The sequence below is a fragment of the Ips typographus genome, linkage group LG15, assembly GCF_016097725.1.
Source record: "Ips typographus isolate SLU linkage group LG15, UJ_Ityp_2.0, whole genome shotgun sequence".
Lineage (NCBI taxonomy): Eukaryota > Metazoa > Arthropoda > Insecta > Coleoptera > Curculionidae > Ips > Ips typographus.
In genome coordinates this window covers 5,549,734-5,621,822 of record NC_138436.1, presented here as the reverse complement: position 1 = coordinate 5,621,822, position 72,089 = coordinate 5,549,734, and the positions used below count along the sequence as shown (strand labels likewise).

The 72,089-nt window shown below is 35.1% G+C and overlaps 2 protein-coding genes and 2 long non-coding RNA genes across 4 annotated transcripts; 1 reads left to right on the top strand and 3 right to left on the bottom strand.

The window, feature by feature from the left end:
• The first annotated feature begins 30,819 nt into the window (after window positions 1-30,819).
• Window positions 30,820-32,086, top strand: LOC145738213 (uncharacterized). Its single transcript, XR_014180644.1, has 3 exons — window positions 30,820-31,650; window positions 31,752-31,878; window positions 31,933-32,086. It is a non-coding gene; the product is annotated as an uncharacterized LOC145738213 (long non-coding RNA).
• A 298-nt stretch (window positions 32,087-32,384) lies between these two features.
• LOC145738210 (uncharacterized) lies at window positions 32,385-33,292 on the bottom strand. Its single transcript, XM_081993060.1, has one exon. It carries the CDS (start codon window positions 33,290-33,292, stop codon window positions 32,525-32,527), a length of 768 nt encoding a protein of 255 aa, XP_081849186.1. The 3' UTR covers window positions 32,385-32,524.
• A 100-nt stretch (window positions 33,293-33,392) lies between these two features.
• On the bottom strand, window positions 33,393-34,246 carry LOC145738211 (uncharacterized). The gene has a single exon (XM_081993062.1). It carries the CDS (start codon window positions 33,966-33,968, stop codon window positions 33,393-33,395), a length of 576 nt encoding a protein of 191 aa, XP_081849188.1. The 5' UTR covers window positions 33,969-34,246.
• Window positions 34,247-34,636: 390 nt separating this feature from the next.
• On the bottom strand, window positions 34,637-39,295 carry LOC145738212 (uncharacterized). Its single transcript, XR_014180643.1, has 3 exons — window positions 38,432-39,295; window positions 36,271-36,413; window positions 34,637-35,210 (listed from the first exon to the last, which is right to left on the bottom strand). It is a non-coding gene; the product is annotated as an uncharacterized LOC145738212 (long non-coding RNA).
• Between the last annotated feature and the right edge of the window lie 32,794 nt (window positions 39,296-72,089).

The following is a 72,089-nucleotide window of genomic DNA, read 5'->3' as shown; positions in this document are numbered from 1 at the left end:
GCCAAGTTAGAGTGACATACTCACCACACCGGCTAGGGTGTGAGGAATGTCAAGATGTTTGTTCTAATGTGCCTCACGAGTTCTGCTAAAATTAAATGTTCCCGGTATTAGGACAAGAAAACAAAGGGGTGTTCATTTCAACTGGTGCAATTTAAAACTTTATTGGTGAAAAATAAATATAAAAAGACATTCGATGGGCTTTGGCAAACAGTATTAGCAGTCTTGCAAGAGTGGCTGCTTTTAATGACAGTTTATGGGATGTATACGACTGCCTCAGGTGTCGGGATCCCGGAACAGGCGATAACCAGAATAAACTCGGCGTACCTTTTTGCCTGAAATATCATACCCCGGTGTCAAATCCAATGGTAATGATTGACATAAATTTTGTATAATGAAAGCAATTTAATACCGCACCGCGGGGTGATTGCTGACAATTCTCCCTCAGCTCTAATAATAAAACACAAACCCGGTTTTGTTTTTTAACTGGCGCTTATTCATTCACGTCCTCGTGACAATATTCGAGCTCAAATGGACAAATAAATACCCATTTTGTTTCCCTTCTTTCACAGCCTCGATAATGTTAATTATTTTGAATTTGTATTTTTCATACTTGCCTACCAATTGCACTTAATGACAAATTATTAGGTAAACACATTATCTTTTTAGCTTAAATTTGTTTGAAGCAAATCGCCTAATGCTCTACAGGATGGTTCAAGAAAACCAGTATCTCAATATACTTATTTGTATATGCCATCAGAGTATAAAGTGGCTTGAAACTAATAATAAGATTTGCCATGTAATTTAGAAGCGATAACAAACGAAATTGAAACTTATTAACATGCAAAATTTAAATCAATTGACCGACTTGCAATAAGTTTGAAAATAATTTTCAAAAACAGTTGGGTATGTTCGTTTTGAATTATACCAAAATTATTTTACTTTGATAGATGATACAAATTTTGTAACTCCAATTTATGCTATATGCTCAGGAGTTGTCAGATGCCTTAAAACCTCTTAATGTTATTTCAAATATCCATCTAGAATGAAACTATTGATATCAAATCAAGCTATGTGATCTTAAAATATCAACTTACTTGACCCTCTAATTGAAACCATATTTCTGTTAGTAAATATTACGGAAAACAACAATAAATTGGCAAAACTTTTCGTAAACAATTCGTATATCCATCTCAATTCCAACCAAAAAATGTACTCAATAAAATTGTATTTTTTTTTATTGTAATTCTATGCGTACTTTCGAGTACGTCATGTTTATTATGTCTGGTGCATCGTCGAAATTGGAGCTAATGTGCAAAGCAGGCATTATTTGGTCAATTTATCTGTATGATGTTTCGTTTTCCATTGTGCTGTGTTTTTAGATGGCCCGGGGATATTATAAATATGCCTTTGTGTAAATTGTGATTGATGAACCCACAAACAAGAGTATCAAAATAAGATACAATAGACTTTGTGTATATTTGCCACGATTCATTTAACTTTAAAAGCACCCTGTAAATACAAGCAGCTTGATCCGAAGTGCCTCACTAATAGCGCAAAAAAAAATATATATTCAACAAATAGCGTCCTGTTCTAAGCCCTTTGACCCCCTCTATATCAGTCCTTAGTGCTGGACATTACCAACTGGACATTATTGGCCATATAAATAGCCTATTACTATATAAGTTTAAATATAAAGTAGATCCTTTCTTTAGAATGGGGACTGTTAAATATCCGAGTAGGGCCGCAAGGGACTCATTTAGGTCGAATTAGTAAAACTTCATCAGCAATAAACTCAGCGCCGACTTCGTTAGGATTTTAATTACATAATCCAGCGATATTTAAATATTTCATTCGTTCCTCTAGCGGTTAAATGGACACATCATCATCATTTTCTCCGCAATTCTGAAGCGATAATACTTTAGTCACTTCCAGCTTGATTAAACGGCTTGCATATTAAGGACACCAAGAAGAATAAAAGCAGGAACCAGGTGTTTTCGAAATTGGGTCACGGTCCAGAAGACTTGTAATTGACGCTCCCACGAAAATCAAATAGATGGAACTGGTGCACCCCGAAACCACTGTTTTCAAACACTTCGCTGAATATCCCATCTAAATTAAACATTACCCCAAAATCACTTGCCCGGATAAACAAATGTTGACTTAACCGCAAGATCAGTAAAGAGTTTTCAATTTGAATTGGGCTTGGCGCTATAACTCCAAATTATAAGTTGTGTGAAAAAATTGTAATGATCAGTTATTTTCAATCATTTTTGATACAATTACGTTTACCAAATACTGCCCTGCAAACATTTTTTGTGATCCTGATACAGAACGAAGTTTTTTCCCAAACTGTATCGTGCAACGATTTTTTTTTCATACAAGTAAGACTTCCGCTTAATTCGTCTCATTAAGCTGATTATCAATAGATTATTTAAATAATTCATATGACAGTTAATGTCACTGTCATCTCATAACAACCACTAAAATCTCAGATATTTAGAGAGAGATAAAATATTAATTATGATCTGGTTGAAATATACAAAAACGTGAGTGCACCACATCCTATTAGGACCATTTTCTGATGAGGCTATATGGAGTTGGCAAGTAATTTTGAAACTAATCAGACTCTAAAACCGCTGAAAAATCTTGCTCTCTACCACATAAAAAATACATATCCATAATAAAATGAAGCTCATATTGCACTTGCAAGATTATTTTTTGGTATAGTAATTTTGCGAATACCTATTATACAACAATCTAGGATATGATACGATTTTCAGTTTTTTGAAGTTTGCCCGTTATTCCTCCAAAAAGCTAAGAAGAATAAAGAAAGGTACTACCGATTTTATTAAGATCCTTAGCATATTCATGAAAATAGTGATATAAAATTCAATTGCTTTTTTGATGATAGGTCAGCTGCTTATATGATTAAACAATTTTAAATTTTCATCTCATGAATTTGCCATAACCTCAGCACTTACCAGAACTAATAAAAACTACAAGTAGTTGAGAAGAATACAGGCATCCCTCTATCTTAATCATTATAATTCTCGCCCCACGGTTTATTTTATTAATTATCCGCTTAAAAAATTTACACCTTCGAAGTCACAAGGTACGAATAATCCTCTAATCTGTTGTAAATCCTTCATTTTTTACGCCACCCATTAATTTATTCTTTTTATATTTTTTTAATTGCATTTCTCTTTTATTTAAAGCTGAAAATAATACAATAAAATAAAAATAGCGGCGATATTTATCAGGCATTAATCAAAGAAAAACGGAGGGTCAACCATATCAAATAAAGCAAGTAAAGTTTATTTTCCCAGTTACGTGAGGGCTATTTGTAGGCAGTTATCTAAAGCGACATCCAAAGTGGCCTCTCGGGATGCGTTTTAAACCAGCAGTTAACGTCTTAAGCATTATGTATTACATAGTCTATCAGACAGGGACCTATGTCCGGTGATTGATCGTCGTTCGGGGATGACCCTAAATAAAAAAGAACTCCTTCGACTTATCATTCCGGTTTCGTGTTTTATCCAACTCCCATATCTGCACCGGAATTTAGTCGAAAAATCCCTTAATATGGCAGCGATTCCGGTTCATCCTGCGACGACAATACATAAATGGCGACGGAGATGTATTCACATTTGTGGGGAATTTCTTTCTCTGCGGCTCATTTACCAATTTCCTATGCTCGGTCAGCTGGTCACTAGATGATGCGGATTTTGACAAATACTCTTGCCGAGAACGATTTCCCGTCGTTATTCAAATATGCAAATCTACTTATTTTCAGATGTTTTTTGTTTGCTGGTTCTTTACGTCAGAGTGAAGACCATTTATAATCTGGATTAATTCGGAACAGGAATAATATCGTTTACAAAACTGGTTGTTTCAGTTTATACTACTTTGGTATTTTGTGTACAACAATCCATTAATTCTTAATCGGAATACACTTTTAATTTAATATTTCCCAACTTAATATCCGACTTTATTTCAGAATTATTTATATTGGTGACTGTTGTTTACCCCAGAGCCACGGTAACAATATACCTACTTGTTTATTCTGAGAAAAACGCCTGCTTGGTGATTTTTCGATAATTGTATGTTATATTTTAGGTATGTTCAGAACGAATCAAATTTATTAATTTTGATAGAAATATGATGTTTGTAAATAAAATAGTATACAAACCTCGGTAGGAAGTTTCATTCCTGTCTCAATATCATCCCTGTTAAAAAAAAAACAGATAGGAAACGATAAAAAAAATATTTATCGTATTCTATCAGTTTTCTGAATCCCGAATTTCAGATAAAATGTCAGGTTAAATAAGGTAATAGTTTATCGTTTCCAAATGTATCTAAACGAAATTATTCAATTTGGTTTTATATGGTCGATCAAGCTGCCCGATCTATTTATTTTAATAGTTGTTTACCATATATAACTTTGTTTACTTAGGAAAAATGTAACTGGTTGGAATGGTTTTATGATTACTGTTTAGCTTACCTGGCTCAATTAAATTAGGAGTCGGTTTACCTACTATGGTGAATACAGCTCATGGGTAAGTGCTAAGGAGGTAAATTGGCCGAGCCTAATTTTGCGGTGCCATTCTCTAAATATACAACTCAGATTTCCCTATCAGCCTAGGTGGTTCCAAAGCCAAAATTGGAAAATATTGTTACGATTTTCCCGTGGGTTCACACAAAGTCAGTTTAACTCAACAATTAATAACTTTATTAATACTTCAAAACACTCCTTACAATAATTAACACAGCTGCTAAAAACACTACTACAATTCCACAATTATTCCGCTATTTAAACTTTACCGCGTTTCCAAATTAACTACTACTGCGGTCGAGACCGCGTGTTTTATATTCGCAAACCACGTTCTAGAATGACCGCGAAACGCTTCGCGGGTTGCCTTGATCATTCAAGAATCTTCCAGGTAGCGTTTCCTAACTGTGGCCTACTTTAATACGCGCCCGGCCAGATATTGCGGCGCATCGGTTTCATCCCAAGGCGAGCGCTCGTTAAGAAGTATCGAGCATAGTAGGCCCAGACCGTAACACTGCCCCCCTCTTAAAGCTGATCGTCCCGATCCGCTTCATCCAATCCCTGGTATTTCTTGAGTCTGTCCAGATGGACAATTTTTATCTTGCCTTTGGGGCTGCGTTGGACTCTGACACGACGTCGTTTAACCTTTTTACCACATTGTAAGGTCCCTCCCAAACAGGTGTTAATTTCGGTGATTTGCCTTTCTTCCTCTGAGGGTTAAACATCCAAAATTTATCATCCTTCTGGAACCCTCCCGAATTGGCCCTCAGATCATAACGAGCTTTCATCTTGTCGCTAGTTAGATTCAAACTTTCCCTGACCAGATCATGGACGTTCAGTAATCTGTCTTGCAACTCGTCAACGTAGTTCTCAATGTTTGTGCTTTGGCCTGTTGGAGATCCGAACACCACATCACATGGAAGTCGCAGTTCTCGACCAAACAGAACTTTAGATGGTGACTGTCCCGTTGAGTTGTGGACTGCTGCTCTATAAGCCATCAAGAAGAGCGGAATATGCTGGTCCCAATCTTTCTGATGCTGATCAACAACCTTTGAGAGATGTTGCTCTATGGTCTTATTAAATCTCTCGACCATGCCATCCGACTGAGGATGAAGCGGCGTTGTTCGGGTCTTCCTAATGCCTAGCAGGTCACAGAGCCTCTGAAAGAGCTTGGACTCAAAGTTTCGTCCCTGATCAGAGTGTAACTCCAACGGCACACCAAATCTACTGAAGACATTTTCGACGAGAATATCAGCGACTGTGCTGGCTTCTTGATTTGGAATCGCAAATACCTCAGGCCATTTGCTAAAGTAATCCATGGCAACAAGAATGTACTTGTTGCCTCTGTTGGTCTCCGGAAAAGGCCCAGCGACGTCTATGGCTAAACGTTCGAAAGGCAATCCGACGTTGTACTGCTTCATAGGTCCCCGGGATCTCGTCTGTGGTCCGTGGCTAGCTGCACAAATGGAACATTGTCGACACCATGATTTCACGTCTTGACAGTAGTTCACCCAGTAAAAGCGTTGCCGGATTTTGTCCAAAGTCTTATTTACTCCCAAATGAGCACCAGTCTTTCCATTGTGCATTTCCTCCAGTACGTGGTCGACCCTTCCTCTGGGAACTACCAGCTGCTTCCTTATTTCTTTTCCATCGGCACTCTCCCAAGCTCTTTTTAGCAAGCCGCCTTCAACCACAAGCGAGTCCCACTGAGCCCAAAGTGCTTTGAACGTCAGGCCTTTGCTAAAGATTTCTTGCCATGTTGGTCTTGGCTCGCTTTGTTCCTTTCTCAACAACAATGGGCCTATGTCGCTGTCTTCTAGTTGATCCTTCCTAATCTCATCGGGACTCCATTCATCATTGGTCTTCAGCTGAACCATTCTGATGGGCACAACGCCTTCACGTTGTTCCGCTTTCTGGCAATGTTTGCATTCTTCGGCGCAAGGTCTTCTTGATAGAGCATCTGCGTTATTATGCAGCTTTCCGGGTCGATGCTTGATGTTGAAATTATACTGCTGGAGTTTTTCAAGCCATCTTGCTACTTGTCCTTCCGGTTGTTTCATTCCGAGGAGCCACTTGAGTGCCGCATGGTCAGTCCTTATCAAAAATTCCTGTCCGTACAAGTACTTGTGAAAGTGATCGACTGATTTTACTATTGCCAGTAGCTCTTTTCTCGTTACACAGTAGTTCCGTTCTGCTTTGGTAAGTTTCCTACTGAAGTATTCTATGACATGTTCCTCTCCGTTTTGGATTTGAGACAATACAGCTCCAATACCAGAATTACTGGCATCTGTGTCTAAAATGAACTTTCCTTTTGGTTGTGGATAACTGAGGATGGGACTGGAGCAAAGTGATGCTCCTTTAACCTTCTGAACGCCTGATCACATTGGGTATTCCAACAGTAGGGTGTTTTGTCCTCAGTAAGTTGATGTAGCGGAGCTGCGATGCTGGCAAATCCTTCCACAAACCGTCTGTAGTAGGTGGCAAGTCCTAGAAAGCTTCTGAGTTCGTGTTTATCCTTTGGTACTGGCCATTCTCTAATTGCTTGGATCTTCTTGTCTTCCGTCTGGATTCCGTCGACCGACACCACATGCCCAAGGAATTCGACTTGCTTTTGGAAGAACCAACACTTTTTGGCGTTCAATCGAAGATGGGCACCACCTATTCTAGCAAATATTTCTTGCAAGTTGTCCAGATGTTCCTCTAAAGTTTTTCCCATCACCATGATATCGTCCAGATAAACCAAGCAAGTTTTCCAGTTAAGGCCACGAAGCACAATTTCCATTAGTCTTTCAAACGTAGCAGGAGCATTACAAAGTCCGAAGGGCATCACATTGAATTGGTACAGCCCATTTCCAGCAGAAAAAGCAGTCTTCTCCTTATCTTGCTCCTCAATGCCAACTTGCCAGTACCCACTCTTCAAATCTAAAGTAGAAAACCAACAGGATCCTGCCAAAGTCGTCAGTGTGTCGTCGATACGGGGAAGTGGATAGCTGTCCTTTTTGGTCACGTCATTCAGTTTTCGGTAATCTACACAAAATCTGCTTGATCCATCTTTCTTAGTGACCAGAACAACAGGTGATGACCAAGGGCTGCAGGATTCTTCTATAACTCCGTCGTCAAGCATCCTGTCCACTAATTCCTGCACTTCCTGTTGTTTGGCTATTGGTAGTCTCCTAGGTGGTTGTCGAATCGGTTGTGCATTGCCGGTGTTAATTCGGTGTTTTACAATGGTAGTTTTTCCCATATTGTTCGGTGTTCCAAATATGCTAGCATGGTCCAAAATCAGTTTCCGAACCTTCTTCAGTTGTGGTGTTGACAGATGTTTCCAGGTCTTTTCAAGTTCATTTAAGAGCTTGTTTTCCCCTAACTGCTCCTCCTGTTCTGGTAACCCATCGCAATTGGTTATTTTGACTAGAGGCTCGAATACCGCAATAATTTCGCCTTTGTTGATTTTGACGTCGTCTGAAAAAATGTTTGCAACTCTTATTGGGACTTCACTTCCTCCATTTACAAGTGATTTCCCAATGAGGCATCTTCCTGGTCGGTCCGGGTTTCGTACAAGTCCAACACAGCTCCCAGAATTCTGCTCCAATTGTCCAATAATTATTTGCTCGGAATTGCCGCTTATTTTTACTGTCTGAGATGCCAAAACATTAATGGGTGACTCACAGCGGTGACTGGTTGACAGGATGAACTCTTCACTTCCAAACCTTAGGATATTTTGCTCGGGATCAAAAGAAAATCCATGTTGACGAATCAGGTCCATTCCCAGAATAAATTCATCTTCAATATCCGCTACTAACACAGTGTGGTAAAACGTAATCCTTCCAAGGCAAATCTTGACTGTTATTTCTCCTAAAACTTTAGCCGATTCTTCAGTCACAGTGCGCAGGAGAATACTTCTTCGTAAAGGCTTAACTTGACTTTTATCCACAAGGTTTGACCGGATCAAAGATACTGCCGCACCGGTATCCAAAGTAAAAGTAACGTTCATCGCATCCACCTTTCCATCTACGTTCAGGCTTCCCATTGATCTACCCAGGCTTCTGATGGAGATAATTCTGGGGGCTTTGTTTTCGCTAGTCAACATTCGCCCCGTAATGTTGACTAGTGGGAGTTTTCCTGGTCCCTTCTGGATGGTTGTACGTCCCTCGTTGGAGAGCGGGACGGTATCCTTACTCGACAATCTCGTTTCATGTGTCCCGTACGTCCACATCGATAACATTCCACTCTAGTGATCGGACGTGACCGTTCTAACTGTCTGGACTGACCATTTCCTAATGCTGCCATTTGTTGCACTAATTGGCCGAACATTGATTCAATTTTATTTATTGATGTAGCAACATGATCGGCTGGCGGTTCTCTCTCCTCTTGAATAGTCTCTGGCTGAAAGTCCATTGCACGCAGCTTCAATTTCCAGCGCTCGAATCAGTAATTCGCTGTTGTTGCTCCCTTTGAACATCTTCAGCCATTTCTTTACCTCCGGATCTCGAATCCCATCTACAAAATACTGTGCCACAAGTTCTTCTTGGATTTCATCCGGGACGGCTGGGTAAGCCAGATGCACAAGGCGACGAATTTCGGTTTCAAACTCTTCTAGATTTTCACCAGTTTTCTGCAGTCTTGCCTTTAATTGTGTTTGGTACACTCCTTTCCTATGCTGATCCCCATAACGTCGTTCTAATGCAGCTACTAATGCGTCATAGTTGCTTTGTTGGGCGAATAGGCAGAGTCTGTAACAGCTCCAATGCAGGTCCTCGTAATGCCACCACCAGTGCTACAGCCTTTTCCTCGTTACTCCATCTATTTGCATTTGAAGCGGCCTCAAATTGGAGTTGGTACGTTGCCCATGAAGTTTGACCGTCGTATGTGGGAGGCTTGATCTTGTTGAGCCCGTTTCCGGTGATCACTGTAGAGCTGGCTCCTCTGCTGTCAATTTTCTGCTCTAAGTCACGTAACTTTATCTCGACATCATTCTGGATTTTATTAATGTCGTCCCGAACATCATTAATGTCTTCCCGAACATCCTTTAATTTTTCCTCAACATCACACTCCATCTTTTTAAGACTATCGGATACATACTCTTGGATTTCTGTCTTGTTCCGTGCTAGAACGTTCAATATTTCTACGTTACGTTTTTCTTGCCGCTCTTTATCTTCTTGACGCATTTCTATATCATATCTTGTTGTAGCATTCGTTCTTGTTGTTGTCGAATCCTTTCTTGTTCTTCCTTCTCTTGTTGTCGAATCCTTTCTTGTTCTTCCTTCTCTTGTTGTCGAATCCTTTCTTGTTCTTCCTTCTCTTGTTGTCGAATCCTTTCTTGTTCTTCCTTCTCTTGTTGTCGAATCTTTTCTGTTTGTTGTCGAATCCTTTCTTGTTCTTCTTTGTCTTGTTGTCGAATCCTTTCTTGTTCTTCTTTGTCTTGCTGTCGAATCTCTTCTTGTTTTCCAAGCATTGCCATAATAGCTGCAAGTTGGGCCTCCATGTTTGCACTTTGACGTCTTGTTATTGGCATAAAATAAATTTAACACACCACTGTTCCAAAAATCTCTAGTCCGGTTCCGAACACAAGTCTTTAACCCGAAGTTTAGTTCAAATTCACGTCGCACTAAAGTCTGATCGCACTTCTGACACCAATTGTTACGATTTTCCCGTGAGTTCACACAAAGTCAATTTAACTCAACAATTAATAACTTTATTTACACTTTAAAACACTCCGTACAATAATTAACACAGCTACTAAAAACACTATTCCAATTCCACAATTACTCCGCTATTTAAACTTTACCGCGTTCCCCAAATTCACTACTACTACCCTACTCTCACACTCACTGTCGTCGACGACGACGCCGCTTCTTTTATATTCGCAAACCACGTTCTAGAATGACCGGTATGCGGAAGAAGTCTCCCTGACCTTTAAAAATTAACATTTAGCGAAGAAGTATTTTATTCCCCATTATTGCGTAATTAATAATCCAAGTGTTTCTACAAAATTAAGGGTGGTGCTTGATATTAGCATGAAAACATCTTTGTGTTTTTTACTTAACGATGTGGTTTTAAAAAGCTACACAGTACAGTCGAAATTAGTGGATATTTTATGTAGATTTCGTTGTTTTAATATGTTTTCTTGTGATATTAAAAATATGTTTTTGCAAGTTAGAGTAAACCCAGATCACCATCATCATGTTATGTTTTGATTCCAAATTTTTCAAAGTTAAGCCGAAGTTTTTGCTTTAGCTTTAAATGTCGGAGAAAATCCAAACAAATTCGGCCGACAATGCGAACAAATTGGGACACAAAGACGATGAACACAAAACGGGGGTGACAAGAAATCCGTTTTTAAATTTTCTACGAGACATGCCGAAAAACGTTTAAAGTAGGTCGTGTAAGCAGCTCTCGTCAAAAGGGGCAAAAATTTGGCGCAACATGTCGAAAATAAACAAGGAACCGTATCGGCAAATGGCTCAAAGAGTCGCGTCAATCGTACGCCGACGAAAAAGATCGAAATTGCGACGTCGCCGCATATCGAGTAACCAAAACTCACGAAAAAGTCGCACTCGATTGTTGTCTTCCGAATCCAAATATTTTTTATTTCTGTTTTTGAAACCCGTATAAAAAGTTCAAAGAGAAAACAGAAGATCAAAATCCGGACGTCGCACACTGGTAGGTCTCTTAAAATCAGTGGCATAAAAGAAATACTTGGAGTTTTATATATTTGGCTAAATATCATTCAAATGTCAAACAATGTTTTCAAAGAACAAGTTGGGTATGATAGAATGTCACATTCTTTTATTATTGTCTGACAGTGATCCGTCAAACTCAAATACATTATTTTTTTCCAGTAAGTTTTTTTGGATACCTTACGAAGGTTTTGTTGTTATAATTGTAAAATGTAGTTCCAAATTAACAGTTACATTCAGTTATTATTGGTACAAGTAAGAGGAACAATATTATTAATTTGACGGTCCATAAATTATTTTTCTAGTTTAATTAGCTCCGGTGTTTCGTAAATGAACTGTAATTTTAAAAGACGACAAAAACGAAGCGATGACGTTCTTACATTTTGTCAAATTATTTGATTATTTTTATTCGTTTTTGTACGACATACCAGGTGTCCAAGAGCACCCTGGACATAGGACATTGACCCTCCGTTAGTCTGTTGCCATTTTTTTCGAATTTGGTCTGGTGGGGTCTAATGAACCCCACAAAATAAAATTGGATCAACAATATTTTAACGCATAATTTTTGTCTAACTTTATAAAATACATTTTAAAAACAAGTTTTTATTGCAAATTGCATTTATTTAAAAATATAGAACAAAAATATCATACTCTATACAAACAAAAGAAGAACAACAAAATGCTTGAAAAATAATAATGTGACTAAGTAAAAAAGTATCCAACAGAAAAAGTATTATTATACGTAACTAAGTGCTACTAAGTAACTACTTATTTTAGCCAGATTCAGAAGTCAAGCCGTTACTAATACAATTTTTGCAAAACATAGCTGAGTGCGGGACGGATATGGGTTTTTTCACATTTTTGACAAGAGTATTGCGACTTGCGGTCAGTTTGTTTGGAATATATTGACGGAATGAGCACCTCCCACGAAATGACGGCAATCTTTCGTCGATAGTCAAATAATCTCCTGGAGAATAAACGCCTTTTGAGTGAGAGACAAACTGATCAAAAATTGATTTAATAGGCGCCAATTTATCCAATTTCTTGCGTTCGGCTCGAGTTTCGCAGTCATCGAACCGGAGGCCGGCCAATATAAACCTAAACCTGTAGTGAGCCATAGTCTTCCGAAAAATCATTACTCCTGTGTCAGGCTGTCGACCAAAGATCGTCCAGATTTTGTCGACCGGAGCGGTAAAAGCCTGCCAGATACAAGAGACCAAATAATGCAGAGGGTTCCTGGTGGTCGGTATCCTTTACTTTGTATTTATGTTTTTCGGCATAAAAAAAAGCTTTTTCTCGAATTTTTTTATTGATCTGCAAGGCTATTTCTCTCATCATATCGTCAGTAATAAACAACTTCCTACAATCTAGAGGTGATTTAGCGTCTATGAAAGGTTTTCGAACACCCGGCCGTTGAGTAATTATGTTTTCAGAACGTGTCTTGGCTGTTTTACAAATTGGAATTTTAAACCATTTTGTTGATTGGTTCTTTCCTAAGTAAAATGGATAATGAGTATATTCTTCTGCTTCGGTCCGACCATGCTCTACGCCCGAATTACTGTGTTCGACAAATCGTTCTTCTAGTTCATCTTCTTCTAATTGTTCTATTTCATAATTTTCATCTTCGTCCATTTCGGAAGTAGAGCTAATAGTCTCCGATTCCACTTTTTCATGAAGAGCTAACAGTCTTGCTTGTTCCCGTTCAAAATCGCCCATGATCAATCTAAAAAATGTCGCAGTTATTACACTGCACACCTTGGAAATGTAAAAGTAAAATTGCAGCAATATATAAAAGCAGGAAAAAAGTTTTAACTGCAAACTTAAAATATTCAAAAAGTTAGCGATATAATAACGTATTGTACTTATCAAATTTGCGAAAATGTACTTACATATTAGTAGAAAAAACAAGTATCGACTTTAGTCTGCTGGGGTCTCAACTGACAATATCGCTGAATAACACCGATATGGACCGTAAGGCGGTACACAACACACTGGATCAGTGAAGTCGTGTCACGACACAGGAATACATGGAGCGAAAAGATAGTGCAAAGCATCTAATAAAAAGGGGGCGCCACTATATTCAAATCTTGGGGTCTGCTAAACTCCACCAGACTAAGGCAGGGTTAACATGGAAAATCGGATTTGATTTTTTTGCGCCTGTATAGTTGATTTCATTGAAAAATCGTATTAATGAAAGTTGAATTACCTATCACGAACTAGTTTTCTGGACTTTTTTCAGATCTCTAACTTGAGCCCTTTCGTCGTAAAACACGAACAAAAATCAGAAAATGTAATCTTTTAGCCTGCATTGTAAAAGCGGTTGTAGAGCAACGGATCAACAGGTCATTGTTGTTAATACGGTTGTTCGACAACCGTTTATGTTTATATAGTGCAGGTAAAAAGTTGACATTTTTGCATTTTTTTTTGCAAAAAAATTCTTTTTGCAGAATGACAGCTTAATTTTATAGTTCGGTACTAGGTAAGCTTCCTTTTATATACAGGGGTGGGCATAAGTCACCTGGCAAATTTGCAAAAATTCACCTGAAATCCGAGCGAGAGTGGTGGGTCTGACGCATGAACTGTTTTCAAGGCTGCCAGGTGACTTATGCCCACCCCTGTACTTTTATTTTTGTATAATTTTTTAACTTAGCATGTTCTTCCAGCCCCTGATGATGAGCTGCTTCTGCGCTCGAAACATGTTGGGCAATTTTTTTAAAGTTTAAAACCTAATAAATTTATTGTGGAGACGACTGAGTGTTACTGTCCCCCCTGTATTTGTACAACTCCACTGAGTGAGAATGGGCTACTACTTCAATGTATAATATTTTAAGTTTGATAAACTTAAGGCTTGCTCCTTCCATTTCTAATGTAGATACATTTAATAGTGGTAATTCTAGTGACAATAATGCCTCTGCTTTGTTGGTTAAGTCAAGTGATCAGATTTCGTGTTCAAAATTGCCTAACATTGACATTCCCAACTTTGATGGGAAAAATTTGAATGAATTCAAACCATTTTATGAGATATTTACAGCCGTAATAGACAGAAATGAAAATCTTTCTGATGTGGAAAAGTTATTTTACTTAAGAAGCTATCTGAAAGGTGAAGCTCTATCTTTAATTAATAACCTTCCTATTGTAAATTCTTCTTACAATGAGTCTTTTGAAATTTTAAAGAAACGTTATGATAATGACGTTGTCTTAATAAATTCTCACATTAATCACCATTTGTCGAGAGCAATATCAAGCATTTATTAATGAATATTTAACACTCGGACATGCAAAAATTGTAAATATTACTGATTATAAGTGAAAGCAAAACTCAGAGTCGATCTCCACAAATATATATTAATAATAAGTTGTTATCTGCCTAACATGTTTCGGGTGTATTCAGACACCCATCTTCAGAAGCTTAACTAAATCAGTAGTCTGCTGGCTGTCATTCTACAAGGGGGGGCAGCTGAACCCAGATGTACTAAGGTGGTTTTTTTATTCTACACGGGGGAAAAAAACCTTTACATCATTCAACTTCTTTGGGTTTTGATTAAGTTTTTTCCCCCTTCAAGAATAAAAAAACCAAGCAACTAACTTCATCTCTTTGACATCAACACTGGGTTTTGATTAAGTTTTTTCCCCCTTCGAGAATAAAAAACCGAGCAACCTGTCACCTCAGAACCAGAACTGGGTTTTTTGATCCAGGTTTTTTTTTTTTTTTCCCTGTGTAGAATAAAAAAACCACCTTAGTACATCTGGGTTCAGCTGTCCCCCCTTGTAGAATGACAGTCAGCAGACTAGTGATCTAGTTAAGCCTCTGAAGATGGGTGTCTGAATACACCCGAAACATGTTAGGCAGATAACAACTTATTATTAATATATATTTGTGGAGATCGACTCTGAGTTTTGCTTTCACTTACACTCACTACTCCACTGCGTGCATATGGACTACTACTTTTCGATTACTGATTATGATTTAAACAGTGGAAAAGTATATTTTATGGGTCACCATCCTGTAATAAGGGAAGACCGAAAGACCACTTCATTTAGAGTAGTTTTTGATGGAAGCATGAAAAGTAAGTCAAGAAAGTCAATAAATGATTATTTATATAATGGTGTCGTTGTTCAAAATTCTCTATTTGACATTCTTATTTATTTTCGTACTTATCAATTTGTTTTGTTATCAGACAACAGACAAATGTATCTAATGATTGAAATTAGTCCACATCACCGTCCTTTTCAAAATATCTTATGGCGAGAAATTCAGTGTTGCAATTACAGTCACTTATGGTCTTAAAAGTTCATCATTCATCGCAACTAGATGTTTGGTATTTTTGGCAAACACTTACAACGAGCAATTTTCCAATTTTGCTTTGGCTGCAAATGCACTTTTAAATAATACATATGTAGATGATATTTTAGCAGGAGGTGAATCAATTGAAGAAGTACAGACGTTAAAATATGAATTGATTGAACTTTTAAAACTCGGTTCTTTTCAACTTCATAAGTGGTGTTCTAATAAAATGTTGTTTTTAGAAGACATAGCTAAAGAAAAGTGCCATCTTGATGATGTAGACATTAATAAAACAGAGTCAATAATAAAAACGTTAGGATTAGTATTTGTTCCAAAATGTCATCTCCAAAAACCGACCCTAACAGTCTATTAACTAAACGACAAGCATTAAGTTTTATTTCAAAATTTTACGACCCTCTTGGATTAGTTGAACCAATCATAGTTCAGGCTAAACTGTTGATGCAAAAACTGTGGTTTTTAAAGTTAAAATGGGATGATGTGCTACCCACTGAACTTTTAGATGAGTGGAAAGAATTTGTTGTGAGCTTATCAAACATGATACCTTTTAATGTAGAAAGAAACTTACACTTTGCAAATGCAATTTGTATTGCACTGATTGGTTACTGTGATGCTTCTATTCAAGCATATGGAGCTGTTTTGTATATACGAGCAAATTTTTCCTGACCGTGGCTTGGTGAATATATTGTGCTCAAAATCAAGATTAACTTACTTAACACCAGGTCATTTCTTAATTGGTTTTCCCATGACAAGTTTTCCTGAATCAAATTACATTGAAGTTCCAGACAACAGATTAAGATTTTATAAGCTGTGCACCAAAATGCAACAACATTTTTGGCAAAGGTGGCTCAAAAATTACTTAGCTCAACTTGAAAGTAGACCAAAATGGCGTTTTGATGTACCTAATTTAAGAGAAGGTTTATTAGTTCTTCTTAAAGAAAACCATACACCATCATTAAAGTGGCCAATGGGCAGAATTACTAAAGTTCTTCCAGGTAAAGGCAATAAAGTGAGGGTAGTGGAATTAAAAACTCAAAGTGGAAATGATTTAAGGTTTATAACTAAAATTGCAGTTTTGCCCATTTGAACGTCACTATAAGGTATTACTATTCGTTTTTAAATTTTAAGAACATACTCTAGTAATGTATTAGTATGTAGGTGTAACAATTAATAGTAATTTAAGTTATTATTATGACTTTAGAAGTCTAATTTTTTACTGACTTTCGTAGTCACTTTTTTTAGACATTTATTGTAAAATCAATGCTTTTGGTTGCAGTATATTATAAGCCTTTAATAATTCTTAAGGCTCCAGCATGTTGGATACAAATCCAACAAGACATGGCAACAATGTATATTAAAAATAGCGCCGAGGCGAATTAGTGTGTTTTATAGTTTTAGAAGCGAGCACACGTTTTAAATTATATTAAGTTTATTTTCATATGTAGGTTTTGCACCGATCATATTTTAGGCTCTACCTTAACTATAATTGGTATCCTAATTCTCAAACTTTGTATATTATGTAAATACAGTTAACCGAATAAAATTTATCGCCTTTGGGTTGTGTTTTTCTTTAAGATAACAAAACTGTCGAGATATTGAAGCATGTACCAGTTAAACTAGAACACATACTATTATCGAAAAATTACCAAGCAGGTGATTCTCTCAGAATAAACAGGTAGGTATATTGTTACCGTGGCTATAGGGTAAACAACAGTCACCAATATAAATAATTGTCAAATAAAGTCGAATATTAAGTTGGCAAATATTAAATTATAAAAATGTCCTCCGATCAAGAATTAATGGATTGTACACCGCCAGAAATACGACAGGCTGCTGACGCAGCAGCACATGACATAGTGCAAAAAAAATATGATGAATATCGGTTTCAAAAGAGAACTCTTAGCATATTTTTGAGAACAAACGAGAGAAAACAATGGATATATGGAAATCTAGTACTGTGACAGTAGTTTATGCGGATAGCTAAATGGAGCATAAAACCAAAACATTCTACTATGCTGTTCCCAACGTTCCATGTCTTCTGTAGCTGCTGCAAGTAGTTCACAAACCTCAGTCATTCAATAGCAAATTAATTTGTTGATCAAAGACAACTGTTGGAAACGTCAGGGCTGGTACTGAAACTATACTAAATATTTCGATAAACGCTTTCAATAATTCAAATTTAACCACAAATTGAATAAGTAGTTTATTGTATTTTAGTCTCCCGTGTCAACTTCCGCACAGTTACTTAGTTCGCCATGCGTAGATTGACCTTTAAAGAAATGGCAATTTTACTAATACTTCACCATTTAGTCGGATATTGAATAAAAATCATTCAGCCAGATTATGTTGATAGAACAATGCTGCATATGGTATAACAGCAAATCAAAAGAGAAAATAAAACTACACCACCCGCGCCTACACCTTTAGTTTATTATCAAAATATTGTTGCAAAGCGAACTTTTGATTATTAGTTAGGATTTCTTTAGTTATTTGTTGTTACCCCTGTATGTTATGTTGCTTTGTTTACGTTCTACATTATTTTGTCTGTGTTCTAGAAAATCCTGGCTCCGTTGCTTATATAGAGAGAGATTTATGTTATAGCTTAATGAGTGTGAGAGAGAAAGTCTATTTCATGAATATTTGGGAACTTTCTAGAAACCATGGAAGCCTATATAAGCAGCTGAACCAGGCCTGGTTAGTTAGTTGTTGAATTGATGGTTGTAGTGAAGTTGAAGTTGTCAGATAGCGAGGTTAAGTGTCAGTGTCAGTTTATTGTTTGTAAACAATATACGGTGTTGTGCAAGAAGTGTGTTATTAAGGAGTACGACGGTACATTTGGTGTCAGAAGTGGGATAGAAGAATCAAAGAAGAGATCCAGAGGAAGACAGAATAAACCGACAAAAGCAGAAGGTGTGTTGAATGCCTGTGAGTACACGACAACAAAGCGCCAAAATGGATGAAGGAATGAAACAACTTATGGAGATGATTCAAGCAATGAAAGCAAGTCAGGACCAAAAGTTCGAAGAAATGAAAGCGAGCCAAGACCAAAAGTTCGAAGAAATGAAAGCAAGCCAAATAAGTCAAGAGCAGTTCAAAGCAAGCCAAGACCAAATTAAAGACCAGTTTCAACGACAAGATGAAAAATTAGACCAAGTAATAAATGAAATAAAAGGAGAAATGGACAACAGGATGGAAATTTTGGAAGAAAAGGTAAATGACAGGATAAGCGGTATGGAGGAGACCGTTCAGACCTTGCGAGAGGAATTTGACAAACTACAGGAGAAGTCTTCAAAGCCAACCGTAGTCGCCAGTTCTAGTGTCTGCTCAAATATTAAGCCACCAGTTTTCGACGGTAAGACCTCATGGCAGGTTTACAAAAACAGTTTGAGGCTGCCGCAGAAGCCAACAATTGGACATCAAGTGACAAAGCCACTGCCTTGGTTTTGTCACTTCGAGAAGAAGCACTGGAGGTTTTGCAGACTTTGGACGAGAGCCAGTACAAAAACTACGACGACTTAATCCAACATTTAGAGATGAGATTTGGAAATAAGCACCTAGAACAAGTATACGAAGCTCAGTTGTCTAGTAGGACCCAAAGAAGCACGGAAACACTTCAACAGTATGAAGCTGACATTGCTCGATTAGTTTGTCTGGCCTATCCAACGGCCTCTCACGACATTAGAGAGCGAATGGCAGTACGGGCTTTTGTACGAGGTCTTAAAGATTGTGACACAGAGCAAGCAATACGATTAGCGAGATGCCAAACATTGCATGATGCTCTTGCCTACGCTTTGGAGTTTGAGGCGGTCAAGCAAGTATCACGAGGACATACTCGAGTGCGTCAAGTCAGAAGCCTTACACCGGAACCGAGAAACCGATCTTCCAATTCAGATCACACAATCACTCAGTCAGACTTGAATCGTCAGCTGGAGACATTTCGAAAAGAACTAATGGGAACGTTAAATAGAAGAAGTCAGAACAACCGAAACGCTCAAACCACCACGTTTACTCGGTCATTGGAATGCTGGAACTGTGGAGAAAAGGGGCACATTCAATCGCAGTGCCGCAAACCTAGAAGAATGCAGAACCAGGAAAACGAAGAGTAGCCAGTTTTCCGGGGCAAAAGCTGGCTACGCAACACTGTCAAGCCCCACCAACCATAATTAAAGTAGCCCGTCTTCAGCACGAAAACACCAGCTTAATAGTGACCGGTAAGATTTGCGGCCGGGATTGCCAAATGGTTGTTGATACCGGTTCTTGGCATACTATCGTAAGGCCGGACATAGTGAAACACTGCAGGATTAGCGACACTGGTACAAAGTTTATATTGGAAACTGCCGCTGGTGAGTCAATGCCTGTTCTGGGAATCCATGAAGCTGAAGTGAAGCTTGGGCGGCATGTCTTCAACCATACCGTTTTTGTGGCCAACATAACTGATGACGTCTTAATGGGCTTAGATCTTATGGAGCAACACAAGTTCCAGCTGGATTTGGAGAATAGACTGATCAAGACTGGACAAGACGAGATTGTTATGATGACACCCGAACAAGATATGCGTGTGAGGAAAGTCACGTTGCAAGAAGATGTCAACTTACCTGCAAGATCAGAGACCATCGTTAAAGTTAATTTGGATAGAAAAACGGAATTGAGCAAACTTCAGCTGATAGAACCGAGTTATGAAGAGGAAGATGATGCTGTGAAGAAGGGAGTTCTTGTAGCCCGCACCCTAGTCCAGCAGAAAAAACGGCCAAGCATACGTAAAAGTCGCCAATTTGAAAGAATGTGGTCAAAGATTAAAAAAGGCGATATAATAGCCAAATCCGAACCAGTACTTATGGTGACTAAGGAGTCGCACGAAACAAAACCAAACCCCGACAGTGACCTTCCTGAGTGTTTGGTGCACTTAATGAAAAAGACAAGCTCAATTTTAACTGATCAAGAAAAACAGACTTTTGGCCGTTTGCTTCACCACTACAAGGACGTGTTCGCCTTAAATGAAACGGATTTGGGAAGAACTCATTAGTGAGGCATAAAATTGAAACAGGGGATTATTTGCCCATTAAGCAAAGACCCAGACGGCTCCCATTGGCTAAGCAGGCAGAAGTGGAAAATCTTATACAGGACATGGCGGATCGCAGCGTCATTGAGCCATCCACCAGCCCTTGGAGTTCTCCTGTGGTACTTGTTACTAAGAAAGATGGGTCGACAAGATTCTGCGTGGACTATAGAAGACTAAATGAAGTTACTAAGAAAGACAGTTATCCCTTGCCCAGAATAGATGACACCATAGACACTCTGGCTAACGCAAAGTGGTTTTCCACCTTGGATCTAAAAAGTGGATACTGGCAAGTGGAGATGGATCAACGGGACAAAGAGAAAACTGCCTTCTCAACTGGAAATGGCTTGTGGCATTTTAACGTCATGCCTTTTGGACTTTGCAATGCTCCGGCAACCTTCGAAAGATTAATGGAAACTATTCTACGAGGATTGACTTGGAAAACCTGTCTTGTTTATTTAGACGACATCATTATTATGGGCAAAACATTTGAAGAACACCTGCAAAACGTTGAAGAAATCTTCAAGAAGTTCAGAGGGGCAAACCTGAAATTAAATCCGAAGAAGTGCAGCTTTTTCCAAGAAGAAGTCGAATACTTGGGACACGTTATATCGTCAAAAGGAGTAAAAACCGACCCGAAGAAAACTGAAACTGTAAAAAATTGGCCTGTTCCGAAAGACAAGCACGAATTAAGAAGTTTTCTGGGATGTGTTCCTATTACAGAAGGTTTGTTCGTGGATTTGCTGATATAGCCAGACCCCTACACAAATTGACGGAGAATAACCAGCCCTTCGAATGGACTACAACATGTCAGGAAGCCATGGAAGAACTGAAAGTAACCCTTTGTTCTCCACAGTTTGGCTTTTCCACGACCTGGGGAAGAGTTTATTATGGACGCAGATGCTAGTAATATTGGTTTAGGCGGAGTTTTATCTCAAATCCAAGATGGTGAAGAACGAGTGATCGCCTATTTCAGCAAATCACTATCAAAGCCAGAGAGAAATTATTGCGTAACCAGGAAGGAGCTGTTAGCCGTAGTGAAAACAGTCGAGCAGTTTCACAAATACCTGTACGGACAACGATTCAGACTAAGGACGGACCATGCCTCTCTGAAATGGCTATTTCAATTCAAAATCCAGAAGGACAAATAGCTCGATGGTTGCAAAGACTTCAAGAATATGACTTCCAGATTGAACACAGAAAGGGACGTTTGCACGGAAACGCGGACGCAGTGTCACGAAGACCTTGTGTGGAAGGTTGCAATCACTGTAAACGCCTGGAGATAGCTGAATTGGAAAGCCTTGTCGAAGGATCGCTCTGAAAAATGACATCGCATGGGATCGGAAAAACTTGGCTGCCGATCAACGAGAAGACCCCGATTTAGGACAGATAATTAACTGGAAAGAGCGTGGAGAAAGACCAAATTGGGAGGAGATTTCCGCTAAGTCTCCAGCATTAAAGGATATTGGGCATTATGGGAGTCCCTTATTATTGATGGAGATTTACTAAAAGAAAATGGGAAAGTCCGGATGGGAAAGAAGAACGACTACAGGTAGTTCTGCCAAGAAACCGAGTTAGTGACGTACTGAAAGAAGCCCATAATGGAATTGGTGGAGGGCACTTTGGCATCAACAAAACGTTAAATAAAGTTAGGGAAAGGTTCTATTGGCTACAAAGCCGCTCAGATGCAGAAGATTGGTGTCGGCGTTGCGCAGACTGTTTCAGTAGCAAGGGGTCCCAAAACTCGGAGCCGAGGATGTATGAAGCAGTATAATGTCGGAGCTCCGTTTGAGAGGATTGCCGTTGATGTAGCTGGACCTTTTCCCAAAACTAATTCCGGAAATCGCTATGTCTTGGTCGCAATGGACTACTTCAGTAAATGGCCAGAAGTATACGCAATACCAAACCAGGAAGCCGCTACTGTAGCAGAAGTTCTGGTTGACAACTTCTTCTGCAGATTTGGAGTACCGAGGGAGCTGCATTCGGATCAAGGGCGTAATTTCGAATCGGCAGTATTCACGGAAGTGTGACCGATTGGGAATTAAGAAAACCAGAACTACTCCATTACACCCACAGTCAGACGGAATGGTGGAACGTTTCAACCGGACACTAGACAACTACCTAAGGACAGTCGTCGATAACAATCAGACAGATTGGGATCAGCACATTCCGTTGTTCCTGATGGCTTATCGATCGGCAGTACATGATTCCACTGGCAAAACACCAGCTAGTGTTGTCTTTGGAAGGGAGCTTCGTTTGCCAATGGATCTTCTTTTTGGACGACCGGAAGAACCCCCAGCCTCTTGTGATAGCTATTCAGAAAAAATGGCGCAACGCTTGCACGTGATCCATGAGGAAGTCCGGCAGAAGTTGAAATTTGCAAGCGACCGACTAAAGACAAGATATGACAAAAGGGCCAACAGCAGCGGATTCCAAGCCGGTGATCAGGTCTAGTTATACAATCCTGCTCGAAAGAAAGGAAAGTCGCCGAAGCTACAGAGGTCATGGGAGGGACCCTACGACGTTATAAAGCGTCTGAACGACGTCGTCTACAGAATACAGCGAGGACATCGGGCGAAAATGAAAATAGTTCACCTGGATCGACTTGCACCTTACCGACCACCCAAAGCTGGTGAAGTTGATGATCGGGACGATCAACTCTAGGAGGGGGGCAGTGTTGCAAAGCGAACTTTTGATTATTAGTTAGGATTTCTTTAGTTATTTGTTGTTACCCCTGTATGTTATGTTGCTTTGTTTACGTTCTACATTCTTTTGTCTGTGTTCTAGAAAATCCTGGCTCCGTTGCTTATATAGAGAGAGATTTATGTTATAGCTTAATGAGTGTGAGAGAGAAAGTCTATTTCATGAATATTTGGGAACTTTCTAGAAACCATGGAAGCCTATATAAGCAGCTGAACCAGGCCTGGTTAGTTAGTTGTTGAATTGATGGTTGTAGTGAAGTTGAAGTTGTCAGATAGCGAGGTTAAGTGTCAGTGTCAGTTTATTGTTTGTAAACAATATACGGTGTTGTGCAAGAAGTGTGTTATTAAGGAGTACGACGGTACAATATATAAGAAGTCCGAGGTTCACCAGAACTGACTTTTTTTTGCTTCACGCTTCACCGGAGGAATATCTGAAACAAAGAAATTAATATTACGACAAGAATATAAAAATGTCAATGTGTTTTAATCGACTAAAGATGGCAAAATAATAAAATGCACGAGGTAAGGTTACAGTCAGAATGCTAATAGAACATCTTACCTATTTTTAGCGGGTAACAAATAATATGTCACGACTAGCGTGACTTGTCGAATTGAATTCAACCTTACTACCTGGGATCTCGTTTCAGCGTGAAATAAAACACACAGTCAACTCTTCCATTTAATTCTATTAAATAAGCTCTTTAACTTGAACAACATAAGTTACTAACTCATAAAATAACTAACTGGAATAAACCCATCTATAAGGAATAACTTCCTTTTTATAACCTTCCAAACACTGATTGCACCAATCAGAAACTCCCAGACTTGGTCTCTTTTAGCCCACCACTCGTGAGGACCTTTCGACCCAAGACACTTAGAAATATTTCGCATATTTCACAACCCAGCATCAGCGCAGGGGCACTTTAACTGTATTCCACATTTTTAATGTTTCCGCTTAAGTAATATCCATTCCAAATTTCTTAATGCTTCCGTTCTAGTGAAATAAATTTGACTTATTTCCTTCGTGACATTATAACAAAAATGTTAGTAGAACGATTCAAAACAAACTTTCAAATAAAATTGTTTCTACTTGCAAAAATTCAAGAAAGCCACAGTATTGCACTTAAAGGAAGATCGAGTGCCGACTCTCATCTTACTTTTTCTGTTAACCATTTAAAGATGCCGCTTGCAATTTTCTTTGGACAACAAACTTTTAATAAAATTGTCTATTTTCGTTTGAAACAAAACCAAGAAAAATTCCAAACTTGAGTTAAGACTGATATTATCACATAGCTTATAAAAACTCAAAAAATGGGCACAAAAACAGTGCGTCATTTGTCTAAAAAAATATTTCTCAATAGGACTATCCAAAAATTCAATAATATACAGGACGATCAAATTTATAAAAAAACAAAGTTGGTCTTTCACAGTGTTACGAGATGCCCTTTAGCTACCCACATAGTTTACTTTGTTGTTATTTACTATTTTTACTATTTTTTGTTGTAAAAGAAGTCAAACGTTGGATTTTTAAAACGTATTATACCAAATTAATAAGTTTAAGCTTTGCTGTAAGTAACGTACAAAATTAGATCAAATATGGATTTTCCTAGAAATTAATTAAATTCATATTTTTTATAAAAAAAACATAAATGTTTTACTTTTGAATGTCACTTACAACAATTTAAAATGTTTATAATAAAAAACGAAGGTAAAATCGCAGTTAAAATTAGGTATATTATATACTTCATAAAAGTTAGTGTTTCGGAAAAGCTAACAAAAAAAAAATATAGATGAGTAGTTCGTTTTAAAAAGTCGAAATTCATTAATTAAACATACACAGGGTGTTTCAGGTTTTAATATGCAAACTTAAACCACGTATTCTATGTCTTAAAATAACTATAGCATACAGTGTTGAAAATTTCATTTTTATTCAACTTGTTTTCAAGCAAATTGCATTTATATTTTCAGAAAAACATCTCAACTTTGTATACTCCTCTTTAGATTGGTAGAGAATTTGGGGTCATTTTTCAGATAAATTTGTAATTTTCTTGAAAACGGTGACAAACACGGAAATACTTTGGGAAACAAAAAGTTTCCAAATTGAACAAGAAATTTGAATAAAATCATTGTGGACGGAAAAAGAGACCAAAAATTAAAAAAAAAATAACACCCTGTACACTTGCAAAAAGTTGGCTTATTCAATGATGCTGTACGATAAGATATCTTTAGTCCATATTGCCAATTTTTCTCAGCGATTCGATGATGGATTTATATTTTCCTCCCGATGTTTCGTTTTTTTCGCGGTTTTTCATCAACTTTCTTTTTTCTTATGAGAACCAAATGGGATTTTTAGACCACCACTAGTGTATGGAACGCCGTTTTACTCTTTAATGAGTCGAAGCGTAAAGTATCGTTCGAATGATCAATAGTTTTAAACCACACTATTTTCTACATTACATGATTATTTCAATACATTATTTGACGTTAGATTGCGTGAAAGACATTAAAGAGTACAACGGCTTATGGAAATTTTCTACTAGATGAACCATTCTTTTAAACAATCGTTTTAATCAACCAAGTCCGAAATAACTATTGTAATAATTCTAGTCATTTAAAACATTGCTTGTAAGTTACACACATTACGCCGTTTTACTCTTAAAGGGTAATGCAAAAATTAAAGTATTGTTCAGACAATAGAAATTTTGGCGATACAATTTAAAACGTTGGTTTGAAAATAAATGCCAATTCCTGCGTTAGTTTAAAAATCATGTACATATTTAATACCACCAAATAAAAACAATGCTTAATTTTAGCGTTTGTTGAATTAAAACGTTACTTTCACTTTCCCCTCAGACAAATGAGTGTAAAAAATCATGGTAATTTAACGATCCTTTAATTATTACGTTACTTTAAATATTTCAAACACAGCTTAAAATGAAACAATTGTAAAAATTCAGTCAAATTTTTATTAACAGTTTTCATTAACAGTATATTAACAGTTTTTTTAATGGACAATAACGGAAGAAAAATTGTTCATTAATGAGTCCCATTAATGCATGATTTTCAATTGTTTTACTTTAATGTATTTTCTTTAGTGATACGCTCGTAGAAGTTCTATCTTTTTTTAACTGTATTAAACAGACAGAAAGAGGCATACTTTAATTACCGTTAGGTTAGTTCTCCATCCGCCATTTCCGACAAAGCTAACTGTCAATGTCAGTTATCATACAGGTTTTGTTGTCATTGTCAGTGGCGTGTATACAACTGACAATTAGTAGGTAAATATTAAATAACGGGCAGAATAAAATTAAGGGCAGAAAGGCCACTACTGCCGATAGCCTTTTCTTTTGTAGAATAAAGATTGTATATATATATATGCATTTCGACATATACACCTCCGACTCGCATAGTTTAACATTCGCACACGCCTCCAAAACGGAGGCGAATTCGAAAATTCGGAGGCCAATACGAATCGACCTTAATAGTTTCTCAGGATGTCTTTCTGGCCTCCTGGAGGCCGTACGCAAAATTTATGTCGGAGGCCATTTTAGCAATACACATATACAGTTATACAATGCAGTTCACGAAAATTCCACCACGTGGCGTAGCGATCTCATACGTTTATACAAACGACACATGGCCTGTGCGGCATCAACTCCGCATAAAACACCGCTAACCCGACTCAAAAAAGCGGCAACACCGCGGCATACTCACTGGAGGCCAGTTGATCGAGAGCATATACCAAATTTCGAAGTTGCATATAAGAGTGAGGGGGTTGGAGGCCAAACGATCGAGAGCACATAACCAATTTGAAGGCCACTTAACTTATATTAATATATACTGGGCGTCCTAACTAGTTTGCTATCTTATACAGAGTGTCGCACCAATATCGGCTTCATTAATTGAATGTGTGATATTTTAAAAAGTTATGTCTCAAACTAAAGCTGAGTTGGCATACTCATTTAGAATATTTAGAGAAAGGCATTTTTATTCGTGTCGGAAGTAGAGATCAACTGGATGACTTAATTTTTTGAATTTTGTGCTATTCTGTCTATTATAAGTTTTCGATTTTGATTGATCTTGCGCTAACTTGGAAAATAACCAAAAATTTTAATATTTCCGACCTTCTTTTAAAACAGCAAAATTTCTAGTTATTTTGAACGACCTGAATCTCCAATTTTGGATTTTGGACGTTTAATAGCAAAGAGGGGTTCGAAAAACCGTTTCTTATAAGATGAGATGCACAGATTGATTTTCAATAAAAGTAATACCTTTATTAATTACAGAATGCAAGGTAAGAAATATTGTACTAGACGTTTTTGCATACAACCTAGTTTATTTAATAGCTGGGAACATTTTAGAACTTTAGTTGTGTCATATACAATAATAGGCCTGAACGGTATCTCAAAACACACGTTTAGAGATTTTTAAAATTTAATTAACAAACTTGCAAGCGTAATTTCTATTTTAATATTACATTTTATGGTGTTGCACCTTAGTTCGAACACTTCCACCATTAGAAGAATTGACTAGTAGGAGTGCAGTTTTTGAAAAGTAACTTATAAGAATAACCAACATAAACTTATCTAACTAATTAGATTTTACTAATTTAAAGTCTTAGTTCAAGCTCTCTAAGGGTTGTGAAAAATGTCAGTATTTTGTTGTACAAAAATGTCAGCCAAAATTTTCAAATGGACAGAAGTCATTTTTTACATTTTTAAGTTCATTTAATTTGACAGTAATTGTGTACTAGGTTAAGAGCCAGTAAAATAAAAGTATAGTAGTAAAAGTATACCATTCTTGAATGGATTGCTATAAAAATTTAAGACAATATTGTTTGAATACTATTTAGTAGCTAATATCAAAGAATAGCTATGTAACAAGAACAGACAGTTGAAAAGAGAAAGCGAATTAGAGAGAGATGGACTCTTCCTACCAAAGTTTAATTGACAAGCGACTGATATATTAATAGGCGAACTTAAAACACTTTGACTCAAAAGAAGTAAACAATGATTATAAGAAATTAGTTTATATTATATTTGATTCTGATAATTGGATGCCATTTTTATTTCAAAGAAAGAGACAACCGGCAACATGTTTCCTACCAAAGGGAACTCGAGGTCAGCCAAAAACATCACCCCAACATCAAAGGAATTATGTCCCTTCTCTATATGTTAGGCATTTTCACATTTTTTTTGCATGTTGAATTTGTATTAGCGCCATCCGCTGCAACAACAAATTACAATAAGCTACAAATAAAAACATTTTAAGACAAGTTAATATACAGTGTGCTGTATATAAAATAAGTGTCGGTTGAAACAGGCTTTCCCAGAAAATTGTGGTATAGAAAATATTTGCTTTAAAATTGAACACCCTGTATACTAAAGTAAGCATTCTTATATGTGGCACTCTGAAGATAAAATGTAAACATTTAATAATAAATACAGTTTTAAATTATTATAACAAGTTTTTAAACAAATTGTATGCACTAATTTGCCATAGCCTTTTTTATCAACCTATGTAGCAGTTTTTTTTTATAAAAGGTTCGACAACAAATTTATAACTTTTATTTATTTTGAAGTGTGTTTACCCCTTACATAAATATGCCCAATTTGCTAAAAGATGGCATGCGTTTTAAGCAATAGACAACATGCTCTACTAAAAGATGACATGGCCATCTTGTCAATAGATGACACTCGCAAAGTTACATTGGTACTCAGTTTCTTCCAAACATAATTAATTCTCTCTCTCTCTCTTCACACTGATTTCCGGCTGCCATACTCTAAATAGTTTCATTGGGAATAACTTGTTTTGGACAAACTATACTGATTTAAATTTTCTCAAATATTTTGACCCTTCGTCTGGGGCTCCATTTTAAGTTTTTCAGACTTTTTATAGGTCGTCATCTATTGGTAGTTTTACCTTATTACATTTTGTGAATAGTTTTATTTCTTTATAAGAAGGATTAGTTATATGCTGTATTAAATTTAAAATTAAAGCAGACATTTTATTCCAAACTTTGTTAAAACATTTTTTTACCCGAAAAGGATCACAAAAGGCATTTTGATATGGTGCAAAAGGCATTTTGGACACGGTGCTCGCTAGATGTGTCATTCATTTAACAAATCGTTCTTACAAACAATAGAATTACTTAAATAAATGTAATATAAGGCATTTAAAAAAATGCAACTTTACCACATCTTAAATTTCTGCGGCACTCTGTAAAGTTGACCATAAATTCAACGGATTATAGTTATATGATGGTGTTTTTAGGCACAATGCCTGATATTAGACAGTTATTGGTAAGGTTACGTTTTTAAACTTTTTCTTCATATTGGCACACGAATATAATGTATTAGACTCAGCAAATAGTTTTTGTCTACAAGCATCAAATCATAATGCATTTTTTTACTTTGGTATTAAGAAAATTACATTTGTGCCAAGTTGATTTTTTTGTAACCACTCAGTTGACAGACTGAAAATACGAATATTTTAGTTTATAGACTGAACAAATTATAGGCAAGGCTTTTTTACGTTAAAAAATTTAAGTGACTTGGTTGTCAAACAAAAATAACAGGCATTTTTAATATATAAGCGTTATAAGTTAGAACGTTCTTTAATTTGCCACCCTAAAAACTATAATTTGTTTCCCCCAAAAAACTAGAATTAAAGTTTTAAACAAACAATAGGAAAATTTCCTTTTTCACGACCTATTTAAAAATTGAGGTCACTGAAAAATGACCCAACTCAATAAACATTGTTAATCTAAGGAATTAATCACGTTTATAAAATAATAACAATATTGATTGTAAATACTCAACGACTCGTATTATAATAAAATGAGATAGTCCAGAAATGCAGTCAAAGTGAAAATTATAAATTAATAAACCATTTATAATTATATTGCAATGTTTGACCAAACTTGTTCAGCCATTTATTTTATCAATTTGCTTGAGTTAATGAAGTATTAAAAAAGAAACAAAAATATTGATGTCATTAGATTCAGTTATTGTCAGACATGTGTCTAATACTAGAATGAATAACGCAGAAACTATACGATCAGTATATAATATAGAACACCAAAACTGTCTAATGTGGCTCCTATAGCGATCGAAAAAGAACGAAAATACGGCTGGACTGAATATTAAAATAAGTTTCCTGTTCCAAGAAATCTATTTTTAGCTGTCAAGGCCAAATCAGTCGGCGAACCAGACAGATAAAATTGGCAACTGTGTCGGTGACGCCTGCGTCGGTTCCACATGGCGCTGTATATTGCGCGGAGGCCAGTAAACCGCAGCATCGTGGAGGCCAGTGAACCGCAGCATCGTGGAGGCCGGTTACATTTAAACCCATACCGTATATACAACTTGTTTCCTTATAGTTTTTCCTTACCCCTCTGCTGTGCCCATGAAAGACCTTGAATTATGAAGCGTAATCATGCAAATACACTCCTGTAACTATGGCGGTTATAGTGGAGGCTTGGGCGCCTGTGTTATGTATGGAGGCGACTAAGATAGAAATGCATGTATATATATATATACATATATATTTACATCCTACCATCATCTGGGCGTCCACATAAAAATGTGCTTTAGAGCGTCCTCAACCGTATATATCTAAACTGCTATTTCACGGGCGTCCTTTTAAAAAACCGCTTGACAGCTTCCGTTATATACATTCACGTTCACGAACTCGACGTTTTAGCGTCCTTAATGTATTAAAACTATTTTATTTTCCTTCTCACCAGGCGTCCAGCAGTGTTGCCGTTCAGGTACATAAACCAAATAACTTTGTGCTTGGTAGACACTTTTGTTATTATGTAAGATGTTTGAAACTTGTCGGTATAAAATTCTAACACATTGTCCTGAAATGAAAAAATATGATTTAAACTAATATTAGTTCAAAAGTGGTGGGTTTTTGAAATACAAAACGTCGATTATTATTATAATACAGTGATTAAGACAAATTAGATTAAATCCACATTATTTCCCAAGAGCCTGTGACAGGATTTTGTACAGACATTATTCAAACACCATGTATAGTTAGATCACTGATCACTCTTATTAGGTAGAGGATCAACAAATAATTTGAACTCCATTTCAAGTAGGTATGTATTTAAACTAGTTTTTATCCTATTTTAAAATATTTTTAGTTTTTAGGTAAGAGTAATTAATTTAAGTGACAAAGATCGAACCATTTGCATATGTATAAAGGCGGTGGTTTGCAATACTATTGTTAAATTTATTTCAGGTTTTGACTTATAAAGTTATTGTAACAGTCAAATTTGAATTAAGTTAAACAATGCCCGAAAGTCTTTACGCTGAAAACTGTGGTCAGAAACACGGATAACATAATGTCAGGTACGTATGTAATGAAATCATTTGTGTATCTAGGTTAAAGATTTTGTTTTTTTTATTAGGTTAGAAAAAAATATTGTTTTGATTTAAGTTTTTATTTTCAGGCGAATTATCTAGAAAGAAAACATGTCAATGTCTTGCAAAAATGACCTTACGAGTTCCGATCTAATTAACTACAAGTACTTTTTAGAGGTGACGGATTAATATGGAAGCAGGATGATACCGAAATATGTAAGTATTTACCCTAGTTTTTCCGACAGTGTTAATGAATTAGTTTGTTTTCAGATTAAGCGGAACAGTTATCCTCATCTGCTTTTCACCCGATAAAAAACCCAAAGTTCTTAAGAACCTTCAGTTAATTTACGTCTTGTATTAAGTTGATGTAGACTTTAAACTGTAGGATAGAAATTGAACCGGAAAATAAAAACAATTGATTCTTGTTGTGAATATTAATTTTATTAAATAATTGGTACTCAAATATTGGACAACTTTTGTTTGAAAAACGACAACTTAACTTAATAACGCTAATTTTTGCACATGTTTGCTTTATTTTTTTCCATACAGAAAACTAAAAGATCTGTAAAAACAAACAAAAAGAATGACTTGATTTTATAAAACTAATAGGTAAAACGAAACGAGATAAACAAAGAAAACTACGTAAGTAAAATGTAAAATGACAAGAAAATCATTTCTTTTTTTTTGGTGTATTCGTTCTGAATGAAGACTTTTATTTTTAGCCAATCTTTGTTTTCTAATAAACTTGGATACTTCTCTTTTAATTCAGAACATTCGCGTTGTTTGGGAGGAACTTTTTTATCAATATTTTGACGAAAATATTCTTTTACTACTTTTTTTTGTTCTTCTGTCCACCTAGTTTTTATGTTTCTTGTTGCACTTTTTTATTACTAACTTTAGGAACATCTAAGTCTAACGGTTGTTCGGATGAAAGTTCGGGATAAAGATTAATACGAGCCGACGTACCTTCATCCCCACTATCCGTGTCTTGGGTTGCCATTAAGTCTTCTTCCAAGTCAAGTTCTATGTCAGTTAAAGCTTTTCCTTTGAATTCAGCCGCTTTTCCCTGCTCCATGAGTAGAAGAAGTTTTGATATTTTTGCTGTTTGATACAAATCATTTGGTAATCGATAACTTCCCTTGTGTACTCCTAGAGTATGACCCATAAAACCAGCAAGTTGTTCCATATCATTATCCGACATGGCAAGCACTTGAGAAAGAGTGGCAAGGTGTTTTCGCAATTTTGTGGAAGTAATAGCTCCGGGATTTTTTGCCCCAGCATATTTGCTTAAAACTTTGTATCCACATATTGTTTCAGATGTATTGGGATTACCAAAAAGGTATAAATTATGTTTTTTAAAAAACCGATCCCGGTGTTCTAATAGTATTTTTAAGTGTTCCTGGATATCTGAGCTAAATAGTACGGGTACACCTCTACCCCGCTTTCCCCTTATCACGATTCTTTTAAATAATTTAACTAGTAGCTTCTCAGAGGGAGTAATCACATCGGAGAATTCTTCATAGTTTGAGTTATTTGTATCAGCATTTACATATGTATCCAATAACAATCTTTGCAGTTCTCCAGGACGTCGGCGGTTGAGCAAAATCAAACGACAATAAATCGTTTCCATTAGAACTATATAGTCATTTTTGGTCGAATTGGAATTTTTCAGTGCAGTTATGGACCAAATTGCTTTAGAAATAAGATATTCCTTAAGAAGCTTTAAGTCATTAGCAAGCGGAACAATTGTAACTTTGTTCCACTTTTTTAAATTTAAGTAATGATACAGATTTTATTTTTAAAGCATAGATTATCGCAATATCTGCACATTGTTTTAAAGTTGTTCCCATATTTACGGCATACGTCGGTGACTCATATTTATCTTGGACTGGGTCATATTTAGCAACAATTTTGGTTGCTGATACTAATAGGTCAAAGTACTGAGGCTTTAAAGCATCAAATAGAGAATGAATACTTTTGTCCAACTTTCTCAACTCTATGAGCAGCCTAGCAAGTTCACGCATTTTACGTGAAGTAACTGCAATAAAGTGCTTTTCTCTATGGGATTTCATATATCTCGCACCAAAAGCGCAAATTAAGGAATCTCTTTTTGCGATATCTGAAATGGTATCTGCCCTCATTTTTGGAAATACTGTATCCCTTAATTTTTGATCTACTCGTAAATCTAGTAATAAAAGATTTTGGCCTTCAGATTGGTGATTTTTGGCAGCAGGTCCAAGGCATTTTTTTCTGTGACGCCATAGTAATTTTGAGGAAAAAAAGCCTAAACAGTTGGTACATGGCATTAACGTTATGTCACGAGTAGCTGATGTTTGTACTGGTTTACGTGAAACATTTGCATTTAAGTAGTTTCCCTTTTTACGTAACAAATCCAGTAATTTTTTTCTATTAGGATTTTTAGGAGGATAGCTTAAAATTTTTGTACGTCAATTTCTGAAGCATGATTTCGGGTTACGTGTCTTGCAAAATTTAAAACATTTGCTTCGCAAAAGTAACAAAAATCGGCTTTCTTTTTTCCTTTTCTTACATCACCGTTCGCTTTTTGAATGCCAAACTGATATTGTAAACTGTCTAACGGTGTTTTTGTGGATTTAGAAAGATTGTGATTTTTCTCAGGTAATTTAGCATCTACTTTTTCTAAAATAGTTTCTTTCAACGGTGTATCTTTTGCCACTCTAGATGTTATTTTGTTATTGGCGTCTAAATCGGAATCACTTATTTCACTCGGCTCATAATCTGGATCGCAAATGCTGTCATCCACATCAGATGTATACTGTACTAGCTCGGAAAATAAGCCAGTTGTGTTAATTGCATCCGTTTTTTCAAAAAGACGATCTTGTAACGGTGTATCTCTTGCTGAAGGCAGTGCAATTGTGTTATTGTCGTTCAAATTGTAATCACTTATTTTTCTTAGCTCATAATTTAGGTCGCAAACGTTATAGGCACCATCAGACTTACTCTGTTCTAACTCGGAAAATGGGCAAGTTGTGTTATGAGCATCCGTTTTTTCCCAAAAGAGAATGATCTAACGGTGTATCTGTGGCTGTAGAAACTGCAATTTTGTTACTGTCGTTCAAATTGGAATCACTCATTTTCATCAGCTCAAAATTTAGATCGCAAATGTTGTAGTCGACATCAGACATACTCTGTTCGAACTCGGAAAATGGGCAAGTTGTGTTATGAGCATCCGTTTTTCCCAAAAGAGAATGATCTAACGGTGTATCTGTGGCTGCAGAAACTGCGATTTTGTTACTGTCGTTCAAATTGGAATCACTCATTTTCATCGGCTCAAAATTTAGATCGCAAATGTTGTAGTCGACATCAGACATACTCTGTTCGAACTCGGAAAAAGAACAAGTTGTGTTAAGCGCATCCGTTTTTTTAAAAAGAGGATCTTTTAATGATGTATATGTCACGACAGAATGTGCTATTTTGTTATTGATGTCCAAGTCGGAATCACTGATCTTGCTCAACTTATATCGACCATCGACATCTAATTCGGGAAATTGGCAAGTGGCCTTTGGTTCCTAAAATTAGAAACTAGTTTAAAAAACACTTTATTAAACAATTTAGTAAGTAATCTGAAAACAGACTTACTATGTGTGGGCTAATAATTTCGTAAAAAACAATATACAGGGTTTTCTTTAAATATGGTAAATTATTGTAACAGAGTGTTCTCTTAGTCATTTTAGAGAAGGTTTAAATAAAAATTTCTCCTATTTTTCTTATGCAAAACATTTAGTTACAGAAACTTTTTGTTTTGAAAATCATTAGTATGCTTGCAGAACACTTTTTTACGAAAAAGATTGTATACCTGTATTAAGCTAGTAATCCGTATCAAGATTAAATTTTCAAAAATTGTTTCAATTTTAAATAATCATTTTGACAACGGTAAACAAACAATTTTATTCTTAGCAAGCAAACCACTGGTTTTAGAGAAAATTATAAAAAGTAAAAAGTTTCTAAATCACGAGTATTAATAAAAACAGTAACTTGAAGAAAAATATAACAAAAAGTCAATGTGCTAAAGTGCTTGTGCAACTTGCTACGATTTTTAGAGAAAATACAATCTTCAGTCTCTACGTGGAAATTGTTAGACAGGACCGAAGATCGAGTTTAACAACACTTAAGTGCAAAAAGGACTTTTTGCATGTGTTACATACAAAATTTTTTTATAAAATCGACTTGTTTGATGACAAAAGCCCGAAAATTATAACATAGTGCAAGAAAGACTTTATTGCACAAGTGCAAAAACGACTTTAGTGCAAAAAAGGAACTTTATGGTAAGTAAGTAAGTATCAAGAACAGTAAGTAAGCTAATTATCGATGATAACGTTTGAAGGATGAGCGAAGCGAATCATCTAATTTGTCTGAGATCAGTACTCTGAATACAGGGTACAAGTTACCTATAGAAGGTGCTTCTTAACGTTTAAATTTTTTGTTGTTAACTTTAGAAAAAAATTGTTTCAACCTACTTTAATCAAAATCAAAATTTAAAAAAAGGAGCGTTTGTGAGACAATGCACTAAACAAATATACGAGTACACACATTTATACTAATTTCAAGCTATAATAAATCGTCACTTACATGCACTCTTGGAAGTTTATGATGACATCTCGAATAATAATAGGGGTCTCAGTAGAACCTTCATCTTGAGCTGGTGGAGATGGCATTTTATTGCAAAACCACCTTTGTTTTTTTGGAGTAGAATTCACAGTCGTAGATGCGTACTACAACAAATATGAAACCCAAAATTAAATAGAACGCCGTTTCCCACACAACGTTTTGTCATTCAGTGTATTGAAACAAATTAAAAAATAAATTTAAACCAAAGGACGGTTGAAAGATTTTTTGACGGTGAAAAAATGTGTGGAAAATAATTTAATTTATTCAAGGCGTCCGAAATAATATTTAAAACTTCATCAATTTTTTAAACGCGTAATTTTTTTTAATAACCACCCTGTATACTTTTAACCAAAATTATAGGCATATTTGCTTATTTGACATTTGCTTCCAAAAATGAAGGCTGAAATTGCTACGGTTTTTGAAGGAAACACAATTTTCAGTCAAGTGCAAAAAGTACATCTTTTTTGCACGCAACGTGAAAATTGTTAAACAAGACCAAAGGTCCAGTTTATCTACACTTAAGTGCAAAAACTGGACTTTTTGCAGTGTTACATACAACATTTTTTATAAAATCGACTTGTTTAATGACAAAAGCACAATAGTTAATTTTAAAATATGAAAAGCCTCTATAGACAGGAATTGCTCCTACCTGCATTTTTGTGCACTTTATTTGTGGTGCTTTTGTCATAAAAAAAGTCGATTTTATAAAAAATGTGATATGCAATCCATGCAAAAAGTATGTTTTTGCACTTGTTGCATCAATAACTATTTTTTTGGGTTTAAATGATGAGTCTAAAAATTGCGTTTTCTCATATGTAATATAACAAGACCTCAAATTTATCAGAGGAAATATGAGGTCAAGTTAAATTTGGCTGGACAAATGCCAGAAAAATTCATTGTGTCAGTCTGACAGTGACTAGTAATAAGAAAACTGGTCATTTTTCCATAACAACACTAGTAGCACTAGTGCTTTTATCGATGTAAAAAACATTTTATCGCTAGTAAACTGTCCTGATTGGATGAAAACTCCACGTTTCTATGACGAGGGCATTTGTCCAAAATAGAGCACTTTTAGCCTACTTTGTTGGAAGAAAATGTGAAGATATTAAATAAACCTACAATTTTAGTTAAAAATAAACAGGGAGTACCGATGAAAAACATCACACAAAAAAACAAAAAAAAGATGCTTTTAAAAATTGTTAAAATCATTAAAAAAAAAGGTTTCTCCAAGTAATTGAGATAATGAACTTTATCATTATAACACCTCATCATTATAACAGCATAACTATGGTCATTTTAAATGAGTTAGATAGCTCATAACTCAATAGTGACTTATAATTTATAACTCACTAGTGGGTTAAAGCATAACTCACTAACAAGAAAAGTTAAAGCGATTTAGAGATTTATCTTGAGCCGTCAGGCTAGTGGTTTATTTTTCTGGAGTGACTTATTTGCCACAACACAAGCGTATCATACATAATTTTATCCAACACCTCTACAACTTCGTTAAAAATAAAATTTTATCTATTGACAATTTTAGCGTTTTTATTTGACACATTAATTTGACGGATGATGCAAACCTAAAAAAAATAATTGTCAATAGAAAAAATGCGTCTTTAACGAAGTTCTAGAGGTGTTGGATAAAATTATGTATAATATGCTTGTGTATCATACATAATCGAGACTTATTTGCTTCATAACACACTTGTTTGATAAATAACTATTACTCTATCGTCAAATTACCCTGTACTACTATGGTACAATTCATAAGTTTATACGTTATAGCAATTGTGGCACTAAAATTATAATCCTAAAAACTAACTGTTTTCGATACAATGTTTTAATTAAATCCACTGTAAAGGCGAGAAAAAATATAATGATATGAAATATAGAAAAACTGAATATAAACTAACAAGTTTTTAAAATAAAGCACAATATGTGTTGTTAGTCATTTAAAGAACTTGCAAATAAATATTACTGTTGTAGTTTAAGACAAAAAAAGTTGTTTGTTTAAAGAAACCCGTAGTCATAGGCTTACAGCTATGCATCGTTATAATCAAGGCAATAAAATTACTAATCAAGAAGTAGAATCAAACAATACTACAAGTAAAACTATACTTACATAGTCCTTTGAAAAACCACTGCGCGCACGTCTCATCTTAACTTGAAACTAAAATGCGATGGTGCCAAATTAACATGTCTGGTGCATTTAAATTCTCCCAGTCTGAAACAATTCTAAAATTAACGGACGCTCACCAATCAGTAAAGTCGAAGCAAAATATACACAACGTATATAACGCGAGCGCTCGCGGCGGCAAAGCAACTGAACTACGATATACATTTATATACGTCCAGCGTTCGCGGTACTATCTTCACGGCGTCAAAATCAAATTTTGCGTACAGTCTTATGGCAGTCAGTATATTAAAATGCGACGAGTTTCAAAGAAATCGATTCAGGGCGTCCGTATACGGACGCTCGGATGCGATGGACGCCCAGAAGATAGATATTTGTTAATGTATGGACGCTTCGATGATAGTAGGATGTATATACAGGGTAATTCAAATTCGACCCTCACCATTGGGATCTCAGAAACCATAAGAGATACGAGAAAGTTTAAATTGGGGCAAAGTTGCGCAATATAAAGCCCAACCAAATGCTGTTTTAAAAATTTTGATTTTCCGAGTACTTCCGAAGATATCCGAAAAAAACTGAAAATTTGATTTTTTGTTTTTATTTATTTCTAACCTTATTTGAAGAGATATCCCAAAACTAAAAGCATCTTTTCATTGCCACTTTTTCTTAGCTATTCGATGATGGATTCAAATTTGCCACACGACGTTTCGTTTTCTGTCAGTCATCATCAACTTTCTTTTTTCTTATGGGCGCCATATTGGATTTTTAGCCCACCAAATAGTACGTTTTATTCTGATTTTAGTGATGTATAATAACTTATGATTTGCTTCATAAATAACAAAATAATTCAATAAAAACTATTTTTACTTTAGTTATTGGCTTTGAGTTAATGGGCCGTTTTAAAAAATGTCATTGTTTGACAGTACTTGTCAAACACGATAATTCGGACGATCATTAGAGCGTCAATCATAGTTAAAAATGTATCTAGAAAAGAAACCCCCGCAGAAAATGTTATTATTATACAAGCATTGCTGAACTATTTAGGTTAATCAGAAAAAGAGATTTGTTAGCATTATCTCTAACTTAAAAGGCTTATTTATGTTTCCAAGAGAAAGATCATCATTTTAGGAACTTAATTTTTTGCCAAATTTCAATTTTTTATAATGTTAAGTGCAAGTTTATAGTTATTATTTTGGAAGTGACAAACCATTTTTTATTCATTCATATTTATTCGAGTGAATAAACCGGTTTAAGTCACGTGTCTTATACAGTATTTTATTAAATTTCGACTTCTTATATTAAAAAAAAAACTAAAATTACAGTTCTATTAAATTTGCACCGCGCCCCGTAGATGTAACATTGATGTTTGTTTGTTTACATCTGTAAATAGGCGAATGTCATTCAGAGTGATTTAATAGTTACTTTGCAGCAAGTGACTTAAACCATTTTTTATTCACGAAAAGAACAACTAGGTCCACAAGCGTAGCGAGTGGCCTAAGCTCTTCGAGTGAATAATCCGGTTTAAGTCACGTGTGTACCTTTGTGACTAAGTATGTTCAGGCCAATTGCGTGTGACAAGTACTACTACCAAGTAATCTTCATAAAACGTTTCATTAACTCAAAGCTAACTAAGGTAAAATCTCTAAAAGCTCTAATGATCGTCCGAATTATCGTGTTTGACAAGTACTGTCAAATAATGACATTTTATGAAACGGCCCATTAACTCAAAACCAATAACTAAAGTAAAAATAGTTTTTATTGAATTATTTTGTTATTTATGAAGCAAATCATAAGTAATTATACATCACTAAAATCAGAATAAAACGTACTATTTGGTGGGCTAAAAATCCAATATGGCGCCCATAAGAAAAAAGAAAGTTGATGATGGCTGCCAAAAAACGAAACGTCGTGTGGCAAATTTGAATCCATCATCGAATAGCTGAGAAAAAATGGCAATGAAAAGGTGCTTTTAGTTTTGGAATATCTCTTCAAATAAGATTAGAAATAAATAAAAACAAAAAATCAAATTTTCAGTTTTTTTCGGATATCTTCGGAAGTACTCGGAAAATCGAAATTTTTAAAACTGCATTTGGTTGAGCTTTACATTGCGCAACTTTGCCCCAATTTAAACTTTCTCGTATCTCCTATAGTTTCCGAGATCCCAATGGTGAGGGTCGAATTTGAATTACCCTGTATATATATGCATTTCGACATATACACCTCCGACTCGCATAGTTTAACATTCGCACACGCCTCCAAAACGGAGGCGAATTAGAAAAATCGGAGGCCAATACGAATCGACCTTAATAATTTCTCAGGATGTCTCTCTAGCCTCCTGGAGGCCGTACGCATAATTTATGTCGGAGGCCATTTTAGCAATACACATATACAGTTATACAATGTAGTTCACGAAAATTCCACCACGTGGCGGAGCGATCTCATACGTTTATACAAACGACACATGGCCTGTGCGGCATCAACTCCGCATGAAATACCGCTAATCCGACTCAAAAAAGCGGCAACACCGCGGCATTACTCACTGGAGGCCAGTTGATCGAGAGCATATACCAAATTTCGTAGTTGCATATAAGAGTGAGGGGGTTGGAGGCCAAACGATCGAGAGTACATACCCAATTTGAAGGCCACTTAACTTATATTAATATATACTGGGCGTCCTAACTAGTTTGCTATCTTATACAGAGTGTCGCACCAATATCGGCTTCATTAATTGAATGTGTGATCTTTTAAAAAGTTATGTCTCAAACTAAAGCTGACTTGGCATACTCATTTAGAATATTTAGATAGAGGCACTTTTATTCGTGTCGGAAGTAGAGATCAACTGGTTGACTTAATTTTTTTAATTTTGTGCTATTCTGTCTATTATAAGTTTTCGATTTTGGTTGATCTTGCGCTAACTTGGAAAATAACCAAAAATTTAAATATTTCCGACCTTCTTTTAAAATAGCAAAACTTCGGGTTATTTTGAACCACCTGAATCTCCAATTTTGGATTTTGGACGTTTAATAGCAAAGAGGGGTTCGAAAAACCGTTTCTTATAAGATGAGATGCACAGATTGATTTTCAATAAAAGTAATTTCTTTATTAATTACAGAATACAGGGTAAGAAATATTGTACTAGACGTTTTTGCATACAACCTAGTTTATTTAATAGCTGGGAACATTTTAGAACTTTAGTTGTGTCATATACAATAATAGGCCTGAACGGTATCTCAAAACACACGTTTAGAGATTTTTAAAATTTAATTCACAAACTTGCAAGCGTAATGTCTATTTTAATATTACATTTTATGGTGTTGCACCTTAGTTCGAACACTTCCACCATTAGAAGAATTGACTAGTAGGAGTGCAGTTTTTGAAAAGGAACTTATAAAAATAACCGACTTAAACTTATCTAACTAATTAGCTTTTACTAATTTAAAGTCTTAGTTCAAGCTCTCTAAGGGTTGTGAAAAATGTCAGTATTTTGTTGTACAAAAATGTCAGCCAAAAATGTAAAAATTTTCAAATGGACAGAAGTCATTTTTTACATTTTTACGTTCATTTAATTTGACAGTAATTGTGTACTAGGTTAAGAGCCAGTAAAATAAAATTATAGTAATAAAAGTATACCATTCTTGAATGGATTGCTATAAAAATTTAAGACAATATTGTTTGAATACTATTTAGTAGCTAATATCAAAGAATAGCTATGTAACAAGAACAGACAGTTGAAAAGAGAAAGCGAATTAGAGAGAGATGGACTCTTCCTACCAAAGTTTAATTGACAAGCGACTGATGTCGGCTTTGGCCGTTGAATATCAGGAGTTTTATTGGTTGTTTATTCAAGTTGTTGAAAAACGTTGCCGTATCTCAGACCACATCAAATATTTGTTTTGAAACATCGGTTTAAAGTTAATAATAGTTAATAAGGACTGATATTTTCCAATGATTAATAGGCGAACTTAAAACACTTTGACTCAAAAGAAGTAAACAATGATTATAAGAAATTAGTTTATATTATATTTGATTCTGATAATTGGATGCCATTTTTATTTCAAAGAAAGAGACAACCGGCAACATGTTTCCTACCAAAGGGAACTCGAGGTCAGCCAAAAACATCACCCCAACATCAAAGGAATTATGTCCCTTCCCTATATGTTAGGCATTTCACATTTTAGGCTACAAAAATTAAGCTACAAATAAAAACATTTTAAGACAAGTTAATATACAGTGTGCTGTATATAAAATAAGTGTCGGTTGAAACAGGCTTTCCCAGAAAATTGTGGTATGGAAAATATTTGCTTTAAAATTGAACACCCTGTATACTAAAGTAATCATTCTTATATGTGGTACTCTGAAGAAAAAATGTAAACATTTAATAATAAATACAGTTTTAAATTATTATGTTTTTAAACAAATTGTATGCACTAATTTGCCATAGCTATTTTTATCGACCTATGTAGCAGTTTTTCTTATAAAAGGTTCGACAACAAATTTATAACTTTTATTTATTTTGAAGTGTGTTTACCCCTTACATAAATATGCCCAGTTTGCTAAAAGATGGCATGCGTTTTAAGCAATAGACAACATGCTCTACTAAAAGATGACATGGCCATCTTGCCAATAGATGACACTCGCAAAGTTACATTGGTACTCAGTTTCTTCCAAACATAGCTAATTCTCTCTCTCTCTCTTCACACTGATTTCCGGCTGCCATACTCTAAATAGTTTCATTGGGAATAACTTGTTTTTGGACAAACTATACTGATTTTAATTTTCTCAAATATTTTGACCCTTCGTCTGGCGGTTCATTTTTAAGTTTTTCAGACTTTTTATAGGTCGTCATCTATTGGTAGTATTACCTTATTACATTTTGTGAATAGTTTTATTTCTTTATAAGAAGGATTAGTTATATGCTGTATTAAATTTAAATTTAAAGCAGACATTTTATTCAAAACTTTGTTAAAACATTTTTTAACCGAAAAGGATCACAAAAGGCATTTTGACATGGTGCAAAAGGCATTTTGGACACGGTGCTCGCTAGATGTGTCATTCATTTAACAAATCGTTCTTACAAACAATAGAATTACTTAAATAAATGTAATATAAGGCATTTAAAAAAATGCAACTTCACCACATCTTAAATTTCTGCGGCACTCTGTAAAGTTGACCATGAATTCCACGGATTATAGTTATATGATGGTGTTTTTAGGCACAATGCCTGATATTAGACAGTTATTGGTAAGGTTACGTTTTTAAACTTTTTCTTCATAGTGGCACACGAATATAATGTATTAGACTCAGCAAATAGTTTTTGTCTACAAGCATCAAATAATAATGCATTTTTTTACTTTGGTATTAAGACAATTACATTTGTACCAAGTTGATTCTTTTGTAACCAATCAGTTGACAGACTGAAAATACGAATATTTTAGTTTATAGACTGAACAAATTATAGGCAAGGCTTTTTTACGGTAAAATTTAAGTGACTTGGTTGTCAAACAAAAATAACAGTCATTTTTAATATATAAGCGTTATAAGTTAGAACGTTCTTTAATTCGCCACCCGAAAAACTATAATTTGTTTCGGTCAAAAAACGAGAATTTAAAGTTTTACACAAACAATAGCAAAATTTTCTTTTTAACGACCTATTGAAAAATTGAGGACACTGAAAAATGACCCAACTCAATAAACATTGTTAATGTAAGGAATAAATCACGTATATAAAATAATAACAATAGTAATTTTAAATACTCAATGACTGGTATTATAATTAAAATGAGATAGTCTAGAAATGCAAGTCAAAGTGAACATAATAAATTAATAAACGATTTATAATTATATTGCAATGTTTGACAAAACTTGTTCAGCCATTTATTTTATCAATTTGCTTGAGTTAATGAAGTATTAAAAAAGAAACAAAAATATTGATGTCATTATATTCAGTTATTGTCAGACATGTGTCTAATATTAGAATGAATAACGCAGAAACTATACGATCAGTATATAATACAGAACACCAAAAACTGTCTAATGTGGCTCCTATAGCGATCGAAAAAGAACGAAAATACGGCTGGACTGAATATTAAAATAAGTTTCCTGTTCCAAGAAATCTATTTTTAGCTGTCAAGGCCAAATCAGTCGGCGAACCAAACAGATAAAATTGGCAACTGTGTCGGTGACGCCTGCGTCGGTTCCACATGGCGCTGTATATTGCGCGGAGGCCAGTAAACCGCAGCATCGTGGAGGCCGGTTACATTTAAACCCATACCGTATATACAACTTTTTTCCTTATAGTTTTTCCTTACCCCTCTGCTGTGCCCATGAAAGACCTTGAATTATGAAGCGTAATCATGCAAAATACACTCCTGTAACTATGGCGGTTATAGTGGAGGCTTGGGCGCCTGTGTTATGTATGGAGGCGACTAAGATAGAAATGCATGTATACAGGGTGTCCCACGACGAAAGACCTCGATTGATATTGAAAAAAGTATAAATAGGAGAGTTTTGAAAATTTGGTAGGATACTGATGTGGGCATGCCCAATCCAACTAAAATATTTTCAAGATGGTTGCACTTCCGCTTATACCGGAAGTCGATCACAACTTTCTTATTTTAAATAGAACACCCTATATATTATTACATATTTGGATTCCTCACAAAATTCTGACCAACTTTAGTATAGAATGCCCTATGCCTATCTCTAGCCGTTTTCGAAATATTTGATGTTTTTCCAAAAAAGTGACAGTTGCAACGCTCAACATATTTTTGTACTATGTTAAAACCGTATTTCATTTTGCAATGAAACTTTGGGTTATTGTAAATAAAGGATCGTTTTATTAAACTGAGGGTGCGTAACGACTCATTTGTATACAGGGTCGGCAAAAAAAAATCATAAACTTGCCACTAAAAAAAATGAAAAATCTCAAGTTTTTTAAATGGAAACCCCCATTTTTTATGACGGAATCATTTTGAGCATTAAAAATTACTATAAGTTTCAATTTACTTGCCTATACCTAAATCCAACCCATTTCGTTTTATTTGAGAATAAACATTTTTTTATTAGGCTGCATGCTCGGCTGCATGGTTGGAATTAGCTGGTACTTTAGTTGGCCATGCTTTTGACACACGGTGATATTAGAGACCTGCAGGGCATGTTAATAACACTAGTGTTGAGTGTTTTGACAACTGCAAATATGCCGTCGCGGTTACGTTATTCAAACCAAGATTACTTAAATCTGTTTATTATTTACGGAGAATGTGATAAAGTTGTGAGTAGAACATGTGAGGTATTTGCCGCTCGTTATCCAGAAAAACCAAAGCCATCACGAAAAGCTGTCAAGGAAATAATTGAAAATTTTAAGAATACGGGATCTGTGAAGATAAAAGCTATTAAAACAAAACCAATCCTTAATAATACCAATGTAGAAATTGCAATTTTGGGCTATTTTGTTGCAAATCCAACTTTGTCAATAAGACAAGTTTCCGTAGAATCAGGCATATCCAAAAGCTCAATTCAGAGGATCCTGAAGAAACATAAATTTCACCCTTTTTCATTTAAATTAGTGCAACACTTAAAAGAGGTTGACTTTCGGAAGAGAGTTGTTTTTAGTGAGTTTTTGCTGACTAGTCACTATGGAGATGAATTGTTTTTGAATAATATTATTTGGAGCGACGAGGCCAAATTCACTAAAAATGGAATGTTCAATAGACATAATTCACACTACTGGTGTGACATAAATCCACACGTAATTAGAGAGAGAAATTTTCAAGAAATCTGGAGTTTTAATGTTTATTGTGCTGTGAGGAATGACCAAATTGTTATGATACGTTTTTATGAAGAAAATTTAAACGGTATATCGACGATGTTAAACGACAAATTGTGAAGTTCTGAAACTTAATTTAATGCTATGTTTTTATTGTAGGTGATCGATATCTAGCTATAATTCAAGATTTATAAAGGGAATACTTGGATAATTTACCTCTAGCCGACAGAAGACGGGTAATTTATCAGCATGATGGCGCACCTCCTCATAATGGTCATATTGTCAATAATTTTCTACAAGCTACGTTTGACGACCGGTGGATTGCTAACAACGGACCGTTTCAATGGCCACCCCGGTCGCCAGACATGTCAGTTTTAGATTATTTTGTATGGGGGGCAATTAAAGATGAAGTTTACAATCTTCCTTTAACAACAAAGGAAAATTGTATTGAAAGAGTGAGAAACGCGTTTCGTGGTTTAAGCCCAAACGCAATAAGAGCAGCAACCCATGAGCAGCTGATCCTAAGGTGCGCAAAGTGTCACGAAGCTGAAGGTCGAAATTTCGAACATTTGTTAAATTAATTATTAATATAAGTACAAAAATATGTTGAGCAATGCAACTATAACGTTTTTGGAAAAACATCAAATATTTCGAAAACGGCTAGAGATAGGAATAGGGCATTGTACACAAAAGTTGGTTAGAAATTGCAATTTCTACATTTGTATTATTAAGAATTGGTTTTGTTTTAATAGCTTTTATCTTCACATATCCCGTATTCTTAAAATTTTCAATTATTTGCTTGACAGCTTTTGGTGATGGATTTGGTTTTTCTAGATAACGAGCGGCAAATACCTCACATGTTCTACTCACAACTTTATCACATTTTCCGTAAATAATAAACAGATTTAAGTAATCTTGGTTTGAATAACGTAACCGCGACGGCATATTTGCAGTTGTCAAAACACTCAAAACTAGTGTTATTAACATGCCCTGCAGGTCTCCAATATCACCGTGTGTCAAAAGCATGGCCAACTAGAGTACCAGCTAATTCCATCCATGCAGCCGAGCATGCAGCCTAATAAAAAAATGTTTATTCTCAAATAAAACGAAATGGGTTGGATTTAGGTATAGGCAAGTAAATTGAAACTTATAGTAATTTTTAATGCTCAAAATGATTCCGTCATAAAAAATGGGGGTTTCCATTTAAAAAACTTGAGATTTTTCATTTTTTTTAGTGGCAAGTTTATGATTTTTTTTTGACGACCCTGTATACAAATGAGTCGTTACGCACCCTCAATTTAATAAAACGATCCTTTATTTACAATAACCCAAAGTTTCATTGCAAAATGAAATACGGTTTTAACATAGTACAAAAATATGTTGAGCGTTGCAACTGTCACTTTTTTGGAAAAACATCAAATATTTCGAAAACGGCTAGAGATAGGCATAAGGCATTCTATACAAAAGTTGGTCAGAATTTTGTGAGGAATCCAAATATGTAATAATATATAGGGTGTTCTATTTAAAATAAGAAAGTTGTGATCGACTTCCGGTATAAGCGGAAGTGCAACCATCTTGAAAATATTTTAGTTGGATTGGGCATGCCCACATCAGTATCCTACCAAATTTTCAAAACTCTCCTATTTATACTTTTTCCAATATCAATCGAGGTCTTTCGTCGTGGGACACCCTGTATATATATATATTAAATAACTTTTTAGGATTACAAACATTTATTATATACTACAGTCGGCGGAAAATTGTTGTAACCAAGTCTTATATTAATAAGCGATTAAAAATCTCAATTATTAACGCGTTTACTATCGTTTACGCGTTAAACCCTTTCGATTATTAATCGCATTCATTAATACACTCGTTGGTTAAATAACTATAAAAACTCTAACTTCAACGCATTCTGATGAGCTACATGTGATAGCCCATACGTTTTCCTAAGAAAAGTTTGTGTGGATTTTTTTTCATTTTGCATAGTTTTTGACATACCGTCATTTTTTATAAGCGAATGTATAATGAAAAAAAATCGAACCTGTCGAGATTATTTTAAAATATGAAAAGGTGAAAGGCGATGATTATTTTAAAAAATTGCAAAAACTAAATGATTACTTCAAAATAGTGAACAAGCATGCCAAATTTCATATGATATTTTTTGGGGGCGCATGTTTAGGACCCGCTAGCTCCGATAGGGGGTACTTATTCACCATAGTTTATAACGGTTGTTCAAGAATTGTTATGGTCGTAGTTGGCTGTGGTTCCCTCTTTTTAGCATGAATGTAGGGCCGTTGATAATTTCGTAAACATCTGTATTGACATTATTTCTTTACTAGTTCAATAATAAAGATCTAGAAGATATTTTTGTACTAGTGACAAAATGGAATCTTTCTACGCCAACAATAGAGGTCAATAATAAGCTAAAAAAGTTTTAAAATTAATTAGACATGTTTGTAATAGCATATTATTCAAAGAGCACGAAATAATAGTAATTACTCACGAAGATAAAGGTTGCGACACGAGCCGAACGCGAGTGTTGTAATTGTAAATCTTCGAATGACTGATAGCCATCACATGTAAGTAGAATACTATACTTTTTTTCGACTCTCTTTTAGATTGATTTTATAATACGAAAGAAAATAAGGCCGGTATTACCCAACTTCTTTGTTAAGAAAATACAGGGTGTTGAAGGTTGAAAGTGATTTTTTGTTCTATGAAAAAGCAGTGGCGTATTATTTTTTTCTATAAAAACATCCATTGACGTGTTCGTACGGACGCCACTGACTAAATAAAAAATTGTGTTTTTATTGCAAAATGTGCTTCCGCGTTAGCACTTATCGCCTGCAAAAAATCGTTTAAATATCCACATCCGTTTCTCAACAACTAATAAATTTGTTATTTTTAAGCCAAACTTAAACACCCTGTATTTCCTTAACGAAGCTTTTCTCGAATATAGTGTATAATGCAAACTCATATTGGTTTTCGAATCTCTATCCCGCCCTAAAGTTTCCGCCATGGAAACTGGACCACCCTTGTATAGTCGTAATCATAAATTAATTTTTTTAGTAAAATTTTTTATTTATTAAAGTTTTTTATTTAGTTTTTATTTTTTTATAAAATCGTGCCAAATGTTCCTCTTTTTTGTACTAGTGCAACAAAGTCTTTTTTGAACAACAAATTCGCACGTCTAATAGGTACCTGCAGGTAGGAGAAATTCCTGTCAAGTCAGACATTTCATATTTTAAAATTAACAACTAATGTACTTTTGTCATCAAACAAGTCGGTTTTATAAAAAAATTTGTATGCTACACATGCATAAAGTCCTTTTTTGCACTTACGTGTTGTTAAACTCGACCTTTGGTCTCGTCTAACAATTTTCACAGTTTTCACTATTAATTAACCTTTTGGCAGATGCATAGTCTTCATTTTCCAGTAATCTGGACTGTTGCTGATTTCATTCTTCTCAGGACAATATTGTGTAACAAAGACGATCTCATGGACATCTTGCTTTACCTTACCAGAAAGAGTGAGAGTGTTAATATCTTGGTTTTTCACCACTTGCACATGTAAAACAACTACAGTGTTAATTACTTATTTCTAAAATACTTTAGCATATCACAAACATAACCACATGCAGTTCTCAAGTTGTGATCTTGCACCAAGTGTGAACCAATTTTGCATCAATAACCAAAAACCAAAACAATTATAGTTCTATCACAAAACAGTAATCATTACCAATGCCGGGCTTAATAGAAGTAATTCAGAGTGGCTAGCTATGACTTAACTAGTTAGTAACTATAATGCTAAGTACTTGTACTAATATATACTAACATATCAGTAGACACATTAGATGATGAACCATATTTTGTGATTTTTGATTTTTGTATGGTTATGTTATGATTTTGACTGTTTGAAGTTAGGTTATATCCAGTAACTTCCAATTTGCTATTTATTGCATTTCTTCTCTTTCTCTTCTTAATAGGCATTTTCAGTTTTTTTGTCTGTAATGTAGTTAATAGTTGTGTTCCTTCTAAAGCCGATTACACGTTATAAAAACAAATATGGTTTCCATAGGTATATAATGTGCTATAGAAAAAATATTAACATTGAAACATCAATATCTCAAAAACCGTTGCTAAATTATGTTTTGCGAGAAATTCAAAGACTTATAATATACCAGAAAAAAATCAAGTGTGACATCATTACTATTACGTTGATCCCCTTGTATATACCGATTCTACATAAAAATGCGCATCAAAAAATAATAATAAACAACGTGTTCGAGCACATTTTGAAAAATTATACCTTGATTTTTAAACGTTTGTGATACCTATCTATAAACAAGCGTAGTGCACTCAGTGCGGCAGTACGCATGCAAACAATCCATCATCCGGTCGATATCGAGACCAGACACATCTCTATTAACACGACCTCACTTTCTCGTTGTACGCATATAGTACAGTTTCCTACTATTTCTACTTCCAAACTCCGCCACATGCAACATGCAGCAGCACGTATTTTTTACAATAGATTGCGCGAACGAACGTAAAAATGTGGTACTCGTAGTTAAATGTATTGTATTAATTCAACCAACGTTTTAATTCCTGGATTTATTGCAATGGGCCTGTCCCACAATTTTTTTTTATTTCATAACTACAAAGACGGATTGAAAATATTATACCCGTATTTTTTTGTTTTCAAAAATATTAAGTCTAAATAGAAAAAAAATGATGATAAAAACTACATTAATCTCATGTTTTAAACGCCCGCCGCCGCTGACGTACTACACTATCAACCAATCAGCGACAAGAAGTGAAACAGTTGGCGTGCAACAGCCAATAAAATCGCCCAGAATTACGTACGTCACATGCGCGCCAAAACAGATCTTTTAAATTTAATGGACAAATTCAAACTAATGTAGGAACATTTAGAGCTCGAATCAGCTAAGAAAAGGCCACAGGCGTCATCAAACGATGATGTCACGATCTCTGTACGTCTCGCTTTAAATATTGCTGCTCTCGTTACTTTCCAAGTTGTTGCAGCCAGTCAGTGGCGTGCTATTATTTTATCAGTAAAATGAAACATTTTCGTCGTTTTTAATAAAGAAAATAAAAGACAACAAGTTTTTCAAAGGAATGGAAACTCCTTCTGCTTCTTTCTTCATAAATTGTAAGACGTTACTGACGATTTCACGGCCTTGGCTGTATATGATAACACCTTTCTTTCCAACCTTTTTGAAAGACATTTTGACAAAATAACGTTTTTTATTCATAACACTATGTGAACTTCAACTGCGACCATCAACAATACAACCAAAACACCAGACTAAAACGGAACCTAACCTAACCCCCTAAGTCTCCCTGTCCGCCACTACATTTTTTTAAACTTGGCAACACCGTTTAGAGTGCCGGCTAGTAAAAGCATATAAAAAGGTCCAAATGTCCCTGGCCGCTGCCGCATCTGTTTTAATTGTGTCCAAGTAAAAACCGTACTACGTTGCCAAGTGGCTTTTTGACCGCTTAACAATATATTTTCGGGAATATTTTAATAGGACGCCTCTGATTATATCTAATGCGACGGCAACTGTAGAAGGAGAAAGAAATAGTTTTAAAAACTGCGTCATTGATGATGCGGTGGCCTTTTCTCATCTGATTCGAGCTCTACGACCATAATTTTTTCTTCAAGAATATGAAAAATTAGTTTTTTGATCCTATTCTTTCGATTCCAGTCATTAAAACAAAAATTTATGATATGTGGGATAGGCCCATTGTTTATTTTGAACATCGTTTGTATTTTTTAAACTAATGCTTAAAATCATCGAACGCAAAAATTGACTCAATTTTTACAATTGTTTCATTTGAAGCTGTGGTTGAAATATTTAAACTAACGTAATAATTAAAGGATCGCCAAATTACCATGATTTTTTACACTCGTTTGTCTGAGGGGAAAGTGAAAGTAACGTTTTAATTCAACAAACGCTAAAATTAAGCATTGTTTTTATTTGGTGGTATTAAATATGTACATGATTTTTAAACTAACGCAGGAATTGACATTTATTTTCAAACCAACGTTTTAAAATGTATCGCCGAAATTTCTATTGTTTGAACAATACATTATTTCTGCGTTACATTAAAGAGCAAAACGGCGTTCCATACTAGTGCATGTTATTTCTGATTTCAGTGATATAATAACTTATGATTTGCTTCATAAATGACAAAATAGTTCAAGAAAAACTAATTTAACTGAGTTGACTTTGATAAGTTTTATGAAGATTATTTGACAGTACTTATCACACGCAATCGGCCTGCATATACTTCAAAATGAAGAAAAACGAGGCAATATTATTTTAAAGCTGTATCACAAGTTTGATACCAAGCTAATATTATGAGAGCAAGCCAAATGTAAATTCTATTAAATAAATAATATAAAATTTATTCTTGAGGGGAGAAAAAACTTAATCAAAACCCAGTGTTGGTTTCAAAGGTGGCATGTGGCTTGGTTTTTTATTATTGAAGGGGGAAAAACTTAATCGAAACCCGAGTTAGTTGAATAATGTTAAAACGGCATGTCTATTGAAATTGGAGACCGAGTAGACCACGTAAGGAACGTCACATAACCAGAACCGCGGTGGACATTCACAGAAAAACTACGTTAGAAACAAGTCGTTGACCACTCGAATTGAAAAGTAAGCAATCGAACCTTTTAGAACGGAAGCTAGCTAAGGTGTTGCAATCGCCAGTCAGCAATAAGTCATCATCTGTACGGACAATGATCCAAGTGCTTAGACAAGCAATTGAAAAATTGAACTAACTAAGGGATGGTAATACCTTACAATAAATAGCAGAGAAATGTTGGAAAAGGGGTGTCTGAAATTATCCGCGAAACTAAACGGTTCGGTCGCGAAAGTTAAGGGAACTCTACACTGACACGTACCCTCGGTTCAAAATGGTTTGTGCATTTATTATCATGTAAGTACAAACTTGTAATTTATAAATAAGCCAACTTGTGTCTGACAATGTGTATAAAATCAGTCTCCAACTTTACTTGTTTCTCTCTATGAATAAACGTTGTTGTTTTTAAAAAGAAGTAGTAGTCCATATTCTTTCAGTGGAGTTGTACAAGTACAAAAGGAAGACAATGACACGCAGTCGTCTCCACAATACTTTATTTCGACCTTCAAACGGTAAGGCCTGCTTTACTAGTTTTGGACATATAAATGGCCATCTTCAGGAGCTACAAGAATAACTTACTCTACTTATGTGTAACAGGTGTTTAAGAAACAAGAAAACCTACTTCAACTCGACAAGGTAGGCCATTTATATGTCCGAAACTATTAGAGCAGGTTTACCCTTTAAAGGTCGAAATAAAGTATTGTGGAGACGACTGCGTGTCATTCCCTTCCTTTTGTTGTTGTTTTTGTTATCCAATCTTTGAGTTTAACTTGACTACGATCCCAGCCTACACGTCCCCGCGTTACGACTAAAAATTAGATCGTGACAATATTTTGTGGAGATCGACTGAGTTTTGTTTTTACTTTATTTTTAGTGTTAAAAAGAGCAATGAACCTAATTATTGAATCATATTAAAGTAAATTATCTACTCATTATGAGAATATATTAATGTTGTTTTTAAAAAAAAATAAAAAAACAAGTACCTAAAAACACACTCAGAAAAAAATATACACACAATGGTAAAAAAACAAAAATAGAACTTTCAGTTTTTCGGTTTTTGTCTGATTTCTCCAAATGTAATAAAATCTTGCTGATTTTTTTACTAAATTATTTAGCAATAAAATGCGCAACTTTGCTTTCATTTAATTAAAGCTCTACCAACTATAGTTTCTTAGGTAGCAATGCTAGTGCATCAAATTTGTAACACCCTGTATGTAAACAATTTGAACACCCTGTAGCATCAAACCTAAATTTATTTACATTCATCTTTTTATGTCATTCCTGTCAAACGTTTGTATCAAATATTCTATAGTACTAGTAATAGCATTCTACCTTTAGAAAAATGGTCCTGTAGTCAACTTTTCATAACAAAAACTAACATGTTTTTGAAAAAAATAAATAAAATAATAGAAAAACTATTAGGTTTAGGTATAGAACATTATCAACATAGGAGTTTTAGAACGCCATGTAACATTTAAAAACTTATTAACAAATATAAGATTATATTTGAAAAAAAGTATTATTATCTCTGCCCCACATTTATAAACCACCGTGTATAGTCAAAAAAAAAACAAAAAACCAAAAGTAATTTAATAAATAAAGTTTTTCATTTTGATTTTGGAAAAAAGGGGCCCATTTAAATTAAAACTGATCTTATCACATAACTTATAAAAAACCAAACTAAAAAAACGTGCACGCTTGATGTATCATTCCTGTAACAAATCTTTTTTACAATCAATAGGTAATATTGATTTAAATAATTTTATTTTGGATTAAAAGGTACTTTCTTCCTCTATCTGATGACCTAAATAATCTTTTGGAAAGTTACCACGGATCCGAGTATACATGTTTGAGTCTACGGAGGATACCGAGGATACATTTGTCCGAGTATACGGGTTTGATGGAAGTGTCAAGGTCAAGGTCAAAAAATGTGTCAGGACAAAAAATTAAAAATTTGCTCCAACGCTCTCATCAACATTTTTTTTGTGTTTCAAAATAACCTTAATCGAGTCTTCTGGTCAATATGTCTGGACGTTTTCTCTAGTTTGGTGATTAAGGGCGGTTTACAAATTTTATTAAAATATTTAAAAAATGGGGTTAATTTATTTATTATTACTTCTCTTGTTTTAAATTTAAACATTTTCTTAAATCTTTTGTGGAAAAAGAAAGGGATTAACAAGGCTACACTTAAAACTAGGTACCCAATTTAAGTAAAAAGCTTAATCTGCATTATACAGGGTGACCCAAAAAAACTTTGAAAACAAAATCATATTTTTATCATACATTTTTGCATGTTTAGTGATTTTAATAGAAAGGGAGGAGAAAAATTAAGTCATTCATCATCAGGCCACGGTCATGATTACACAGTCAACACAAAGACGAGCATTGTGCACACACACACACACACACAGTGAACACTTGTTTTTATATTCAAACATAATTAGAATGAAAATGAAAACTGTAAAAATATTGTAATATCGGTAAATAAAATTTATAAAGTACTGTAAAACGATGAACGTTAACTTTAGATCGCCTCACTCCATATTGAACAATTCTGTCGTTTTAACGCAAAATCGAGGGCTTTTAAAAAACATTTTTTACCGACGTTTTACAGTTTTAATTTTAATTATGTTGTGAATGTAAAAGCACGTGTCTACTGTGGGTTTTGTAATGTGTACAATGCTTGTCTTTGTGTTGACTGTGTGATCCTGACCACCTCTTTTTAAGGTCTGATGATGGCGTAAGAGCCAAAACCGTTAGCCGGACTTAAATTGTCTCTATCCTGATTAAAAAACATGGGTCACTTTGCGGATTAGAACAACTTTATCTTAATATGTTATTTAGCTAAGCTATTTAATAAATTTAATACAGATCGACTCTGTGATTTTACTTTCACTTACACTCTGTGGGAATATGAACTACTTCTTTTCAATTAAATTGGGTAGTTTTAAGTGTAATTTGGCTTATCCCGTATTTCTTCAACAAAAAATCTAAAAAAATTATTTTGAGTAAAGAGACGAAAAAATAAAACCATTTTTGAAATTTATAAACGGCCCTTAATTGCCACTATTGGAATCGTCTAAATATATGAATTGGATCTTTAAATAGGATTGGATCTTCTTAATCCAATATTATTATTTTCCATTAAAATCACTGAACATGCCAAGATTTATGATAAAAGTTTTTTTTGGGCACCGTGTACAGAGTGTCTCTAAAAGGTCTGTACAAAATCCTATGACATATTCCTGACATCAAAATAAGCCGATTTAAAGCAACTTACCATACTCCGAAATTACTTAATTTTCGAGATACAGCGTGGTAAAGTTAAAAAATAAAACTCAATTTTTTTAAATTTAATATACGTCTTGTAACGTATTACTCTCAAATCTGGTAGCCAGAGGTTATTTGAGATGCGAAACCCGAATTTAGACACTTACAATTTGAACAAATTTCAGGTGACAGTATTTCGGTACAGTATCGAACACTTAAAACCGAAATATCTCGACAACAGTTTACAATAGCGGTTCTTAGCAGGAGTACATTTTTTGCTTTAAAACGTTTGAAACATCATTTCCTTAAAAAATAAATAAGAAAATTACACAGATTTGTCATTGTACACCAAACTATTGCTATATAATAGTATCGCTTCGCCGCATTTGCAGTTCTGTTCCACTCTTCTTTATGGTCTACCCAGTTTTAAAGTGCGGGAGTTTGAGATCGTACAGAACAGAGCGATGAGAACCATCCTTAAGTGTAACAGATATGTCTCAATAAGTACCATGCAGAAAACTTTAAATATGTTGTCCGTACGTCAGATGATAATGTTTGATGTGTATTTGTTTATTTTTAAAATACAATTACAGATCAAGCCCTAAATTCGCCTTTATATAGAGGACTTCTTAATTATAATCAGCTACCAAAATGTATAAAACAATGTAATACTGTGAGAATGTTTAAAGTCCATTTACGCGAACACATTGTAAATATGTCCGCATTTTGAAAATATTTAGAATTGTATACCTATACTTACTGTTGTGTGTTTTTTGTATACAGCTATTAGCTACATAAACAAATATATTATTATTATTATATTATTAGAAAAAAAAGTTACGGCCACTTAAAATCATCAGAAGTACACTGTAAAGCGCTCTCTACCGGCCGCAGTAAAAATGTGTCCAAATTCGGGTTTCGCATCTCAAAAAACCCCTGGGTACCAGATTTGAAAGTAATATATTACAAAATGTACATTATATTTTAAAAAATCAATTTTTTGTTTTTAACTTTACCACCCTGTACCTCGAAAACAACAACAGCAGACACAGAAAGAAAATACCTTTTGGTTGTCAAAACAATTATTAAAATCGAGTCAATCAATTTGAAGAAACAGCTGTTAAAAAAAGATCTTAAATTTTGATGGCCTATTCTTTTTAACAAGTAGTCTAGTTTACTTTGGTATTAAGTTTTTTTTGTAATATAAAGTAGAAAAAAAAAGAGCAGGTAAAAGTAAAACCAATCACTTTGTACAAAAAATAGTTATTTACTAGCAGTAAGGCAAGTAAATAAAGTGTAAATAAAGATTAAAGTAATCAATTGAACAATGTCAGATGCTGTCCACCTGAGATATTATTTATGGAGAGGCAAAAGCTTGAATACCTATTCAAAATATCTAAAAATTCAGAAGTATTGTTTTGGTTTTGAAAAGATTCCAACTCCACACAGATGTTTGCTTTATAATCATAGTATTCTTTATAAAGTGCGTTTTTTTTTAACGCGCAACATAGGATTTTACATGTTAAATTTTTAAGCACATGTTAGACCATGTTATTTTGGAACTACGAGTATAAAACTTGATGGGTGGCTGTTTCGTACCCTGAAGCTAAAGTAAGTTTACCAATTCGGCCTAAAAAGTGATAAAAAACTTTCAAAAAATCATCTTTTCTCAAACAGGTTTTATCTTTCCATACTTCCTTTATGTCGGTATAGCAAGTAAAATTTGGCATAGAAAGTAAAACAGGGTGATCAAAATGCAAATATTAACATTATATCAAGAAAGTTAAGAACAAAAGAAGTATTTTTATGAATGAATTGTTCAAAGTGACCTTAGTTTGAAGCCAAACAGTATCCCAATCAATAATAAAATACCCTTTTGCGCGTTAAAAAAAACGCACTGTACATTTTTTTCTTTATTTATTAGGTCTTCTGTCTCAACACACAAAAAAGGTTTGTTGGAAAAATGGAATTTTGCACTATTTTTAACTAAGTTGAAAATAACATTAACTTAGTCATCCCAACACAAGACCACTGACTTAGGGTCGGTCTTGATACTTAAAAACCCTGACGTTTTTGTGGAAAATCTACCACAGTCTTCAGATAATCTAAAAAAGAACACAACGGCAGAACACAGAAAACAACAACTTAATAAATATTAACCCTGATAATGTTCAATTTGGAAGTCCAAGAAGAGTTTTTGTCAATGAAAATTGACATAAATTTTGACTTTTATTGTTCCAATAGGAAAGGTTATCTATTGTTGCAGTGAAAAGGGGGTTTTATAATGAAAACCAAGTGTTATCTGGTTATCTCCTTCCCTAGAATATTTAACCAAGTTTGGTCAATATTAATTTAATTTTATTTTATTAGTGTGAAATTCCATTTTTCAAACAAACCTTTTTTTTGTGGTGAGACAGAAAACCCAATAAGCAAAGAAAAAATGAGTAACTTGTCTCAACAAACATATAGAACATGTCTCTTCTCATTATATTCATGTTGTCTCATACAAATGGTTTCTCAAGTTATCATTTGATATCACTACAAGCTACATACCTCCTTATTACTGTTACTTTAAAAATGCCATTAAATAACACTACATATACCTAATACAAATTGACTCAAGCTTTAGCAGTGCAATTTACTAAAGTGTATAATAATGATTAATGTGGGAAACATAAAACAATAATGAAAACTGTGTTGTTTTTCATTTTAATTTGAGTTTTAGTAAAAATAGTTAACTAACCTTAAAACTTGTTCTTTTATCTACTGTTGTAATGTAGTGCATTCAATTTCCCTCTTAATCTCAATTGATATGGGGCAGTCTTCTTAGTGGATAATTTAATACAATTCTGTAAAAAAGGCTTAATTTGTTACTTGAACTATACTTAAAAAATGCTAGACTAGAAAATTTTTTAGAACTGAAGCATCAAGGGGGTTTATTACATAGGTTAGGTGTGAAACTGCCACTGTAATCTTACCTGGGCCAGCAGCTGTTTGATCCATTATGTCCATCAAAAAATATATATTTACTTGATTTTAGGATATAATCTTCACCAATTATTGGATTAATGTGATAAAATTAAATTATTTCAGCTGCATGTTAATCTTTTTGACAGAACTAAATAAACAAAAACCAAGTGACAAGTGACAAGACTAGTCGGCATTTGCCTTCTCAATAGATCCAAGATCTAGCGAATGTCAGCGAGACTTGTTTGCTTAAAGCGATACGCCGGGTGACGTCACAGTGGATGCTCGGGTGCACAATATGCACTTAATTAATACCCAAAGGATTACAGGCGTTGTCTGTTTTGTACTACTCTTTACATTAAAATTGTCTCAAATGCGGCTTGTTGTGTGGTACTAGAGGCCGCCCTGAAGTGTTATCTTTATCCTTTTTATGCCAATTAAGAATTTATTTATAAAATATAAAACTAACCATTAAAACATGCTGTCAGTTTATCCCAATGTTGAGAGTAAGCTGGGTAGTTTAAAACTATTGTGGCGGGTTTTTAGCGTGGGTTCTAGAAGCTCTGGAAATCCTGGCAGTTCGGTGTTTCTTGGCGACGGGGCAAAACACAGAGAAACGCACACTCAAACATCAACAATTTTAATAGTTTAAACTAAACTGTACAAAATCAGGTAAAATCATAAAGCTTACATAACTATTAATTAAAATATTATTTTGTTTGGTTGGAAATATCTTGTCTTTGATTATTTTAATATTGCAATAACCGATACTGCAATATATATTTTCTGGCGTCAAACTAGCTGTGGTGTTCGTCTACGTGTTGGTGTAATTATTTTTCAGGTTGTGGATGGGAAAAAGCGCAGACTATTTTAAAGTTTTGGAGATGCTTGTTTATGACTTTAACAATTACAAGTAGGTATACTATTTAGGCTATATTTATATATTATATTATATTTATATATTATATTTATAAGGCTATAAAGACAGCAAAAGATAGAAAGGCAACGGGTCCGGATGAAATACCATCGGAAATACTCAAATGTCTCGATATTAAAGGAAAACAGTCGCTACTATCGCTTTTTAACAAAATATACGTATCCGGAGTTATACCAACGGACTGGATCAGGTCAACATTTGTAATGATCCCCAAAAAGGGAAACGCTAAGAAGTGCTCTGATTACAGAACTATCAGTTTAATGAGCCACGTCCTAAAAATTTTCCTTCGAATTATACATTCAAGAGTATATGCCAAAATAGAGGAACAAATTAGCGAGACACAGTTCGGATTCCGCAACAATCTTGGAACTAGAGAAGCACTTTTTTGCATCCAAGTCCTTGTTCAAAGATGCAGAGATGTCGATCACCCCGTCTTTATGTGCTTTATTGATTTCGAAAAAGCATTTGACAGGGTAAAACATGATAAATTGGTTGCGATTTTGCGGGAAGTGGGCATTGATGATAAGGATCTCCAAATAATTAGAAACCTTTATTGGAACCAGCAGGCAAGTGTTAGAATTGGCAAAAATACCTCGGAAACAGTAGCAATTCGTAGAGGTGTGCGACAGGGATGCATTATGTCGCCACTACTTTTTAATCTTTACTCTGAATTCATCTTCAGGGAGGCGCTCGAGGAAATCGATGGCGGTGTCAAAGTGAATGGAGTTAATGTCAACAACTTAAAATATGCTGACGATACCGTTTTGTTAGCCAGTAGTCCGGAAGAACTGCAGTTGCTGTTGGATAGAGTTACAAGTACATGCGATGAGTATGGGTTAAAACTTAACACTCAAAAGACTAAGCTTATGACCGTTAGTAAACAACCTATAAATCCGATGCCAATAACAGCTTATGGAGTCGACCTTGAGCAAGTTGATAATATCGCCTACTTGGGCTCTAACATTAATAACGATTGGGATATGAGCAAGGAAATCAAGCAACGTATAGAGAAAGCTAGATCGCTGTTCTACCGGATGAAGAAAGTGTTATGTAGTCGAAATACTAACATAGAACTAAAGTTAAGACTTACAAGATGCTACATATTTTCCACCTTACTCTATGGGGCGGAAAGTTGGACACTCACAGAGACATTGCTAAAGAAACTCCAGGCTTTTGAAATGTGGGTGTATAGGAGATTGTTGCGGATAAGTTGGGTTGACAAGGTTCGTAATGAGGAAGTTTTGAGTCGCCTGTCCAAACAACCCGAAATAAATAAAAACATCAAGATCCGGAAGTTAGAATATTTTGCGCACGTTATTCGACACCCTGAACGATACAACGTCCTCCATCTAATTATGCAGGGTAAAATAGAGGGTAAGAGAGGACCTGGTCGTAGACGCACATCGTGGCTTCGAAATTTGCGGGATTGGTTCCAAAAATCAAGTGCAGCACTCTTTAGGGCTGCTGCCAACAAAATTATAATAGCCAATATGATAGCCAACGTTCGTTGAGGACATGGCACTCGAAGAAGAAGAAGATACTATTTGAAATTCCTTTTAGCTGGTATGGGCTTTTTAATGGCTTAATTTAGGAAGCCGTCAAGTAGTGATGTGTATTATTTTGTTGTTGAATAATTATATTAAATTATTTGAAAGTAAATAGGTATTACCTTAAATTGAACTGATTATGTTTACAGGATAAAGGAATAAGTACTCCAAAGGCTCTGAAGATTTGGTCTTTTGCAATAATAAGAATAAACCAGAGCAACCATTAATGTTACAGATGGTAAGTTTTACTAGAATTTATTGTGATTACATACTTATTTATTTTTGTATTGTTTAGGTTGACAGGGCACTACGGAAATCCAATGTGAAATGTTTTGGAAGAGGGTATTGCAACATTTTAAAGAACGAAGTGTAATAACCAGTGTTTGAACTGTATTATTTAAATAATAATTGTCATACCTCTAGATATCTATACTGTTACGATTTTAGTAACAATACTATAGCTGTTACTCCTTATGGTTTTATTATGTTATTTGTAATTTACATATACCATTACATTTAGACAAATCTTTAAAAGTGTAGAAGCAGCTTGAATAAAAGACATTTTGGTGATAGTATTTATTATAGTATCTCCAATGCCTGTCTTATTTTAATTTAATATTAATCATATGTGAATGATACTCAAAAGATAAATACTGAAAGAAATATCATTCATCAATATGTGTTTGTATATTATTATTATTTGGAGGGGTGTCATCATTTTTCTCCGATATAATTTGTCCCAATATTTCCAAATCCCCAATTCCCTATTAAATTATTTCTGATATATTTCAGTCTAAAATGATTAGGCCCCAAAAGCTGGACATCTAATTTAAAAACAATTTTTTGTTGTATAAATGTGTACAAAGACTAACCTAACCTAAAACTGTAATAATACGACTGGTATCTCAGTGAGTGCCTTTATTACAAACTCATTGGTACCTTTTTATATAACATGAACTCCTAAACTAAACTTACTTATCCGATGATAACAACATGTCAACAACCTCAACAACCTAACCCCATTCTTCTACCTCTTTCTAGTTGTCGTTGAAGACCAGTAAAATTTGCTGGTTTAGGTTTTATCGAAAAATAATATAATTAAAATTCGAAAACGGCGCACCACCTTTCTGAACGGGACTCACCTGTCTAAAACTTCCTGGCTTGAAGGAGAGCGCTCTCGTTAAGAAATGTGGATTCGTCGGCTTGGATGGACTGGAGTGAGTAACACTCGCGAGTCGCGGTAATACGAAAAAAAGTCAAAAAAAGACGTGATAAGTTGAGTACGCTTTTAGCTTGATGCTGCTAGGTCGACACTTTGAATGGTACTGTCGCTATTGCGCACGCAGTTCTAGGTGTCCCTTATGATAGACAGTGTGCCGTATTGTCGCGGAAAAAAAGGTAAAAAAAGAAATACGAAATTTATAGGTCCTTAAGCGCACAAAAAAAAGAGACAAGTTCTAGAGTTTATGAAACACAAGATCAAGTCAATAAATAAACTAAACAGTAATCAACATTCCACCCACCAAAACCTATGTGTTTTAATCTAGTTAAAAAAAAAAGAAAACAAATAAGCAAATAAAGATACTAAACTAAATTACGTGGAGTTGCACAGACTTTAATTTATGGGTAAAGGACATACTTTTACAACGGGGCGTTGTAAAGTACCCTTGGCTGTTTTTAAAGTGACCACTCGTACCACGCCGTCGTTACCGGGGTGCAATTTGAGCACTCTACCCAAATCCCACTCTAGAGGCGATTTTTGTTCGTTCCTAATGACAACCAATGTATTTTCCTGAATGTTCGGAGAATGACTTGACCACTTTGTACGTTGTTGTAAGGTATGAAGGTATTCATTGCTCCAGCGCTTCCAAAAATCGAATCGCATTTTCGACAGTAGTTGCCATCTAGATAGGTGATTAGTATGAATTTGTGTCAAATCGGGCTCTGGAAAACTCGAAAGGGGTTCAGAAGTCAGAAAATGGCCCGGTGTCAACGGTAGAAGGTCGTTTGGATCTTCACTTATTGGACCCAAAGGCCTTGAATTAAGAAGGGCCTCTATTTGGGTAAGAAGAGTGTAAAACTCTTCGTATGTCATGATTTGACCTTCAACTACACGAAATAGGTGAGTCTTGACGGACTTGACACCTGCCTCACTCAAGCCCCCGGGGGATTAAAATGCCAGCGAATGCATAATTTTGAAGCTGCGGCCTCCGCCAAAGAGGTGAGTTCGTTGCTAGCTCCTTTAAAATTTGTTCCTTGATCTGAATATATGTCAGATACGCGGCCTCTTCGAGCTATAAACCGGCGCAAACACGCTAAAAAAGCGTCCGTTGTCAAGTCTGAGGCAAGTTCTAAATGCAATGCCTTTGTGGCACAACACACAAAGACGCAAATATAGGCTTTATTTAGACTTTTGATGCCTCTGCGCTTGATCTCAAATCGCCCCTCGCGATTATCAATGCTCTACAGCATTTTATTTGCCTCATCACTGCGTCATCAAACCTGACAGCGTCTCCACGAAGCTCCGAATAGTTTTTGATGCCAGTGCAAAAACTACAAGTGGTTATAGCCTCAACGACGTCCTATTTCCAGGACCTAAACTCCATCAAGATTTAACTGATATTTTGTTCAAATTTAGAACTCATCCTATTGCCTTTATAAGTGATATAAAACAGATGTATTGTCAGATTCTCGTTCAGCCTGAACATAGAAATTACCAGAGATTTCTTTGGCGTTTTTCAAGGTCAGAAGCTCTCTCAGAATATGTTCTGAATAGAGTTACTTTCGGGATCTCCTCAGCTCCCTACCTGGCCCTTCGTACGCTTAAGGAGCTAGCTTTAATTGAACAGGAAAATTATCCATTAGCTTCGAAAGTAATTCAAAGCTCTGTCTATATTGACGATTGCGTTGCGGGTGCAGATAATCTTAAAGCAGCTCTAAACCTTCAGAACGATTTGATTCTACTCCTCAAAAAGGGAGGTTTTGAGTTACGCAAATGGACCAGTAATTGTCCAGATATTCTGTCTAATGTGCCTTCGGAAAACACTCAAATTAGCTTCGACACTGATGGTCCTACTTTCCTGAAAGTTTTAGGTCTACAGTGGGATCCAAAGTCCGACTTTTTTAGTTACTCGTTTAACCCAATTGACTCTCTCTGTACAAAACGGAGTATTCTTTCCCAAATCGCACGTATCTTTGATCCGTTAGGTCTTTTATCACCTTGTGTTCTATCGGCCAAACATATCATGCAGCAATTATGGCTTGCAAAAACAGACTGGGACGAAACGCCTTCAAAGGACATCATACAAGTCTGGAAACGTTTTAAAGAACAATTACCCGATATTTCTAATATAAGAATTCCTCGTTTGATTGTGTCTGATTCAGTTTTACGAGTAGAATTGCATGGCTTTTGCGACGCCAGCTCCATAGGATATGGATGCGTTGTTTATTTTCGCTTCATTACCTCTTGTGGAACGCCAAAGGTGGTCTTGATTTCCGGAAAGTCAAAAGTTGCACCACTAAAAGTTGTATCGATTCCACGCCTTGAACTTTGCTCGGCTCACCTTCTGACCGAATTGATCGTTTATGTGACGAAGTCATACTCCGATAAGTATGTTTTCGATGCTACTTATGCCTGGAGTGATTCCCAAGTTGCGCTCACTTGGGTCAAGGGCTCTGCTCATCGCTGGAAAACCTTCGTAGCCAATAGAGTTTCTTATACACAAGAAAATCTTAAAGCTTCTACATGGCACTATGTTCCCACGGAAATAAATCCAGCTGACTGTGTCTCCAGAGGTCTTACACCCTCTGAGCTCGTTAATTTTGACTTGTGGTGGCACGGACCTGAATTTCTTGAGTCCCTCCCCGAGCTTTGGCCTGAGCAGCCTGCATTTTATACAACACAATTTCCAGATGTATCGCAAGAACAGAACGTTCTAACTAACCAAGTCGCAATTGAGAACCTGGACATAATTGATCTTCTGCTCTCCCAATTTTCGGCCATTCAGACTGTTCAGCGCATTATCGCTTATATCCTTCGCCTCAATCCGAAACATAGACTTTTACACTCGAGAACTTCGAAAAATGTTTCACCCGACGAACTGCAAACTTCTATGCACGTCTTGGTGAAATTCGTACAGCAAAAATTTTTCTGACCTTATTCGTACGGTTAAACATACCTTGACGATCCAGAAACCTTTTCGAAAACTTTCGCCTTTCCTGGATCACCAGGGTATCCTTAGGGTGGGTGGTCGATTGAAAAATTCCCTTCTCGCCTTCGAGACAAAACATCCTATATTATTGCCTAAAAATCATAGACTAACCGATCTAATTATAGAACACGCCCACCGAGAAAATTTACACCCAGGATTAAAAACCCTACATAATATACTTCTTCAAAATTTCTGGATCATTAGCCCGCGAAGCGCAATTTATCGCTGTCTTTCGACATGCATAAAGTGCTTCCGCGCAAAACCTCGAAGCTTGCAACCGTACATGGCAAACCTCCCGTCATATAGAGTTTCTCAAGTCAGACCATTTTCTCGTGTTTGTGTTGACTACGCAGGGCCCTTTGCATTTTCATCGGCAGACATAATGTCAGAAGGACAAGAAGGATTTCCAATTTCCCAAAATTTCTGCATAAGCTGGTCAACTTGTGGCTCGCAGGACACATGACTGATCAACAAAGACGTGAGCTGGGCAGAAGGCATATCGGCTTTTCCTTGAAGTACCCAACCAAAAACTGTCTCAAGCGCGACAGGTTGCCCAGGCTTTCCGAAGATGCGACCCGGGCCGAGAATATAAGGCATAAGTTCTGCCCCAATGAGCATATCCACGGAACCTGGAGTATCAAAAGCAGGATCTGCAAGTTGCAAATTAGCAATATGATTCCAGTCGGTTTTCATAACCTGCACTTTGGGTTGATTTGAACAGACTTTTGGAAGAATGACCGCGTGAAAATTGAAAGTAGGCTCTTGGTTAGAACACGGTTTTATGAGACACTGCGTAACTCCTTTGTTAGATATTGAACGTTGATCGTTAATGCCTTCAAGCGATATGGACGAATGTTGGCGTCGCAGACCAAGGCGATTGACAAAACGTTCCGAGATAAAATTAGCCATTCCCCCTGTATCGAGGAGTGCCCGAATTTTGTGGAAGTTACCCTGATTATCTTTAATTTGAATGACAGCAGTTGAAAGGAGAACTGTAGATTGTGTGAATGAGTGGGGAACTGAACTGCTGCTGCATTGCAAAGCTTGCAAAGAACCCGAGTTTTCAGAAGAAACTGCAGAAGTACTTGCAGAATGTTGTGGCCCTGTAATATCGTTAGAGGGATAAGAAACCGCAGGGTTTTGGTTTAGATGTAATAGGGTGTGATGTAACTGATTGCACACGCGACACCTTGTAGAAGACTTGCAATTGCGTGCTGAATGACGAGGGTGCAGACAATTTAGACAAAGACTATTAGATTTTGCAAAGTTGAAACGATCGATGGGAGATTTGGAAGTGAAAATGTAGCAACGATAGAGAGCATGACTTTGGGAACACAAGGCACATTTGAAGTTGGACGCTTGATTTGAAGACCGCCCAGATACAGCATCTGAATTCAGAAAGACAGAGGAGGGTTTTCTGTTTCCATTACCCGAGGAAACGTGCTTGAAGTTAGTAGAGATTGAAGCATGTTGGACAGTCTCCAAAGCCATTGCCGTGGCACTTAAAAAGGCGGTAAGCATTTTATACGTGGGAATAGTTTCTTGGTTATGTTGGAGTTCAAACTCTGTTCTGGATTTTGTATCTAATTTGCGAGCCAAAATATTGAAAAGCACAAAATCCCAACCGTCCGTATCAATATTTTGAGCCTTTAAAGCATCTATATTTTCCGTAAAGGTATTTAATAAATGTCGAATATCTTTTGGAGACTGTTTTTGTAAGCAAGGAGCGTCAAAAATTTCATTTAAGTAGGCAGTGGCTAAAAAACGTTTATTTTCATAACGAGTTACAAGAGAATTATAGGCAGTTTCATAATTGTCTTCAGTTAGGGGTAAGCCCTTAATAAGATTCAGTGGTTCCTGCTTCAATGAAGTAATCAAATAGTGAAACTTTTCGACATTTGATAAATTAACATTAGTGTGAATGATGCTCTTAAACAAATCGAAAAATGATGGCCACATTTTAATGTTGCCCTCAAAAATAGGAATATTGATTTTTGGAAGCCTGGCGGCCGACAGAGGTGAAGTATTTTGCGAAGTGTTAAAATCAGAGGCAGCGGGAGCTTGTGCAGGCGATTGAATAGAACGGACCTTGGACTTTACATCATAGAGATATTTATCTGCTAATTTTCTTATTTTGTCTTGGGCAGCAAAGTCAGTATCACTGGCAATTAAAGAAATAATGTCATTGTGAATTGATTGAAAATCAGCATAAATTTCCTGCAGAAACTCCGCACGTGAAAGTAAGTTTTCCTTGTAGAATGAGTCCGTGGTAGAGTTCGTTCCATATTCATAGATCTCTTTAAGCCTATTAAAATGTACCGTGCGCTGAAAAGTCAATTTTGCGATTTCCTTTTCAGAAGTAGCCATAATTAATTATGTAAACGTAAAAACTTTCGAATTGTAAGTAAAGTCACGGAAGATCAATCGCACGGAGCGAACTATACCTAAGAAAATTATTAAAAATCTCCGAACATCAACAAACACAATGTTGCAAAGTGTAAAGTTAAAAATCGATATGGTATGTGGTATATTCTGCTAAACCTGGGCGCAATGGAATGTTGTTTATTCGACCTGATAAAAAAGAAACAATGAAATGAACAGAGTGTAGTTTGAACGAGGTGATAGCAAAATGGCTGATTTTAAAAGTTTAAGTTAATTTTATATGTATTTTATAAGTAAAAATTTTAAATTTTCAAAGAAAATGGAAAAGTGGATAGTGATATCCGGCTCGAAGGACCATAAATGTCGTTGAAGACCAGTAAAATTTGCTGGTTTAGGTTTTATCGAAAAATAATATAATTAAAATTCGAAAACGGCGCACCACCTTTCTGAACGGGACTCACCTGTCTAAAACTTCCTGGCTTGAAGGAGAGCGCTCTCGTTAAGAAATGTGGATTCGTCGGCTTGGATGGACTGGAGTGAGTAACACTCGCGAGTCGCGGTAATACGAAAAAAAGTCAAAAAAAGACGTGATAGGTTGAGTACGCTTTTAGCTTGATGCTGCTAGGTCGACACTTTGAATGGTACTGTCGCTATTGCGCACGCAGTTCTAGGTGTCCCTTATGATAGACAGTGTGCCGTATTGTCGCGGAGAAAAAGGTAAAAAAAGAAATACGAAATTTATAGGTCCTTAAGCGCACAAAAAAAAGAGACAAGTTCTAGAGTTTATGAAACACAAGATCAAGTCAATAAATAAACTAAACAGTAATCAACACTAGTTATGTCCGTACTAGAGCTGAGCTAGCATCAACCATTACTACAAAAACATCTTATTTTGTCAACATAACCTAATTCTTCGTTTTACCGGCTCGCCTTTTCTGCCTTAGCAAAAATAATGGTGATGAGCAAATCATACATTAGAACTTACAATACATGAATAATATTGCGCTCATGCGCTGTCTGATTATGCATGCCTTATTAATTTTGCGCAATACATCAAATCAAAGAAAAATCTGCTTTTGTTTCATTCAATCCCTATAGTCTTAGATACAAATTTACTTTCACTGTTAAATAATACTTTGTTTTTATCGTAGGTAAAAAGTATACACCCAACTTACTTTGAGCTGTGACAATAACTGTTATTGTCACAGCTCAAAGTTCACAGCAATGTAGGTAGTAAATTACCATACAACAGGACTAATAATGACTTTGTTGTATAATCTACCTTTATTTTCTCCTTACTTGAAAATGTGTAAAATACATCAATTTTATTTAATTTAGTAGTGATATGGAAAATACTTAGAATTTTTTTTTTTCATATTAATTAAATTAAAGCGAGTATTGCAAAAACCTCTAGTTGTAGTAATTTAATATCCCTATACTTTCAAAGATAGTTGCAGATCATTTTGTTTTGATCATAAAAATTCAAATTAATGTAGAATTTTTTTAAGGTTTATATTGTCTTTAAATTTACCAGTTTTATCCATTTATAGGATATAACAACCAGTCAAAAACCTGAAGAATATCCATGTACAATGTTTTTGAAAAAAAAAAACAAAACTTTGTTTGCCACCACAGACAAAGGCTTGTTACACAGTGTTAACATATGCACATTGTTATCAAGTCCTGCTAAATTTATTACATATTGTTTACGTTATATAAAATCATTAAAATACTGTCTTTTTGCAAGCATCATAACTATCGTACTGCTAATGTTTATAACCTCTCCTTATTTCCCCATGTCTATAAAAACCACTATTTATGTTATTATTATGTTTATCATTCATATATGGGTATGACCATTATGATAGTTACTTAGGACCACCATAGAATAAGCACCTAAAAAGGCATTGTCGATATGACACACATACTTATAGTTACTATATACATGGTAACATAATTCTGGCAATGTTCATTGCACAACTTCTGTCAAAAAATTATACAGTTTAATAAGAAAAACATGGAGAAACCCTATAAAGTAGAATGTGGTGTCTAATTTCCCAACAATGAAAACTCAGAGGAAAAGTCTGTTTCAGTCAGTTTCACTCAAATCTCCGTCAAAGTAATAGGAGTGCTATTTGTTAAATTTGATGGTGTGTGTCCATAATTTTCTGAAGATATTCATATTTCGTTACCATTTTACTAGGTTTAACAATTAAACAGTGTCAAAAACAATGATTATTTTATTATATGCTCATGTTCATAGGAAAAATTGAGAAAAAATAAAATATACAAAAGCGAAATAAATTTAATAATAATTTATTTTTCTTTAATAAATTAGTAAAAATAAACATAAACAAACCTAGACATAAACATAGCCTAATTAAACTTTTAAACTCTTAAAACAATGTATTAACATAAAAGAATAACATTTCTATCAACTTACAATAGCACATATACTTATATAAATACCATTTAATAATACATTATACCTAATTAGTGTAATGAAAACTATAAATTTCATAGATTTATTTAACTGTTAACTCCCATATGATATTACCAGTTATATTATCACAGACGTTTATATAGAATTACTATATTGTAATATACAAACTATAAAAGCATATGTAACTTTGGTTGTTGCTGCATTCGTGTGACCTGCATGCAAATCAGAAAAATCATGAGTATAAACTACAATAAAATGTAGCAATTGATGGATCTATAAACAAAAAAATTAAATGTTACATAGACAATATGAGAAGTAGGTATTAACTATGTAATATGTATACTTACCATATTAAAGCATTGTGTAAGTAAATCAACTAGATTTATACCTCAACAGGTATATGCTGAAGCTGGATTCAGTTTTTTCAAATGTATTTGCCTCTCTGATGATTTAAAACTAGGTAGATTTCAAAAACGGTTTACATTTGGTTTTTATTAAATACTGTCTTTGATAATAATTGTGTTACTTAATAAAAGTTCCAGTATACTTCATGCACATTGGCTATATGAGCTGTGTGGGCAGATTATCACAGATTTTCTGAAATAAAAACGAAATGTTGAAATTATAAGTCCTACATAATACCATTCCACTCACCTGTTGCAAATTTCCTCAGGAAAACTCGGCTGATGATAAATATAAACATGCCCAACTATATCGATTTAACTCTGATTTACCAGTCTAAAACTGTCCAGTAATAAAAATCAATCACAATTTGAGTAAATTTCCAATCAACATGTAAACAAAGCCGCTAATATTATCAAATATAATAATAATAAAGCCGTTTATTCCGACAGATGTATACATCCACTTACAGGAAAAAAACTTACTAAACTAAACTAAACCAATCTAAACTAAACTAAACTAATAGCAAAGAAAAAAAAAATAGTGAAGAAGAAGAAGACAAGAACAATAAGGCAACAGAATGTCACCTACAATAAGAGGTTTACAAAAATGTGCATTTCACTAAAATTAATGTCACAAAGATTACTCATACTGTTAAAATTCTTACACATTACATAGATGGGGTTTTGATATAGGACGTTGGATGAGGGAGTATCAACATGAAATGTTACTTGATGTCTGGAGTTTAAACGTGGCACGTGAAAATTTACAGATGAAAGCAATAAGGGACAGTCGATCAGGTCGTGCATGAGTTTGTACAGAAATTTCACAGAATGAACAGTTCTTCGTTTGCAAAGGGAATGGATCGAAAATCTTGTTAGGACTTCGTTATAATCAATTCCGCGGTCGGGATAGACTTCGTCTTCTTTGAAAATTAAATATTTCAGAAATCTCTTTTGCACAGATTCAATTGAATATTCGTGACACTTTTAGATAGGATGCCAGATGATACTGTTATATTCTAGTTTGGATCTTACAAGAGGAA

Bases quoted from the DNA above. Each gene is read 5' to 3' on its own strand.
- LOC145738210 (XM_081993060.1), bottom strand. From the start codon at position 33,292: ATGGAAACGATTTATTGTCGTTTGATTTTGCTCAACCGCCGACGTCCT.
- LOC145738211 (XM_081993062.1), bottom strand. From the start codon at position 33,968: ATGCCATGTACCAACTGTTTAGGCTTTTTTTCCTCAAAATTACTATGG.